Source organism: Salvelinus namaycush, chromosome 14, assembly GCF_016432855.1.
Source record: "Salvelinus namaycush isolate Seneca chromosome 14, SaNama_1.0, whole genome shotgun sequence".
Lineage (NCBI taxonomy): Eukaryota > Metazoa > Chordata > Actinopteri > Salmoniformes > Salmonidae > Salvelinus > Salvelinus namaycush.
Genome location: NC_052320.1, coordinates 23393173 through 23460706, shown reverse-complemented (window position 1 = coordinate 23460706; position 67534 = coordinate 23393173). Strand labels below are relative to the sequence as shown.

General features: G+C 41.6%; 1 protein-coding gene and 1 pseudogene across 1 annotated transcript; both read left to right on the top strand.

Annotated features, from left to right (window-relative positions):
- The first annotated feature begins 10206 nt into the window (after positions 1 to 10206).
- Positions 10207 to 11398, top strand: LOC120058668 (annotated as a pseudogene).
- Positions 11399 to 19899: 8501 nt separating this feature from the next.
- LOC120059287 (msx2-interacting protein-like) lies at positions 19900 to 61202 on the top strand. The gene is made up of 16 exons (XM_039008223.1): positions 19900 to 20243; positions 23067 to 23387; positions 29563 to 29703; positions 29848 to 30168; positions 43354 to 43514; positions 48423 to 48623; positions 48757 to 48908; positions 49019 to 49144; positions 49287 to 49400; positions 49530 to 49643; positions 49772 to 49872; positions 49970 to 57854; positions 58053 to 58388; positions 58558 to 58752; positions 58925 to 59083; positions 59231 to 61202. Exons 1-16 carry the CDS (start codon positions 20161 to 20163, stop codon positions 59360 to 59362), a joined length of 10542 nt encoding a protein of 3513 aa, XP_038864151.1. The 5' UTR covers positions 19900 to 20160; the 3' UTR covers positions 59363 to 61202.
- Positions 61203 to 67534: the final 6332 nt, after the last annotated feature.

The window sequence follows — 67534 nt, the reverse complement described above, 5'->3', positions numbered from 1 at the left end:
TTGATTCATGAACCTTATTTCTAAGGCTACATATATTCATATGGGCTATTTTCAGCCCTTTCCTGCGTAGCTTATCAGAGATAGACATACTACTGAAAAGAGCAAACAAAGCAAGAGAAAAATATATACATTCAGCAGTCCAGCTCCTCAGACCTGTCCTTGGTCGGCAGGATCACTGGAAAGAGACAAGTAGTTCCAGCAACTGATGCCAACTGCGTTGCGGGATCCAAACTACAAAGCTTGCTAATTACCAAGAACTTCCCAATACACTTCCAAACATCAAACTTTTAAAAAAAGGTGCTTCAACAAAGTACTGAGTAAAGGGTCTTGAACTCTGTGAAGCATTTATTTGGGCTGCAATTTCTGAGACTGGTAACTCTAATGAACTTATCCTCTGCAGCAGAGGTTACTCTGGGTCATCCTTTCCTATGGCGATACTCATGAGAGCCAGTTTCATCATAGCACTTTATGTTTTATGTGACTGCACTTGAAGAAACTTTCAAAGTTCTTGAAATTTTCTGGATTGACTGACCTTCATGTCTGACAACAACAACAAAAATGCTGAAAAGCTGCTATGTTGTTCAATGCACATGTAACCAGGTCAAAAATCCCGACCTACGGTTAGCCAATGCTCCCACGTCAGGAAATAGAGCCTACCGGAAGAACCCTGTGGCTTCAGGTTATTTGGCATGTGAGAATGGGAAATGTGAGGACCAGTGTCCAAGTAGGCTGTACGTACACTACCAGTCAAAATATTTAGAAAAACCCTTTAATGAGTAGTTTTTCTTTATTTTTTACTATTTTCTACATTGTAGAATAATTGTGAAGACATCTGTGCAATTTGATTAATCAGCTGTGTTTGCTAGGGATGGAGAAAAAGTGTGACACCAATCAGGCCCTCGAGGACTGGAGTTGCCCACCCCTGTCTTAAAGTAATGACGGACTGTCGTTTCTCTTTGCTTATTTGAGCTGTTCTTGCCATAATATGGACTTGGTCTTTTACCAAATAGGGCTATCTTCTGTATACCAACCCTACCTAGTCAAAACACAACTGATTGGCTCAAACGCATTAAGAAGGAAAGAAATTCCACAAATTAACTTTTAACAAGGCACACCTGTTAATTTAAATGCATTACAGGTGACTAAACCATGAAGCTGGTTGAGAGAATGCCAAGAGTGTGCAAAACTGTCCTCAAGGCAAAGGGTGGCTTCTTAGAAGAATCTAAAATATATTTGGATTTGTTTAACACTTTTTTTGGTTACTACATAATTCCATATGTGTTATTTCATATTTTTACATCTTCACTATTCTACAATGTAGAAAATAGTAAAAATAAAGAAAAACCCTGGAATGAGTTGTGTCCAAACTTTTGACTGGTACTATATATATACATATACAGTGCATTCGGAGAGTTTTCAGACCCCTTCACTAGTCCCACATTTTGTTACGTTACAGCCTTATTCTAAAATGGATTAAATTGTATTTTTTCCTCATCAACCTACACACAATAATTGCAATAATTTATGTCTAAGGTTGTAGGACAAGAATGAAAATGTTCTCATATCTGTGACCAATAGTTTTCATCAATTTTGTCCTTAATCTGTTCCCCATTCATTTATTTTTACAGCTTCTGAAGTTGCAGCTTCTTTCAGTATTTAAAAAATGCTACATGCTTTAGATTCATCCAGATTCTGTTTAAGCGATTGTATAAGATTGTAAGAACTTTAAAAAAAGTCATTAGCCATTTGATTAGCTGTTCAGGAGTCTTATGGCTTGGGGGTAGAAGCTGTTAAGAAGCCTTTTGGACCTAGACTTGGCGCTCGGGTACAGCTTGCCGTGCGGCAGCAGAGAGAACATGCTATGACTAGGGTGGCTGGAGACTTTGACCATTTTTAGGACCTTCCTCTGACACCGCCTGGTATAGAGGTCCTGGATGACAGGAAGCTTGGCCCAGTGAAGTACTGGGCCGTACGCACTACCCTCTGTAGTGCCTTGCGGTCGGAGGCCGAGAAGTTGCCATACCAGGCACTGATGCAACCAGTCAGGATGCCCTCGATGGTGCAGCTGTAGAACCTTTTGAGGATCTGAGGACTCATGCCAAATCTTTTCAGTCTCCTGAGGGGGAATAGGCTTTGACGTGCCCTCTTCACGACTGTCTTGGTGTGTTTGGACCTTGATAGTTTGTTGGTGATGTGGACACCAACGAACTTGAAGCACTCAACCTGCTCCACTACAGCCCCGTCGATGAGAATGGGGGCGTGCTCGGTCCTCCTTTTTCCTGGAGTCCATAATCATCTTCCTTGTCTTGATCACGTTGAGGGAGATGTTGTTATTCTGGCACCACACGGCCAGGTCTCTGACCTCCTCCCTATAGGCTGTCTCATCGTTGTCGGTGATCAGGCTTACCACTGTCGTGTCGTCAGCAAACTTGATGATGGTGTTAAAGTCATGCCTGGCCATGCAGTCATGTGTGAACAGGGAGTACAGGAGGGGACTGAGCACACTGAGGGGACCCCATGTTGGGGATCAGCGTGGCAGATGTGTTGTTGCCTACCCTTACCACCTGGGGGCAGCCCGTCAGGAATTCCAGGATCCAGTTGCAGAGGGAGGTGTTTAGTCCCAGAGTCCTTAGCTTAGTGATGAGCTTTGAGGGTACTATGGTGTTGAACGCTGAGCTGTGGTCAATGAAAAGCATTCTCACGTAGGTGTTCCTTTTGTCCAGGTGGGAATGGGCAGTGTGGAGTGCAATAGAGATTGCATCATCTGTGGATCTGTTGGGGTGGTATGCAAATTGGAGTGGGTCTAGTGTTTCTGGGATAATGGTGTTGATGTGAGCCATGACCAGCCTTTCAAAGCATTTCATGGCTACAGACGTGAGTGCTACGGATCGGTAGTCATTTAGGCAGGTTACCTTAGTGTTCTTGGGCACAGGGACTATGGTGGACTGCTTGAAACATGTTGGTTGAAAATGGATCACAGGTTGAAAATGTCAGTGAAGACACTTTCCAGTTGGTCAGTGCATGCTCAGGGTACACGTCCTGGTAATCTGTCTGTTGCCTGGTGAATGTTGACCTGTTTAAAGGTCTTACTCACATCGGCTACGGAGAGGGCGATCGCACAGTCGTCCAGAACAGTTGATGCTCTCATGCATGCTTCAGTGATGCTTGCCTCGAAGCGAGCATAGAAGTAATTTAGCTCGTCTGGTAGGCCTGTGTCACTGGGCAGCTCGCGGCTGTGCTTTCCTTTGTAGTCTGTAATAGTTTGCAAGCTCTGCCACATTCGATGAGTGTCGGAGCTGGTGTAGTATGATTCAATCTTAGTCCTGTATTGATGCTTTGCCTGTTTGATGGTTTGTCTGAGGGCATAGCGATATTTCTTATAAGTGTCTGGGTTAGTGTCCCGCTCCTTGAAAGGGGCAGCTCTACCCATTAGCTCAGTACGGATGTTGCCTGTAATCCGTGGCTTCTGGTTGGGGTATGTACGTACAGTCACTGTGGGGAAGACGTCATTGATGCACTTATTGATGAAGCCAGTGACTGATGTGGTGTACTCTTCAATGCCATCGGAAGAATCCGGGAACATATTCCAGTCTGTGCTAGCAAAACAGTACTGTAGCTTAACATCTGCGTCATCTGACCATTTCTTCATTGACCAAGTCACTGGTGCTTCCTGCTTTAGTTTTTGCTTGTAAGCAGGAATCAGGAGGATAGAACTTTGGTCAGATTTGCCAAATGGCGGGTGAGGTACAGCTTTGTACCCGTCTCTGTGTGTGGAGTAAAGGTGGTATAGAGTTTATTATCCTCTGGTTGCACATTTAACATGCTGGTAGAAATTAGGTAAAACGGATTTAAGTTACCCTGCATTAAAGTCCCCGGCTACTAGGAGTGCCGCCTCTGGATGAGCTTTTTCCTGTTTGCTTATGGCCTTATACAGCTCATTGAGTGCAGACTTAGTGCCAGCATCGGTTTGTGGTGGTGAATAGACAGCAATGAAATATATAGATGAAAATGATCTTGGTAAATAGTGTATTTGTGATCTGTGCCTCGACACAATTCTGTCTCGGAGCTCTACGGACAATTCCTTCGCCTCATGGCTGGCTTTTTGCTCTGACGTGCACTGTCAACTGTGGGACCTTTCCAAATAATGTCCAATCATTTGAATTTACCACAGGTGAAATCTAAGTTGTAGAAACATCTCAAGGATTATCAATGGAAACAGGATGCACCTGAGCTACATTTCGAGTCATAGCAAAGGGTCTGAATATAATTTTTAAAATAAATTTACAAACATTTCTAAAAACCTTTTTTCTCTTTGTCATTATGCAGTATTGTGTGTAGATTGCTGAGTTGTTTATTTATTTAATACATTTTAGAATAAGGCTGTAACGTAACAAAATGTGGTAAAAGTCAAGGGGTCTGAATACTTTCCGAAGGCACTGTACACTGATTGAAGTGGATTTAACAGGTGACATCAATATGGGATCATAGCTTCCACTTGGATTCATCTGGTCAGTCTATGTCATGGAAGGAGCAGGTGTCCTTAATGTTTTGTATACTCAGTGTACATTGTAATACTTCTGACAGCCAACTTTCTAATGGCGCTCATAACTTTTGGACTTCATAGCATTCCCAGAAGTAATGGATTTTTGAGTCATTGTTTGTTTTACACATAAGACATGACTCTGTCGTTGTGCTGTAAAATTGGGATATCTTACCTATCATATGAGTATCCTTTTCTGACTCAAATAGGATTCCCTCAAAATGTCCAAAAGATTTCAAATCATAATTAAATGAAATTAAACTTTTAAGTTGCATGTACTTTATTTGAAAACATCTACATTGGTCAGTCCATAATTACTTTTTAATTCTGTCATGGAAATAAATGTATTTCCTATTACCAAGTAATTTATGGTTTCTATGCCATTAGTTTTCCATGTGGACCAATTTATTGTGGAGAATCGGTTTAATTCCTTCCATATTCCTATAGTGTTCCTAACTAATAGGTTGTTAATGTTCTTTGCTTTATCCTTTGAAAATAGACACGTGAAAAGATTCTGGGGGCAAGCGTGGCAGTGGAGGCTGCTGAGGGGAGGACGGCTCATAATAATGTCTGGAACATTGCAAATGGAATGGCATCAAACCATGTGTTTGATGTATATGATACCATTCCACTGATTCTGCTCCAGACATTACCACGAGCCCGTTCTCCCCAATTAAGGTGCCAACAACCTCCTGTGGAGCATGTGCATCTTCAATATGTTCCTCTTTAGTGCATTTATAGATGAGACACTTCTAAAGCGGACATTGATGATTTGTCCTGGCCAGCATGATAGGCCCACCTCTTGTTTTTTTTTAAGCCAACGGATAGGAATAAGTTATCCTTCTCAGGGCCAATAACAAGAGAAAAACAACATTAAAAGCTCTTGCCATCACCATCTTGACTGACAATAAAATTAATTTGATTATTTGGGCATTAGGCATCCTTATAGTATATTAAATAAATGATTTGTTCAACTCTCCAATGAAATAAATGCAAACAGATGCAGGCCTATAACCACTGGAGTAGCCTTCTGCACACAACCACATGTGGGGCGCACTCGTTTTGACGCACGTGGGGGGGGACGACAAACTAAAGGGTGTGCAATGTGTAGGCCCTCTGAGTGTACATTCTGAACCTTGTTTGAAGTCAGTAGGTCACATGACCAAATTGCTATTGAAATTCATTTTTTTTGAATAAATAATAAAAAATAGTGCGAGATGTAAATCAACAAAAAAGTGTGTGCAATGTGTGTCTATGCCATCGGGTTAGCTAGAACCAGTTTTGAAAGTTTTAGGAGTATTGGTTATTAAAGAGCTGTTGAAATTTGAAATATTTGATTTGTCACTATGTTGACCGTCTCTAACTGCTGTTGGTGGAAGTAAGGAAAACTACAGGCGAATATCTATCGAATATCCAACCTGAATCTGTTTTTACCTAGGTCCTTTAATAAACGCATTTCATTTACATAACTGGAGATGTTCGCAGAATGTTTTTTTGGGCATACTGCACAAATTATCGAAATGACAGGCTACTTTGACGCTGACAAACTGAGAATTTGAGATCAATAAAAACGACCTTGTCTTGAATCCATAAATAGCCTAGGCTTAGGTGTGTCCAGACACATATTGTAGGCTACAATATGAAGAGGAAATTATAGTCCTAAAAATGCTTTCCAGTTTCACTGAATTCACCCAATGATGTGCAGCTCACTTGGGGGTGATGGTCGATGCGTTATAGGCCAAAAGCCTATAAAATGAGAGTTGCAGGCTCATGTCTATCACAGTTGAGAGAGGGCGAGAGATAATGTAAAGATAATCTCATTCTAGTTCTGTAAGAGATACAGGTGTGCCTCTCACACAGCCAGGCGTTGATCTCCAGGTTACAATGTTGCGCAAACCATAAACCTGGGCTGGCCCAACGCGAATCAACTATTAGAATATCATGCCCAGGCTGAAAATCTATTTTTTCACATTACTTTTGCGGGGTCGGGGGGGGAACTCAAATTAACTTTGATTGCTTTTATTTGTTTTATTATAATTTTTACATCGCAAAAAGTGACAATTTTTTGAGGGTGTATATAGCAAAACAAAATAATTCAACATCCACCCCCAAACTCAGGGGCCTAACTGTGGATTTAGAAGTGGGGGGTACATATTTTTTTTTAATCAAGTAGGATAAACACTCCAAACAGCTTACCCGACTGCTCTAAGGCGGGTTCCTAAAGCACACCGTTGCCTTGTTTTGAATCCCATTCCAATGATAAAACTGGGGGGACACAAAAAGGCAATTTCAGAATGTCCCCAGAGAAAGTAGCACCCATAACCAAACTACTTACAGTGGCTTTGGATCCGGCTCAAATTAATCACTGCTCTAAACTCACTTTAGTCGAGTCGCAATCTACTTAATGAACAGAGTTCAGTTTACTAAGATATATAATAGCCTAATGAGGTCCACCGTCCATCAGTACTCCTACCATTCCACCTATTTGATCTCTCACACCACAGGTGAAAAATAGTGGCGGAGGACCCGTTGCCCCCTGAAGGAGATACAAGGGATCCCATTGCTGGAGCCCATAGTCTCACACTGGGAACAAGTGGAGAAATTCTAAGCATATCTAGAGGACCTGATATTTGCCATATACCCCAAAGGCAGGTGAGGAAAAGTATATACTCAACTCAAAGATAGAACTAATGAATGATTTGACAGTGAATAAAGTAGGAATGGAAGAGGATGCTCGTTCTGTGAGGGGGAAAAACTGTGTATTATGATTTTTTAAAAAGTTTTTGACAATATACAAATATCATCAATATCAGGTGAGTAAGAGCGCAATCGAAGTCCGCATGTGATACCATCTATTCCTGATAGGAACCACATGGACCCAGGAGATAATGGATCTGATCTTAAATCATGGTGAATTTGTCATTTTTAGCTAGCTTGCTGGTGCTAGCTAATTTGTCCTGGGATATAAACGTTGAGTTGTTATTTTACCTGAAATGCACAAGGTCCTCTATTCTGACAATTAATCCACATATAAAACAGTCAACCGAATTGTTTCTAGTCATCTCTCCTCCTTCCAGGCTTTTTCTTCTTTGGACTTTATATGGCAATTGGCATCTAAACTTTCATAGTATTACCACGACGACCGACAAACTCAGTTGTCTTTCAATCGCCCACGTGGGTATAACCAATGAGGAGATGGCACGTGGCTATCTGTTTCTATAAACCAATGAGGAGATGGGAGAGGCAGGATTTGCACTGCGATCAGCGGCACAAATAGAACTGACTTCTATTTTAGCGCTTGGCAACGCAGACGCTCGTTGCCAAGCGCACGAGCAGTGTGGGTGCAATAATTGAATAACGTGTATGTTTAAATTTATTTTGCAATGCTCACGCACACGATGCGAGCGGTGTAGTCAGTATGTGATGTGAGTTTTGTCCTATATTTTGATTTGATTTTTAATCCCAGGCTCGCAGGAGACCTTTTGCCTTTTGGTAGGCCGTCATTGTAAATAAGAATTTGTTCTTAAGGGTGGGAATGGGCATTCCCTCTAGGGTACGTGAGACGGTAGCGTCCCACCTCTTCAACAGCCAGTGAAACTGCAGGGCGCCAAATTCAAAACAACAGAAATCCCGTAATTTAAATTCCTCAAACATACATGTATTTTACACCATTTTAAAGATACACTTGTTGTAAATCCAGCCACAGTGTCCGATTTCAAACTCACGACGTGCGGGCAAGTACAGCGGAAAGTACGGACGAAAAGTTTAAAAAGTTATATTACAGTCCGTAAAAACATGACAAACGAAGTATTGAATCAATCTTTAGGATGTTTTTAACATAATTCTTCAATAATATTCCAACCGGAGAATTCATTTGTCTTCAGAAGTGCGATGGAACGGAGCTGGGTCTCACATGAACGCGCATGGTCAGCACATGTTCAGGTTGTGATAGACCTTACTCTATCCCCTCTCATTCGCCCCCACTTTACAGTAGAAGCATCAGACAAGGTTCTAAAGACTGTTGACATCTAGTGGAAGCCTTAGGAAGTGCAACATTACCAATATCCCACTGTATCTTCAATAGGAGCTGAGTTGAAAATCGACCAACCTCAGATTTCCCACTTCCTTGCTGGATTTCTTCTCAGGTTTTTGCCTGCCATATGAGTTCTGTTATACTCACAGACATCATTCAAACAGTTTTAGAAACTTCAGAGTGTTTCTATCCAAATCTACTAATAATATGCATATTCTAGCTTTTATGGCTTTGTAGCAGGCCGTTTACTCTGGGCATGCTTTTCATCCGGACGTGAAAATACTGCCCCCTACCCCAAAGAAGTTAACTGACTTGCCTAGATTAAATAAAGGTTCAATAAAAATAAAATGTCTGCCCATGACTCTGACCTATGAACAGCACAATGAATGAGCAAAGCTCAGTGTTATTTAATCATAGGGACATAAACAGCCGAGGTAGAAATTAAAATTTTGAAATTATTGAAGTATCCTGTCAATTGATAAGCGGGCGTGGTCTTATCTTTTATCGAAATATAATTGTTGCTATGAAATGACCTATTTCTGAAATTAGCCTATAATTTCAACAGGTTTGATATCGAAACTATAGATATAGGGAAACGTTAGGCTAATATTTTAGCGATTTACCGCAAATGTTATCCTTCATTTCCTCGTTTCTTCCGAGTTTATCTGGATGGCTAACGCTGGACGCAAACCCTCTGGACAGTCTACTCTAAGGTGAGATTTGTGTATTGTTCTCTAGGCTACCCCAGATAGGTCGGCGCTTGGCCTGCTCGTTTCTTGGTTTATTGTGAATGCCCTTTTGCAGGTTACCACTCATGCTGTAGTCTACCTTTATTTAAAGAAACATTTTGTTGAATACGTCAATTTTGGAGATGTCAGGTGATCAAATACTTTTGGTAATATACAGAACTGCGCATGTGGGATCTCTGTTCTCTGTAACCTGATGAGAGTACACTTATTCTTAAAGGCTGAAAGGTGAGAAACGTATACGCCAATGGTAATGTCCCAAAAGATCATATGGGAAGATATGATTCCACGTGTCTCAGTAACAAGTGTATAATAATACCTATGTTATTACATGTTAGTTACATAGGCAGCTTCAGTGTATAGGTTAGGCTATATTGTTAGCTGTTATACTTGTTTCACACATTACAATTTTATATCCATTTGACTAGTAAATTAACTCAAATCGATTGTAGCTAAACCTCCTCTTGCCCTAGAATTATAATCTGAATGCAATTACCATTTCATAGATAGGGATGGACTCATAAAAAAAACACTTGAGAAGTGGACCAAACGATATCCAAGATGTGGATGTGGATAACTGACCTTTTCCCTACTAACCTTAGGACTATTGATGTACAGTTTACTAATTTGTGCTATTGAATAACATGCTTGTATTCATCACTATGAACAGACTGTTATACGATTTACATTGGCAACAGTAATCAGTTCCCAGTGCTACTGTGGAGTGTGTTGCTTAGGTTGCTCTCTGTTACCCCGCCTGACCAGGGCCCTTATGCTCATATCCTTAGAAATCATTGTTTTGTATTTCACTGCCTTGAAATGTATACTGTCTCAAGTTACTCTCTCTACTCAGTTCAAATAATGAAGGCAGCAGTAAAGAGACATCTATGCAGAAGACACCAAGGCATCAAGCCAGTAATAAAATTGGGCTAAGTGAAGCTCTCCAGTTCTAGTTCCTGTCGGTAATGCAGGCTGTAGTGGGCTCTCGGGTTGCGTCCCTGGTGGTTCTAGAGTTCTCCCTCAGACAAATGTCAGATTGGGTCACAGCTGGACCAGTGAGCATTATAATAGCATACTTGTCACTAAAAATTACATGAAAATCTTTCTCACATTCATCAGCCTTGATTCATCTCTCCTCTTAATTAATTTCCCTCCCGCTCTCTGAATCTGCAGGAGTCCAGTAGGTTCCTACAGCAGCTGCTGGTCCAATGTCAGTTCTCCTTGGGCTGTGCTCTCAGCTGCGGTCTCCATTTCCTCCACGAGGGGGCGCCACAGCTCCGGCTCTGCCTGCTCCTCGCTGCAGGACTGAGCTGGTTCCTGGCCAGCCAGACTGGGCGCCTACGACTCCATGTCATGGCACTGTACAGACTACACAGTTCCCAGTGCTACTGTGGAGTGTGCATGACACTGCTAACATCAGGTTGCTCTCTGTTACCGCGCCTGACCAGGGCCCTTATGCTCACCTTTGCAGTGGCTGCCAATGCCGCCCTCAGGTTCTGGACTCCACTGACAATCTGCTACACACTGCTGATGGTGTATATGCAGGGTGAGAGACTGAACATACAGTAGCCTACATGGTTAAACTTTTAAGCAGCAGAATGTCAGAGACTATTTGGTATTTTGTACATAGCAGAGAGAAAGTTAAGGACAAGCATATTGTTGTCATTCTCATTGAGACAGCTGATGATAATTATTTTCTACTCAGAGGAGCAACATCGTCAGCCAAGTGGCCAAGCTGTTATAAACACAGTGGTGGTGCGTCTTGGGGGGGGGGCTCATGGTCCTGATGCTGATTGTCGACCGCTAGGCAGATGTGGTCCACCTCATCCTGTGCTTCCTGGGTGAGGCTAGCTGTCTGATACCCTCCAGAAACCTATTGGATGCTACAACACAGGTGAGAATGAGTGTCCCTCAATTGACCGTGCTATTCCAGCTTGCTGTACGTTTATCAATTTATCTAAATATTTCTGTCATTTCAATGTATCTTACATAATAGAAATGTGTGTATTTATGCAGGATATGGAGGAAGTTACCAGTTACCACATTCTCAGAGGAGTAAGAACCAGAGGAGATGCTTGACACCTGGCAAAGACCACCAAAGTTAGACTAATTGACATGGGAAGACACTATTTGTGCTGGGACTCTTTCTTAGAGCATCAGTCTTAGATTATATTTTGTATTATTATTGATTATCAGTGGTGTAAAGTACTTAAGTAAAAATACTTTAAAGTACTACTTGTAGTGTTTTTTTGGGGGGTGGGTATCTGTACTTTACTATTCATATTTTTGACTACTTTTACTTCACTACATTCCTTAAGAAAATATTGTACTTTTCACTCCATACATTTTCCTGGATTGAATCATACTACACCGGCTCCGACGCTCGTCTTATGTGGCAGGGCTTGCAAACTATTACAGACTACAAAGGGTAGCACAGCTGCGAGCTGCCCAGTGACACGAGTCTACCAGACGAGCTAAATCCCTTCTATGCTTGCTTCGAGGCAAGCAACACTGAGGCATGCATGAGAGCATCAGCTGTTACGGACGACTGTGTGATCACGCTCTCTGTAGCCGACGTGAGTAACACCTTTAAACAGGTCAACATACACAAGGCTGCGGGGCCAGACGGATTACCAGGACGTGTGCTCTGGGCATGTGCTGACCAACAGGCAGGTGACGTCACTGACATTTTCAACATGTCCCTGATTGAGTCTGTAATACCAACATGTTTCAAGCAGACCACCATAGTCCCTGTGCCCAAGAATACAAAGGTAACCTGCCTAAATGACTACAGACCCGTAGCAATCACGTCCATAGCCATGAAGTGCTTTGAAAGGTTGGTAATGGCTCACATCAACACCATTATCCCAGAAACCCTAGACCCACTCCAATTTGCATACCGCCCAAACAGATCCACAGATGATGCAATCTCTATTGCACTCCACACTGCCCTTTCCCACCTGGACAAAAGGAACACTTATGTGAGAATGCTATTCATTGACCACAGCTCAGCGTTCAACACCATAGTACCATCAAAGCTCATCACTAAGCTTAGGACTGGGACTAAACACAACTGCAACTGGATCCTGGACTTCCTGACGGGCCACCCCCAGGTGGTGAGGGTAGGTAGCAACACATCTGCCACGCTGATCCTCAACACTGGAGCTCCCCAGGGGTGCGTGCTCAGTCCCCTCCTGTACTCCCTGTTCACCCATGACTGCATGGCCAGGCACGACTCCAACACCATCGTTAAGTTTGAAGACGTCACAACAGTGGTAGGCCTGATCACCGACAACAACGAGACAGCCTATAGGGAGGAGGTCAGAGACCTGGCCGTGTGGTGCCAGAATAACAACCTATCCCTCAACGTGACCAAGACTAAGGAGATGATTGTGGACTACAGAAAAAGGAGGACCGAGCACGCCCCCATTCTCATCAACGGGGCTGTAGTGGAGCAGGTTGAGAGCTTTAAGTTCCTTGGTGTCCACATCAACAACAAACTAGAATGGTCCAAACACACCAAGACAGTTGTGAAGAGGGCACGACAAAGCCTATTCCCCCTCAGGAAACTAAAAAGATTTGGCATGGGTCCTGAGATCCTCAAAAGGTTCTACAGCTGCAACATCGAGAGCACCCTGACTAGTTGCATCACTGCCTGGTACGGCAATTGCTCGGCCTCTGATCGCAAGGCACTACAGAGGGTAGTGCGTACGGCCCAGTACATCACTGGGGCTAAGCTGCCTGCCATCCAGGACCTCTACACCAGGCGGTCTCAGAGGAAGGCCCTAAAAATTGTCAAAGACCCCAGCCACCCCAGTCATGGCAAGCGGTACCGGAGTGCCAAGTCTAGGACAAAAAGGCTTCTCAACAGTTTTTACCCCCAAGCCATAAGACTCCTGAACAGGTAATCAAATGGCTACCCGGACTATTTGCATTGTATGCCCCCCCCAACCCCTCTTTTTACGCTGCTGCTACTCTCTGTTTATCATATAGGAATAGTCACTTTAACTATACATTCATGTACATACTACCTCAATTGGGCCGACCAACCAATGCTCCCGCACATTGGCTAACCGGGCTATCTGCATTGTGTCCCGCCACCCGCCAACCCCTCTTTTACGCTACTGCTACTATCTGTTCATCATATATGCATAGTCACTTTAACCATAGCTACATGTACATACTACCTCAATCAGCCTGACTAACCGGTGTCTGTATGTAGCCTCGCTACTTTTATAGCCTCGCTACTGTATATTGCCTGTCTTTTTACTGTTGTTTTATTTCTTTACTTACCTATTGTTCACCTAATACCTTTTTTGCACTATTGTTTAGAGCCTGTAAGTAAGCATGTCACTGTAAGGTCTACCTGTTGTATTCAGCGCACGTGACAAATAAACTTTGATTTGATTTGGACACCCAAAAGTACTTGTTACATTTTGAATGCTTAGCAGGACAGGAAAATAGTCAAATTCCCGCACTTATCAACCGAACATCCCTGGTCATCCCTACTGCCTCTGATCTGGCAGACTCAGTAAACACAAATGCTTTGTCTGTAAATTATGTCTGAGTGTTAGAGTGTGCCGCTGGCTTTACGTAAATTAAAATAAAAAAAAAGATAATAAAAAAAAATAACAATATGGTGCCATCTGGTTTGCTTAATATAAGGAATTTGAATGATTTATACTTTTACTTTTGATACTTACGTATATTTTAAACCAAATAGTTTTAGACTTTACTCAAGTAGAATTTTACTGGGTGACTTTTACTTTTACTTGAGTCATTTTCTATTAAGTTATCTTTACTTTTACTCAAGTATGACAGTTGGGCACTTTTTCCACCACTGTTGATTATTGACAACAGTGTTTACTTTTATACCACGGGAGTATATAATAAAAAATATATTATGACACATCAACAAAAACTTTTTAATAAGGTACCATGCAATAATGTTGTTTTCAATCCATGCAGAGCTCTTGGGAGATAGTGATGATGCTCTTGCCATAAGAAAAGCACACTCAATAGTGCTACTTTTTCACACAATTCCTTGGCCACAAACAGTCTCTTTGTTCTCAAATGTCACTGCCATTAAATTGAGCCAAAATATATTTAGAATTACACCTTTTGGACCTTAGCAGCCCTGAACTAATGTATCAAATGCTGCTATAGTGTAAAACATTGGTTACACATTTTATTACAGGCTACGGTAGGCCGTCATTGTAAATAAGAATTTGTTCTTAACTGACTTGCCTAGTTAAATAAAGGTTACACACACATCATATGATGTAACAGTATCAGCTGCTCTAAGGTATTAATTGACACCAAAGATGTGATAATAATCTCCTGACAACAGGATGTTGATGGTGTGAAATTTCTTCCACTTTCTTTGGTTAGATTGTATTTCATCACAGGCAGGCTCATGTCATATGGTATATTGATGTGAACCATGTCAGACTCATCTTGAAAAGAAATGTACACAAAATGGCTGAAGCATAACAATGTTGGCACTTGTAAATCACACAAAATGGCGTGATACAAACTGTGTTTGCAGGCTATTTTCAGAAAAGACGAACAAACCAATCATAACTCGCTATATTGAAAATGTCAAATAGTTTGAATTCTGCCTCTCTTTTAACTGAGTGTCGACATAGACTAAAGTATGGGTGTGTTAATTGAAAATAATTACATCGAATATAAACATGAAAATGTAAATTACGCCTCCCAGGAAAAACCTATTCGGCACTGTTTTTTGCTGTATGCAGATAGGCCTACCTCATTTTAACCCCACATTTATGGCACCCACAGAGCAGATTTTTTTATCAGTCCTTTTCTATCTTTTGAGAGCAGTTTTCTGGCCACTATTAGTAAGCGCAGATTGTATTTCACAGTAAGGTATTTATTTGCCTGCCTCCAACATTGGACTTGTTTATTCCGTTTATTTATTCCATGATCATTTGAAGAAGTGTGGATAATAAAACGGTGCCGCATGATCAATATAATCCAGGGTCGACCAAGACTGAAGGTGTAAAGGAATATGGCATGGTATAGGCTTGGTAGTTCCACCATAAAATGCCTGTCTTGGACAATAAAACAATTGTACAATCCACGAGGTTATTGGATTTTATTTAGCAGTTCCTTTTTACATCAGAAATAAAAAATCGTTGCGTTGTTATTGGAAGCACACGATTATTTCCAAGAGCATTCATGTATGGAGTTCGTGGAAATTATAACGCGCCAGTACCTCCTCGTTGACGACTTGACTCAACTGTAGCCTTTCTAGAAATGTCTATCTCTGGCCACTTGGTAGGTGAGCCATACGCATGCGTCCTTGTTCAAATGCAGCTCCTTTTATTTTTTTATTTTTTGACCGCATTGTAGCGCATGCGTAGCCTAAAACAATGGATTTGTTTTCTTCACGTAGATGGCCTACCCATCTTTATTCAAACTGTCCATTAGATTTCATGAAACTTTCACTGTAAACTATAGCCTGCCGTTCCATCAATAATTTGATATTTAATAACATTAACTCGGCTAGCCTACTGAACTTGCAACACAAGGACTTTGACCTATAGGCAATTATATCTTATCACCTTACTTTGTTTTGTGGACTTGTGCCTGATTATGATGTTAATTATTAAACAGAGCTCAGAAACTAGCAAAAGTGTTGAGTTACTGAAGTCTGTGGTATAGCCACTAAGCTGAAATGGCATTGCAACTTAGTGTTGGAGCTAGAAACATAAGCATTTTGCTGCATTTCCCTGCAAATCTGGGTAAGCCACAAATAAACTTTGATTTGACTTATTCAAAAGGGGAAAGATATACACTGTATACACAGAAGTATGTGGACACCCTTCAACTGAGTGGATTTGGCTATTTCAGCCACACCCGTTGCTGACGTGTATAAAAATGAGCACACAGCCAAGCAATCTCCATAGACAAACAGTGGCAGTAGAATGGCCTTACTGAAGAGCTCAGTGACATTGCTGTGGGGAATCAAGTCCCCACAGCAATGTTCCAACATCTAGTGGAAAGCCTTCCCAGAACAGTGGATACTGTTATAGCAGCAAAGGGGGAACCAACTCCATATTAATACCCATGATTTTGGAATGAGATGTTCAACGAGTAGGTGTCCACATACTTTTGGTCATGTACTGTATTTTGTACAGGTAACGCACTGCTAGGTTAGTTATCCTCCAGGGATGAAGTGATAAAAAAGGGGGAAACCCTGAGCGCTGTGAGTATACCCTATGCAAATAAAGATCAACTTAAAGTGGTGACCCATCATTCAGGGCAGGTGTCACATATCAGTTTGCAAACAATGTAAAAACAAAAATATTTTGTTAATAAGCTGCATACAAACATGGTTTCTTTTTTGCTTTCTTGAGTAAGGCAGCTCCAAAATGCAGGTGTTTCTGCCTAGCTCAGTGCTTTCTGTGGTGGTGGGGCAGCCAGCGGAAAATACGGAGCATAGGGGTTGGTAATGTCCTCTAGTTGCGCCGTGATTGGCTCAGTGTTGTGTCACTCATGGGGAGACTATGTCACCGCAAAATCTACGGGGAGAGTTCAAATTTAAGCCCCTTGGGTGCTGCCATAGAGTTACATTAGAAGTGCCCATCCAAAAAGGCTCAAGGTCATTGGCCACAGATAAAATTAAGTTTTATCTACCGTAGCTTTGATTAGACTGATCATGTCAAAATCTTAGCTAGCAAGCTAGACAAGCAGTCATCATCATGAATCAATTCGACAATCTACTGGCAAATCCTTTTCAATCCTTGTCATATGAAGAGAAATTATAGATAAAACGTATTGATGCTCATCGGCCATTGGACATCAACATTACACAACAAGTTGGAAATTGCAAATTCAACAATGAGTCGTTTGGAAGGAATCAGTGGTTAACTGCAAGCGTTGCAAAGCAATCACTAGACTGCTATTCAGTGGAGTAGGTATGTGGTCCAAGTCTGGGTTTAAGGGTCTCTTTTCCAAGCTTCAAAGGATAAACATTCAACACCATGGGCCAGAAAAGTTTGAATACATTGACCATGCTGTCAATCCAGCATGACTTTTGTCGCGTTCAAAACAACTGGAGAATCTCAGACTTCAGTGAGTTCAAGACAACTGGGATCTCTGGAAAAAAAACAAGCTCTGACTTGGAAAATAAGTTTCCAACTCGGAATTCCAAGTCGGGAACTCAAGCCTCTTTCTAGAGCTCCAACTTGAAGATCACTGACGTCACAATTCGGCCTTGTTTATTTCAGAGTTTCCAGTTATCTTAAAAGCACCATAAATCCAGAGAATGCCAGACTTTGATAACAAACCTTGATTGACAAAATGTACCCACAATGTACCTGCGTCACCTTCCTGTTCAAGTGGGCACAGCACAACAAGGTGAGTCCAAAAATGTATTGTATGCTGCTGCATAATTTATGTAATATGCCAGGTATATATGTATACTGTAGCTAATAAAGTAATACTAAGTGTATGTTGTGTAGTAAGCTGTTAGTAGCCCATGTGCCTCATCCTAATAATTTGGTCCCTTTCCCCTCATAACTTAGCCTACTGTTCTGACTTGGTGGTGCACATCTAGCCTATAGCCTGTTTTAGAGAAATGTAATCATCTGTAACGATGTGAGCTGAGAGTAGGGAAGCAAGTTCAGGGAGTGAGTGTATTAATAAATAAACACAACATAATACAAATGAAGAAATACGAACAACGCACAGACATAACACAGGAACAGAAACAATAACGCCTGTCAATCCGGCTGGGGTGCGGGAACCTGACAGACCGGCTGAGGCAGGGGAGCCTAGAGATCCGGCTGAGGCATGAAAGCCTGACAAGCCAGCGGAGGCAGGGAAGCCTGGTGAGTTGGCGGAGGCAGGGGAGCCTGTAGCGGCTCCCGGACCCGACGTCATTACCACTGACACAAAAAACAAAAACACTCCCTGATGCCTCCCTTAGGTGAGGCGTTATTCTGTAACGATGTACGCTGAGAGTCGGGAAGCAAGTTCAGGGAGTGAGTGTTTTAATAAATGAACACAACATAATACAAAATAAGAAACACGAACAACGCACAGACATAACACAGGAACCAAAACAATAATGCCTGGGGAAGGAACCAAAGGGAGTGACATATATAGGGAAGGTAATCAGGGAAGTGATGGAGTCCAGCTGAGTCTGATGACGCGCAGGTGCGCGTAACGATGGTGACAGGTGTGCGCCATAACGAGTAGGCTGGTGACCTAGAGGCCGGAGAGGGAGCACACGTGACATCATCGAATATTGTAAGAGCGTTCATTGTCTGCCCCCTTTATTTATGCTACGGTTCTGATTTGGTGTACAGGGAGAATACTGTAAGAACGGTCCATGTTCTGAATTCTGTCGCTGTACATTTCAAAAGTGCTGAACAAATAGTTATATTGACTATGTCCGTCCTAGCGCCCTCATTAATGTCTTAATCTAAATTACGGATTGCCTCTTATCCGCTCGTTGTCCCCTTATGCCATGGTTTGTACATCTCAATTGTCAGTGGAAACCACATTTGTTTAAGCATGTCAGCTATATCACAAGGCTCCGCTGATAACCAGGAGTAGCAGTGATAAGATTCACTCCATGGTGCTGCAAAGAAAGCTCTGCTGTTTATGTAGGCTTTATGTAGGCCCTAACAGTTTGTGGGCACCGTTTGTCACGGTTATAGTGCAATTAAAGTATTGTTTAGTGTTGTGTAGTGACTTTGCTGGCACGCTTAACAAAAACAAACGTTTTGTTTGCCCCACCAAGATTGACATGCTAAAATCGCCACTGGCACTGTCTCCCAAATTGGTGGCCCAACTATTATAATTTGCAATAGAAATCTATGAATTCCTAACTTCAAGCTCTCTCATACCAAGGTAGTGGAATTCTACTCTACCAGTAACCATAATGTCCTTCAAGCCAAGGGGTTTATCTGTAGAAAACTATTTACAGCAGGGTGAAACAATTCCATGACACATTTGAATATTCATCTTTCGTCATAATTAACTCTTTATTTTACATAATGCAATAATAATAAAGACATGTACAACCGACAATACATAAGCCTACTTATAAAAATAAATTCAACCTATTTAAGCACAACGTCAAATTCTTGAAAATAATACATGTCTATAAGCTTATAAATGCCATATAAGCTTAGTACAACTGTCTAATAAAGGTTTTATTACTAAATGTGTTGTTTTTGTCATTTGCGTCTTTGTATAGCAACTGCAGTAACCTACAGTTTTATATGTTTTCTTATCCAATGGATAAGACACTATTCAATGTCACAATGTAAAACATGTTTCAATGGCCTGTTGTAGGACTGCTTTCCAGTTGCTGCCTGTGTGTGTGAAAGATTCATTTCATACCCTTCGTCTACCCAAACCAATGACCCAAACCACAAACACACGCATTCGATACCCACGCATGCGCAAGATGAAAGGCGATCTCATCTGAAAGCGGAAAAAAAGAGTTCACACACAGTGCCACGCGTGCGCTGTGTGCGCCTCATTACGAGCAAGGTTGCTGCATCTTTTTAGGTAGCTACAAGCATTATTTCGACAGCCAAAGGTCGCATGGTGTCAGGGACGCGCCTAGTCACGGGAATGGTAATAGACCGCATGCTCGTACACCCAGATCGCGCACAGTAAAGGAAATCAAACAGAGTGCAATAATTGAACCTAATGGTTACATTGGGTCAGAACAAACAGTTGATGATCTACGCACAATACTTTGCTGCGCTCTATTTCGCAACGTATTTTACTTTGTATCGGAAAAGATAAGGACATCACAAACTCTTCTGTATGATCGGGGGACAGGAGCGCACAGTATGGTCCGTGAAACCAGACATTTATGGGTGGGAAATTTACCCGAAAATGTACGAGAGGAGAAAATCATTGAGCACTTCAAGCGGTGAGTAAACGATCTTATTCCGAATATTTGATTGAGTAGCTCACAACTGTCAGCTTCTGTCTGCCTGATTCCCCTAAAATCAGAAGATGATCAATCCTGGAGCGAATTGCCCAGGCAGTGACAGTAGGTAGCCTGGCTAGGCAACTGCCAGCAAACCAGCAACACAAGCTCACAAAACTCGGGTGAAGAGTAAGTCGATAGATATTGTAGTTAACTAACATGAACGTACAAATTGCAATCTTATGACCCACACCTGCATTTCGCGGTCTTGTAAGCCATCTTTCCCACACCGTGGACTTGGAAATAGCCTAGCTAGCTAATTGCTTTAGCAAAACAGCTATAGCTAGCACCACTGAATACTCTTGCCACTGTAACAGCCTACCGGTTGTGGTGTGTTAAGACAGTGACTTGAATTGTGTTTACAGTTTTATGGTTAGCCTAAAACTTGCCAGTTGCGGAGAGTGTCTCGTGCAATGGAATTCTAACTAAGCAAAAACAATTGAGGTAGTTTGCAGTTCCGCCAAGACTCACTGCAACATTGTAGCAAATATTGAGGTGGCTTGTGTGAAGTGATGCAGAGCTGACTCTTGCCAGCAGCATCATAATGTAACTGATATGGCGTCAATTAGCCTAATGTCATTAAATGTCATTGGCTATACCAGTTGACTATCAAAATAAACTGAGATGTTCATTGAATGTTGCTATTAGTTGTTATTCAGTTGATTAACATAACATTTGGTATAGATTACAGTGATAGCCTACAATGTCACTAAGATTTCCTTCCTTTACATTGGTTGCATTCATAAATTGTGTAAACAAACGACCATATGATGATTATAAGCCTTAATGAAACTGCCAACATATAAGAAACACGGCTATATATGGCACGGATCATATTCTCTATAGTAGACTACATGTTGACATAGCAATTTTTTTAATAACATTTTTTAAAACTTTATATAAAAACGATAGGCTATTGTTGAAAATAATTATTTTTCACTACTGAAATGTAAAGGGTAAGATTTTTGCCACATTGTTCCATTACTATTACTTCACATTGTTATCAGTATGTCAAATCAGATTTGACGGCAAAGGCTATCGTTTTTGTGCATTAAACATTTCCCAACATCTGAATACATTTAGTTCTTGTTTCGACGCCGTGTGTGCTCTCTAGCTCCATACTGGCTGCCAAGGAAAAAACAGCCCGCCTATCTTTCGATCTAGGCACGAGGAGTAGCCTAATTAAAAGATGTGACATCCATATTATTTCTTTACGTTAGCTGAAGTGCTGCATTCATGTATTATTATGGCTGTCTATCCTGTGTTGTAGGCTAAATGGCGTATGTATTTCTGCTACGATTTCAAGCGCAGTGTTTGCTATGCAGTGCATGTAGACAATATTCATCAGACCATTATGACTTTGAGAGTATCCTACAAAATACAGTCCGAAATGGCCAAAACGGACGTTTATTTAGGCATACTTGTCAGATGCATGGATTATGATAGCCTGTTTTTCAAATCTTGCGGGGCATTTGTGTCATGCTTATGATTTTAATGCATTGGTTACGTCATAAGAATTGAATATGCTTAGGCTATAACACGTATAATAAGGCAAACGTTTTGGACAATTGATCACAAACATATTGTTTTGACTTTTGAGGATGAAGCATTTTGTTGAGGGGAATGAGTGCGCGTGGAAAACACATTTCGGGGTAGCCTACTTACTCACTGCTCTTCAAGCAGCCTTTAGTTACAGCTTTTGTAACAAGAAACAGCCAGCGTATGCAGGTGCATGACAGCTACATTTGTGATTGGAGTCCTTGAAGATGGGGGACGGCAGAATGAGGAAGCAGTGTGAACGGTTTTCTAAAATGGCGTCGGAGGGTATTCAATGTGGGAACTGGCATGACAGAGAGACTACACTTATGGGCATTCTCAGGGTGTCTTTCGGAAAATAAGCAGAAACAGATTTATGCTCTAGTTTTCATTGAATAGAAAAAAAAGTGTTGCATGGAGCTAAGCTCTCCAAGACGTTGGCAAATAACTCCAATCACAATTTTCTTTCTCCAGTTGGTTGATAAACGCCATAGGCTACAATAAAAATAGATTTTCAGGCAGTAAACCATTTTAATTATAGGCTACATTCAAGGTAACGATTGAAATCACTTTTTCAAATATAGGAAAACATCACTTTTATCCTGTATCACTTTTTTCCTGTATTTCTCTTAAGCAAGCCTTATTGGAATGCCATATTGCATAAAACATATTGCACCCACAAGCAAGAGGAAACCAGAAAATGTCACGTGTAGTTATGCTGCATTGTGCAGACCTCATCAGAGTTCCATCTTTGAATAGCTAGAAGGAGGAACTTTTCTCATAACTAGAATACATCCTCTATTGAAAAATGTATGAATAGTGCTATGTGCTTAACCAACAATGCATTGTGAAAAATAACAAATAATGTTGCCTGGTGAGGTTGGGAAATGACACCAGTGGCCTAATAAATGTTTTGTAAGGACATCCCTTTGTGGAGTGTCATCCCCCCCACACACAGACAGAGAGAGAGAGAGAGAGCTGTGCCAGTAACCAAAAGGTTGCTGGTTCAAATCCCCAAGGTGGTAAAAATCTTTCAGTTGTGCAGCTGACTAGGTTTTCCCTTCCATTTCAATATTATACAACACATAGGTCTACTTTATGGTGAACAGTAGGCTCCTTTACCCATTTGACTTGTTTCCATTTCCAATGAAATATGGCATACACCTTAAATCAATTAATTATTTGTTGCTGATCTCTTTTTCTTATAATTCCCCCTTTCCTCCATAGATATGGACGTGTGGAGAGTGTCAAGGTCCTTCCAAAGCGGGGGTCAGAAGGTGGAGTTGCAGCCTTTGTTGATTTTGTGGACATTAAAAGTGCTCAGAAGGCTCATAATTCTATCAACAAGATGGGGGATAGAGACTTGCGCACTGATTACAATGAGCCAGGCACAATCCCTAGTGCCGTGAGAGGGCTGGAGAATAGCCTGTCCTTAGGCTCTCGTGGGCGGGATGTTTCAGGGTTCACAAGGGTGGCAGGGGACCTGGTGTATGGGCCCCCTGCATTGCTCCACAGCAGAGAGGGACGCTATGAACGCAGACTAGACGGGTAAGTGGACAAAGTTTCTCTGAACGCAGGGGGAACTTGGTTTCTTGTAACGCCTTACCCCCAAGCATATTCCACAATCTATTAATTTACTTGTTTGGGGGTTAAAGAGGAGAATGAGGGGAAAATAAAATACATTCATACGCAGGAATAAATCTGTAGGCATCCCTTCCATAGTCCTCAGAGCGTCGCCATCGCTCATGGATTGATATGGTAGACACCAATATATACTGTAAATGAGCATGAATGCACACAATTGTATTTCTATGTGTGTAGTAAATAGCGTATTTGCTGTTGGGGATTATCTTTGTAAACTTAAACATTCCTGTGAGGTGGATATCCCATTTGCAGAGAGTATGGGGCATATTGGATATCGTAAAATTCCCGGGATTAATGGATGCTGGAGAGAGTTTGTTCCAGTGGCCTTCCTTGGGATCGCCCTGATCTGGAGTACCATGCCCTCCTTGGTGGATTAATGGGTCATTTTTGTATAACAATTCAACCAAGAATACATATTTGCATATTAAAGACGCATTAATTAGTTTTTGGATTAGTAGAAATTGGGTTCTCGATCATTCTGCACCCATTCCAGTGGTGTTTTCATATGCATCACTTCCCTTGTGGTCCGGAGTCATGTGGATAACCTAAACCGGATATGTATTCCCGTTGGATTAAAACTGGCCAATCACAAAAGGATATTCTATCATTCAATAAAGTTATGGGTTTTCCGGTTTTGTGTGGGATTATGTTTTGTTTCAGGTTTTAAGAATGAAATGCTGGGAGACCTCTACTGTTGATCGACTTTGTAGAGAAATGACAGAAATATTGAGCAAATTACAAACACTTTTTTGAATTCTAATTTAATTTTGTTGGTATTTCAACATTTTGTTTTTATATTTTTGCTCTTGAAAGAGTGAGACTGTCCAATGGATATAGGGGGAAGCATTAAACATAATAATTTATTAGAGGTTTGGACTATTTTTGGATCATACAAATCAATACAATTACATGGAAATATGGGGCTACCTGTCTTCTGTCATTGGATTACCTGCCTCCTGAATGTGGAACTACATCTGTCCATCCTTGGATACAATTATTCCCAGAATCAGAACACACATCATCATGTCAACTTCTTCCCAAAGAATAAGCCTACTGCCTTTAAGGGAACTGTACATGTTTGGGAGAATCATTGGGTGAACTGGATTACTTCTGACAGGTAAACTGTGTTACGGTCAGATAATTTTTGCTTCAATGGATCTAGTTGGACTATTGCTCAATTTTGCACACAGAATGTGGCGGACTATTAAAGATGAAGATGAAAGACTTTTCCATAAAATCGTGTGCCATGATGTTCCAGACTCATTGCTCATGGGGTATCAATAGAGCACTGTTTACAGAAGCTGGACAATTGGATATCATTTCCAGATTTGATTGGACACTGTAGCCTCATTTTCCATTATTTTATTGTTATCAGTTATGTTTTATGTAACCATTTTTGAAAGGATAGTTTAGTCCTATGACTATTTTCCACCACAGCAAAATCTTGTTACAATTGGATTTGATTTTTGGATTATCTGATCAAAGCAAGTGAGGATTCCTGCCATACTGACGAGGATTACTATTTTGAACATAAACCTACCTATACTGTGTGCTTTTCTCTGTGGATATATTTTTACATTGACTCTTTTTGGAATTAGCACTGCAAATATCTGCTTGGAATAATTTATTATCTTGGCTGCAAAGACTTTTGTTTGAACATAAACCTACCAGAATGTTTTTGATACATTTTTATGCCCACCCTATGGTTTTTCCTTTTTTTGCTCACAAAGTTCTGTCTCCCTAGATTGTATTTGGAATTGTAGGTCGGGTTACCGCTGTCTCAAAAGGTTGGTATATCCTGCCCTGTGTATTTTAGCTGTTCTCTCTAACCCCTAGTTTGAACCCCTGTCTCTCTCCATATTTTTCACTAACAGAAGTAGCTGTTAAACATACTGTTTAATTGCTTGTTGTTATTTGCAGACTCTTGACTTTTTACCTGCTGTCTCCCCTCACCTTGAACCTACCCTGCCCACTTCCCAGCTCCTAATCCCTGCTCTCCCTAGTCAATAGTACCACTTCGCTGAGGCATTTTTCACATTAAAGTAAAAAATGTAGATACAGGCCAGATCATGGTAAACAGAGAAGGAATCATGCACCTCCTCTGAATGCTTTTTAAACAATGAACAATTACGTCAGATTTAATAGTTGTATCAGTTAATCAAAATCTGATTATATTCAACCCAATTTGAATTGCTATTGTATATTACATTTTACTGTCAGATTTGCCACCACTAAAGGGTTTATGCCAATGTTTAGATAGCTAGTCTCTCATTTGGTCTTGCTACATGATCGTTAGTAGCCTAACCTTGGAAACTTGTGGTCAAGTTCTGTTTCTTCTGAGCCCAAGAGCAGGATAAGTCCAGGAACAGATTCCTGATGTAGAATTTATACTGAAAGCCAAATTATCCATTGGCTTCAGCAACCCTAATTGTCACAATTTACAATGTTGCATGTCAAATCAGAGAACTGCAATTATTATAATTTTTTGTTGATATTGTAAGTAGCATGACATATTCACACTAACCTCACAGTTTTTACATGATACTGGCAGCCACAAAGTAGCTAAAAATATGTCAGTGCCAAAGAACCGTTATTCCTTATGGCTATGGGCAGTGCATGCACTTGACAGCAACACACCTATACTACAGTAGCTAGCTAGCAATCCGCTCGCTGTATACAATAACAGCATGTGATGGTAACAAACAATTATAGATAAAAATCCTGCCTTAATAGGTTGAAATATTTTAGGATTCATGAATAATTCAAATTCCATGAGTGTCAGGACAATGGAGACACTGGCATTGTACACACATTTGAGATTAAAATTTTCAGAAAGTCCCAAAATAGGTTAACGCGGTTCTGTCCAGATTTGGACTAAACAGCATAGTTGCAAATATCTACATGGAGGAGTTCACAAAAGTTTGCGTCCAAACCATAGAGCAGGGATCATCAACTAGATTTTGCTGCAGGCCGATTTTATTGTTGAGTGGATGGTTAGGGGGCCGGAACATAATTTCAAATAATTTGTAGACTGCAAATTGACCGCAAGAAGCCCAAAAAGATGTAATATGATATTTGACTAAAACATAATAATTTTAAATCTTGCTTGCATTTGTATATGATCACGAGTTTCTCTGTTATGCTTGGGAATAATTGGGAACACATTTTCAACATTTAAAATCGCTTGGAGCTTATTTCCTGGTGTTTTTAAAGTATTTTATGTCCAATAATAAATAAATACAAATATTTGCTCAGAAACTTAGGGGGGGCATATAAAACCAGCCACCAGTTGGACCCCTGCCATAGAGAATGATAGAGGCCTCTAGTGACCATAAGGCTTTATTAGCATGGGCAGCGCCATTGAGAGCTTCCACCATTTTAATTTAGTCAACTGGGTGGGACTTACAACTTAATTGACTGATCCCTCATGGTGACCTTGTTGGAGTCATGTCCAACCATGTCATCAGGAGGGATCAGCCAATCGTGAAGAAGAAAATATAGTACTTCAAAATAAAGAGCCTCAATGGTGCTGCACATGCCATCACAGATGGTATAATGACACAGATACAAAGAGGAGTCCTCTATATAGCTCTATTGTCCAAACATGTCATTGTGCAGCCATGCAAATCTACCTGAAAACATAAATGTGTATGTATTTGCTAACAGAGAAAATGCTAGTGGGCTCAATTGTTAAGTAATAGCTCATTGCAAATAAATTATTTTTCCACTTAAGTTGACTGTTTTTGTTTCACCCAGAATGGTTTTCATATGTATTTTGCTACTTAATAGCTAAACCTCATTCAGAAAATGTTTTAGGTTCCCAGCCTTTTAGCTACTTAATGTATCTAAAACAACTTGCAAACACTCCAATCCAAACTATCTCTTATAGATACATTTTTGAAAAGTCACTTAATTACGCAAAAAATCTATTTTGTTTTGAAGGAAGATCCACTCCACCAGTTTGAGAACAGGCAGTACTATATTGTATTTTGCAATTCGGGAAATGCTCCATTGGCCATTCTTCTTAAAGTAACATTAGGTTTTGAAACTTTCTAATTGTGACTAACCAATCTTTTAGACTTCCGTCATACTCATCACTTTATTCGGAAAGGAAATTATGGTAAAGCTTCATTTTACAGCTAGCTATGTGTCAGGCACAAGGGGGTGTGGTCTATGGCCAATATACCACGGCTAAGGGATGTTCTTTTCCATGACACAACACGGAGTGCCTGGATACAGTCCTTAGCCGTGGTATATTGGCCCTATACCACAAACCCCAGAGGTGCCTTATTGCTTTTATAAACTGGTTAATGCTTTTATAAACTGGTTAATTACCAATGTAATTAGAGCAATAAAAATAAATATTTTGTCATACCCGTGGTGTACGGTCTGATATACCACGGCTGTCAGCCAATCAGCATTCAGGGCTTGAATCACCCAGTTTATAATTTCAATTAGATTGTATATTAGTTATACTTTGGTTTCTTTGAGATTCATAGACTCAAGCAAAGCAGAAGTTACACCGCCAGCCCCTTTTAATTAAACTGCGTTTCAATAAGTCACAGATGAATCTCATACGTATGAAAAAGTTAATTAATCATCTAAGTGTGTAAGCTACATTTTTAAGTAGGCATGAATTGGGCTTTTTTATTCCTCTGCCTTAATTCACACTATTTTTAAATATTTGTTGATAATTCACCACTTCGCTAACTCATGCATTTTTTATGGACCCCAACTGCCTCCTTATTGAGGTGGTGGTGTACCTGCTATAAGAACATAACTAATGAATAGAATTGTAGTAATTTATCAGAGCAGAGCATATCAATCAATTTCAGTGTACCTAAAATCTTTCGATTGGTGTTTTAGGCCATTCCGACATAGATGAAGGCTGTCACACCTTGACAAGCTACCAGTTAGGAGGTCTGGTGATTTTCTACTTTAGATAGCAAGTTGCAGGATAATCCTCAGAAACTTCTGCATTGTACTGATTACATACTTATTATGAATAAGCGCAGTATCTTTCTAGCTAGCAGCTACCCCTGTGAATTTACTTAAAATATAACATAACAAATTGTGCAATAACATTATGATCTTAATTGCACAATACAGTGAATACCGTGTAATTGCGATATTTTAGGGTTATCATAATATCAAAATCTAATCCTGGACATCCCTAATGACAAGCTAACATGCGAGCTCAGTAGATTACTATTGAACTAAGATTACTATTGAACTATCAACTACTTGTCTAGTGCCTGAAATGCTCCTCAGTTCCATTTAAGAATGGATTCCATACTTTGAAATAGCTTCTCATCAAGAATATTTGTTGTATTGTTATTAGGGTTGCAAAATATAAACTGGAGCTAACCATCATCTTTGATCTGTCTGATCCTGCACCATTAATGTACGGCTGTCCAGAATAGGATATATATATTTTTTAATAATGTTAGGTTTTTGCACTGCATCCATTGAAGTCTCCAGACTCTTGTTTTTCCACATCCGGTTGTGCTCTCTATTGTGTGGGTCATGAGAATTATATAGAAACTAGTTTTCTTTTCATTCTGCTTTTCTGTCGAGCACATGTAATTCCATGTCCAAAATATCTACTCCCGTTATCTAGTTTTCATGACATTTTCCAATTGAGAAGATTTGGATGTTTGTCAAATACTAGGGGGAAAAAATCACAAACAAGTGAAAGATTAATCGCCATGCCTAGTTAGTAGTTGTTCAATTTAATTTAGATAGAAATCAGAAAGTATCTGCATAAAAGTGACAAATTCTGCAAAATATTATGAGCAATATGAATTAATGAGAAATGTTTACAAATATCTAATAAGTAAAGTATGATATCAATTTATATGTTTACTGTATATTTTAAGTCTCAAATAAACAGAAACACCCTTTGAACACTCAACTTGACTGCTGTCTTAGTTATTTGATAGCCTGACACCTTTATTTACCACCTTGTAAAGCTCTAGTTGACTACTAATTAGTGTCAGAAAGCATAACGTTTCTCTCTCTCTCTCTCTCTCTCTCACTCTCTCCATTTCCTCCTTCCATCCCTCTCCCTGTCACTCAGGACTGCTGAAAGTCGGGATCGAGCATATGATAACAGTGCCTACGGACATCACGAGCGTGCTGGCAGTAGCTTTGACCGGCAGCGTCACTACGACTCAGACTATTACAGAGATACCAGGGAGAGAATGCTTAACACTGGCTCTGGCACTGCCAGTGGAGGTGTTGGGGCTGGCTCTGCAGGGGTCGGTGGAGGAGTTGTAGGTACTTGCGTCAGTGCCTGTGGAACAGGTGGTGGGGCTGGGGCTGTGGCTGGAGGAAGTGGAGGATCTTCATCGGTTGGTGTGGGATATTATCGTTCACATAGCCGGAGCCCAAGCCACTTTGATAAACCAGAGCCTCAATATGATACTCGTGCCAGAGAACCCTTTATACTGGGCAGCATAGTTCACAGGGATCTGTACCAAGAAGAGCGGGGTCGACGTGGAGATCGATCTTACCACGACAGTCGCAGCCGGTCTCCACACTCTTCACATTCACGTAACCTCTCTCCACAAAGGTTGGCGAGTCCAGCATCCTGGCCTCCCCGCTCCCACAGTGGCTCCGGCTCTCGCAGCCGTTCCTCCAGTTCCAACTCTGTCAGCAGCACCAGCAGCAGCACCAGTGGCAGGTAGGTAGAGCGAGTACTCATCAGTTTCACTGTCATGCATTCTGTCCCCTGTAGTTTATCATATAGTGTCTCTCAGTAGCGGCTCGTCCATTAGAGGAGGCGCTCCACTTGTGATTGGTCAAAAAAGTAAAAATATATACAGTACCAGTCAAAAGTTTGGACACCTACTCATTCAAGGGTTTTTCTTTATTTTTACTATTTTCAACAGTGTAGAATAATAGTGAAGACATCAAAACTATGAAATAACACATATGGAATCATGTAGTAAACAAAAAGTGTTAAACAAATCAAAATATATTTTATATTTGAGATTCTTCAAAGTACCCACCCTTTGACTTGATGACAGCTTTGCACGCTCTTTTTTATTTTTTTTATTTCACCTTTATTTAACCAGGTAGGCTAGTTGAGAACAAGTTCTCATTTACAACTGTGACCTGGCCAAGATAAAGCAAAGCAGTGCAACACAAACAACAACACAGAGTTACACATGGAATAAACAAACATACAGTCAATAACACAATAGAAAATAAGTTTATGTACAGTGTGTGCAAATGAGGTAAGATAAGGGAGGTAAGGCAATAAATAGGCCATAGTGGCGAAGTAATTACAATTTAGCAATTTAACACTGGAGTGATATATGTGCAGAAGATGAATGTGCAAGTAGAGATACTGGGGTGGAAAGGAGAAAAAAAACAGTATGGGGATGAGGTAGTTGGATGGGCTATTTACAGATGGGCTATGTACAGGTGATCTGTGAGCTGCTCTGACAGCTGGTGCTTAAAGTTAGTGAAGGAGATATGAGTCTCCAGCTTCAGTGATTTTTGCAATTCGTTCCAGTCATTGGCAGCAGAGAACTGGAAGGAAAGGCGGCCAAACGAGGAATTGGCTTTGGGGGTGACCAGTGAAATATACCTGCTCGAGCGTGTACTGCGGGTGGGTGCTGCTATGGTGACCAGTGAGCTGAGATAAGGCGGGGCTTTACCTAGCAAAGACTTATAGATGACCTGGAGCCAGTGGGTTTGGCGACGAATATTAAGCGAGGGCCAGCCAACGAGAGCATACAGGTTGCAGTGGTGGGTAGTATATGGGGCTTTGGTGACAAAACGGATGGCACTGTGATAGACTGCATCCAATTTGCTGAGTAGAGTGTTGGAGGATATTTTATAAATGACATCGCCGAAGTGAAGGATCTGTAGGATAGTCAGTTTTACGAGGGTATGTTTGGCAGCATGAGTGAAGGATGCTTTGTTGTGAAATAGGAAGCTGATTCTAGATTTAATTTTGGATTGGAGATGCTTAATGTGAGTCTGGAAGGAGAGTTTACAGTCTAACCAGACACCTAGGTATTTGTAATTGTCCACATATTCTAAGTCAGAACCTTCCAGAGTAGTGATGCTGGACGGGCGGGCAGGTGTGGGCAGCGATCGGTTGAAGAGCATACATTTAGTTTTACTTGCATTTAAGAGCAGTTGAAGGCCACGGAAGGAGAGTTGTATGGCATTGAAGCTCGTCTGGAGGTTAGTTAACAGTGTCCAAAGAAGGGCCAGAAGTATACAGAATGGTGTCGTCTGCATAGAGGTGGATTAGAGAATCACCAGAGCAAGAGCGACATCATTGATGTATACAGAGAAAAGAGTCGGCCCGAGAATTGAACCCTGTGGCACCCCATAGAGGCTGCGAGAGCTCCGGACAACAGGCCCTCCGATTTGACACACTGAACTCTGTCTGAGAAGTAGTTGGTGAACCAGGCGAGGCAGTCATTTGAGAAAACAAGGCTGTTGAGTCTGCTGATAAGAATGTGGTGATTGACAGAGTCGAAGCCTTGGCCAGGTCGACGAATACGGCTGCATAGTAATGTCTTTTATCGATGGCAGTTATGATATTGTTTAGGACCTTGAGTGTGGCTGAGGTGCACCCATGACCAGCTCAGAAACCAGATTGCATAGCAGAGAAGGTACGGTGGGATTCGAAATAGTCTGTGATCTGTTTGTTAATTTGGCTTTCAAAGACCTTAGAAAGTCAGGGTAGGATAGATATAGGTCTGTAACAGTTCTGGTCTAGAGTGTTCCCCTTTGAAGAGGGGGATGACCGCGGCAGCTTTCCAATCTTTGGGGATCTCGGACGATACGAAAGTGAGGTTGTACAGGCTAGTAATAGGGGTTGCAACAATTGCGGCGGATAATTTTAGATAGAGAGGGTCCAGATTGTCTAGCCCAGCTGATTTGTAGGGGTCCAGATTTTGCAACTCTTTCAGAACATCAGCTATCTGGATTTGGGTGAAGGAGAAATGGGTGAGGTTTGGGCAAGTTGCTGTGGGGGGGTGCAGGGTTGTTGACTGGGGTAGGGGTAGCCAGGTGGAAAGTATGGCCAGCCGTAGAAAAATGCTTATTGAAATTCCCAATTATCGTCGATTTATCGGTGGTGACAGTGCTTCCTAGCCTCAGTGCAGTGGGCAGCTGTGAGGAGGTGCTCTTATTCTCCATGGACTTTATAGTGTCCCAGAACTTTTTAGAGTTTGTGCTACAGGATGCAAATTTCTTTTTGAAAAAGCTATCCGTTGCTTTCCTAACTGCCTGTGTATATTGGTTCCTAACTTCCCTGAAAAGTTGCATATCGCAGGGGCTATTCAATGCTAATGCATTACGCCACAGGATGTTTTTGTGCTGGTCAATGGCAGTCAGGTCTGGAGTGAACCAGGGGCTATATCTGTTCCTGGTTGTACATTTTTTGAATGGGGCATGCTTATTTAAGATGGTGAGGAAAGCACTTTTAATGAATAACCAGGCATCCTCTACTGACGGAATGAGGTCAGTATCCTTCCAGGATACCCGGGCCAGGTCGATTAGAAAGGCCTGCTCGCTGAAGTGTTTGACAGTGATGAGGGGTGGTCGTTTGACCGCAGACCCATTACGGACGCAGGCAATAAGGCAGTGATCGCTGAGATCCTGGTTGAAGACAGCAGAGGTGTATTTGGAGGTCAGGATGACATCTATGAGGGTGCCCGTGTTTACAGATTTGGGGTTGTACCTGGTTGATAATTGATAATTTGTGTGAGATTGAGAGCATTTAGCTTAGATTGTAGGACAGCCGGGGTGTTAAGCATGTCCCAGTTTAGGTCACCTAACAGTACGAGCTCTGAAGATGGATGGGGGGCAATCGATTCACATATAGTCTCCAGGGCACAGCTGGGGCAGAAGGTGGTCTATAACAAGCAGTAACGGTGAGAGACTTGTTTCTGGAAAGGTGGATTTTTAGAAGTAGAAGCTCGAATTGTTTGGGCACAGACCTGGATATTATGACAGAACTCTGCAGGCTGTTTCTGCAGTAGATTGCCACTCCGCCCCCTTTGGCAGTTCTATCTTGTCGGAAAATGTTATAGTTAGGGATGGAAATGTCAGGATTTTTGGTGACCTTCCTAAGTCAGGATTCAGACACGGCTAGGACATCCGGGTTGGCAGCGTGTGCTAAAGCAGTGAGTAAAACAAACTTAGGGAGGAGGCTTCTAATGTTAACATGCATGAAACCAAGGCTTTTACGGTTACAGAAGTCAACAAATGAGAGTGCCTGGGGAATGGGAGTGGAGCTAGGCACTGCAGGGCCTAGATTAACCTCTACATCACAGTGATCCAGGTGAAAAGGTTCAGAGCTTGTGGTATGAATCCTGATATGTGGAGAAAGAGCAGTCCGGTATGCTCTGGGTTGAAACACGCTGTGCAGACTGGCAGGAGTTGACCAGGCTAAGGTTAGCTGATGACCACTAGCCATGGCTAACTGACTATTAGCTAGTAGCTAGTTAGCTGGCTAGCTTCTGTTAGGGGTCTCGGTTAGAAAAGTATAGAAAATAGCAGATCCATACCACATAGGGTGAGGCGGGTTGCAGGAGAGTATGTTGAAACTGAGGTTGAAATATAAAAAAATATATACGAAATATATACATAGGAAGAAAAAAAGATATATACACGGGACATGACAAGACGAAGACAAAGACGTCTGAACTGCTACGCCATCTTGGAGACAGGATTACAGGTCATAGCAGAAAGTACAGTGCATTCGGGTAGTATTCAGACCACTTAACTTTTTCACGTTTTGTTACGTTACAGCCTTATTCTAAAATTTATTTTATTTTTCTAAATCCTCTTCAATCTACACACAATAATGACGAAGCGAAAACAGTTGACTTTTTTTTTTTACACAGGTATTCAGACCATTTGCTATGAGACTCGAAATTGAGCTCAGGTGCATCCTGTTTCCATTGATCATCCTTGAGATGTTTCTACAATTTGATTGGAGTCCACCTGTGGTAAATTCAATTGATTGGACATCATTTGGAAAGGCACACACCTGTGGGACCTACAGTTGAAATCGGAAGTTTACATACACTTAGGTTGGAGTCATTAAAACTAGTTTTTCAACCACTCCACAAATGTCTTGTTAAAAAACGAAAGTTTTGGCCAGTATGGTTAGGACATCTACTTTGCGCATGACACAACACATTTTTCCAGCAATTGTTTACAGACAGATTATTTCACTTATAATTCACTGTATCACTATTCCAGTGGGTCAGAAGTTTACATACAGTAAGTTGACTGTGCCTTTAAACAGCTTGGAAAATTCCAGAAAATGATGTCATGGCTTTAGAAGCTTCTGATAGGCTAATTGACATCATTTGAGTCAATTGGAGGTGTACCTGTGGATGTATTTCAAGGCCTACCTTCAAACTCAGTGCATCTTTGCTTGACATCATGGGAAAATCAAAAGAAATCAGCCAAGACCTCAGAAAATAAATTGTAGACCTCCACAAGTCTGGTTCATCCTTGGGAGCAATTTCCAAATGCCTGAAGGTACCACGTTCATCTGTACAAACAATAGTACGCAAGTATAAACACCATGGGACCACGCAGCCGTCATACCGCTAAGGAAGGAGACACGTTCTGTATCTTAGAGATGAACGTACTTTGGTGTTAAAAGTGCAAATCAATCCCAGATCAACAGCAAAGGACCTTGTGAAGATGCTGGAGGAAACAGGTACAAAAGTATCTATATCCACAGTAAAAATAGTCCTATATCGACATAACCTGAAAGGCCGCTCTGCAAGGAAGAAGCCACTGCTCCAAAACCTCCATAGAAAAGCCAGACTATGGTTTGCAACTGCACATGGGGACAAAGGTCGTACTTTTTGGAGAAATGTCCTCTGGTCTGATGAAACAAAACTAGAACTGTTTGGCCATAATGACCATCATTATGTTTGGAGGAAAAGGGGGATGCTTGAAAGCCGAAGAACACCATCCCAACCGTGAAGCACGGGGGTGGCAGCATCATGTTGTGGGGGTGCTTTGCTGCAGGAGGGACTGGTGCACTACACAAAATAGATGGCATCATGAGGCAGGAAAATTATGTGGATATATTGAAGCAACATCTCAAGACATCAGTCAGGAAGTTAAAGCTTGGTTGCAAATGGGTCTTCCAAATGAACAATGACCCCAAGCATACTTCCAAAGTTGTGGCAAAATGGCTTCAGGACAACAAAGTCAAGGTATTGGAGTGGCCATCACAAAGCCTTGACCTCTATCCCATAGAATGTTTTTGGGCAGAACTGAAAAAGCGTGTGCGAACAAGGAGGCCTAAAAAGCGGACTTAGTTACATCAGCTCTGTCAGGAGGAATGGGCCGAAATTCACCCAACTTATTGTGGGAAGCTTGTGGAAGGCTACCCAAAACCTTTGAACCAAGTTAAACAATTTAAAGGCAATGCTACCAAATACTAATTGTGTGTATGTAAACTTCTGACCCACTGGGAATGTGATGAAAGTAATAAAAGCTGAAATAAATAATTCTCTCTACTATTATTCTGACATTTCACATTCTTAAAATAAAGTGGTGATCCTGACTGACCTAAGACAGGGAATTTTTACTAGGATTAAATGTCAGGAATTGTGAAAAACTGAGTTTAAATGTATTTGGCTGAGGTGTATGTAAACATCCGACTTCAACTGTATATAAGGTCCCACAGTTGACAGTGCATGTCAGAGTAAAAACCAAGCCATGAGGTCGAAGCAATTGTCCGTTGAGCTCCGAGACAGGATTTTGTCGAGGCAAAGATCTGGGGAAGGGTACCAAAACATTTCAGCAGCATTGATGTTCCCCAAGAGCACATTGGCTTCCATCATTCTTAATTGGAAGAAGTTTGATTGCCCGGTCAAACTGAGCAATCGGGGGACCAGGGCTTTGTTCAGGGAGGTGACCAAGAACCCAATGGTCACTCTGACAGAGCTCCTGAATTCCTCTGGGGAGATGGGAGAACCTTCCAGAAGGACAACCATCTCTGCAGCACTCCATCAATCAGGCCTTTATGGTAGAGTGGCCAGACGGAAGCCTCTCCTCAGCAAAATGCACGTGACAGCCCGCTTGGAGTTTGCCAAAAGGCACTTAAAGGACAGGCCATGAGAAACAAGAGTATCTGGTCAAATGAAACCAAGATTGATCTCTTTGGCCAGAATGCCAAGTATCACGTCTGGGGGGAACCTGGCACCATCCCTACGGTGAAAAATGTTTGTGGCAGCATCATGCTGTGAGGGATGTTTTTCAGCAGCAGGGACTGGGAGACTAGTCAGGATCGAGGGAAATATGAACCTGTCAGAGCTTGAGATGATCTGCAGAGAAGAATGGGAGAAACTCCCCCAAAACAGGTGTGCCAAGCTTGTAACGTCATACCCAAGAAGACTCTAGGCTGTAATTACTGTCAAAGGTGCTTCAACAAAGTACTGAGTAAAGGGTCTGAATACCTATGTAAATGTGATATATCAGTTTACATTTTTTTATATATTAGCAAAAATGTCAAACCAGTTTTTGCTTTGTCATTATGGGGTATTGTGTGTAGATTGATGAGGATGAAAATAAATAAATAATTTAATCCATTTTAGAATAAGGCTGTAAAGTAACAACATTTGGAAAAAGTCAAGGGGTCTGAATACTTTCCGAATGCACTGTAAATGGGCCGCTGAAATGAGCGCTCAGATCTTCTGGACCAGGTACTCAACAGATGGCGCTTAAATTGGAATTGACAGTGTTTTAACTACTTGCAGATATGAAACAGACATTACATTACCGTGTAGTTTTAATAATAAAATGGTCTGACGGTGATGTGGACATACTCTGTATTCATATCCCGAAAGAAAGAAATGATCTCACTACAATAAATGTTAATAGAAAGTTTGCAAAAATAGATAAGATCTTGCTATTTGTGGAAAAATCACCCTGATTTAACTCTTTAGTCATATCCCAGTTTACCTATTTACTTATGGCCTTGCCTACACCTAGTGACCTGTTTTTGTATTTTATTATATGAGCAAAAATATTCAATTTTATTTGGAACGGCAAGCCACACAAAATTAAACGGGCCTTTTTATGTAATGAATATGAATTTGGACGACAAATGATAAAATATTAAAGCATTAGACCTCTCACTAAAGGATTCAGTCATATAAAAGTTATAATTAAATCTGAAGTGGCTCTCTAGCAGATTAGTAAGTATGTCTCACCGCATGTTCAAGAATGGCCTTTTTCCATTTATTCAGATTACAACCTCTCACTTTCGGTTATTTGAAAATGAAATTATCTCCAAAATATTGCTATTTTTAAAGCAAGTCATATAGAGTTTGTTGCAATTCCAGTTTAATCCACCAGAAATGACAGAATAAATAATAAAACAAATATTATGGTTAGACTCATATACTAATTGATAAAAAAAAACATTATTTTCTGAAAAAAAGAAAAGGTATAATCTTTGCAAATTATATCATAAATAGGACTGCTGGAGTTATGTCACACAAAATATATGCAAATGTCTGCTCTAACCAAAATTACAACCAACTAATTCCAGCCTTACCGCAAAAATTGAAGAGGCAAGTGGAAGGGGGAAAAGTAAGGAACTTGTCTGTCGGCCCTGCATTAAAGACCAAAATTGGTTAAAGAAAATTGTGATGAATAAAAAAGTATACCAGTTTCATTTAAGGACAAAAAAACAGCTGTGCCATATAGATTGTAAAATAGTTGGGAAGAGATTTTTGATATACCGATTCCATGGCACATGGTTTATGAACTGATAACCAAAATGATGCCGGATTCAACACTTAGAATGTATCAATTTAAATTATTATTACAAAATTCTTGCAGCCAATAGAATGTTTTATATATGGGGGATACAACCATCCCAGCTCTGCAGATTTTGCCGCGAAGAGAAAGAATCATTAGATCATTTGTTTTGGTACTGTCCATATATAGCTTGTTTTTGGTCGCAGGTACAGGAATGGCTGAGAAATTGCAAAATTTACCTGGAGCTAACTGCAAATAGCACTGCTGAGTCTTTTGGAAAGTCATAGTCAATTGATCAATAATATAATACTTTTAGCAATAATTGTTACATTTACAATTTGTAGAAGCTATGAGAATAGAAAGGTTCAGAAATTTTGTGAAACATCACAGCACAGTTGAACAATATATGGCAAATATACATAAAAAATGGATGGTGTTAAGAGATAGATGGGAGGGGTTGAGTGGAGCTGAAGTGTGGGACTTGAAACAACAAGATAACTAATGTAAAATATACTGTCTGTAAAATGTATATAGGTTGAGAACTTTTGTTGAACACCACAGTTAAACATATATGGCAGATAGAAATCAAACTGAATGGTCTTCAGAGATAGATGGGAGGGTTTGAAGGTAGCTGAATGGGATTAAAAACAACTATTGTAAAATATATTGTGTCTGTAAAATGTATATACTATGTATAAGTTGGAAGTAGAAGCCTAAGTGTTGTTGTCCATTAGTTTACTCCAATTAGGATAGGGGTGGTAGGGTTAGGGGGAAATAATATGTATATTTATTTACCAAAAAATATATGGTGAGTTGAGAATGATGCAGACAATTACATTGATGGAAGCTACAATCTATTTGCAATATTAAAGAAAAAACAGACCAACAATCACAAAATTAGTAAATAATATAAAATTCCCAGTTCATGCTTCAAAATCAACTTTATAAGAGGTTTAAAAATAGGTTATATTTGATTTAACATTCCATGACATACACTAAGGCATTGTTGGCAGAATAGATCAATGCAGTTCAATGCATGATTTAATATAATTCACCAATACATTTATTGGAGTCCAAAACATATTGCTATCAGGTTGTAAATCACAGCTGGCCTGGTACATTGTTTGCTGCCTCCATTCGTGATGCACTGTTACAGTTTCAATAACTCAATATTTTGGACATAAACGGACGAATGTAACTTTAAGGATGGGTATGTCAATACAATCAAACTAGCAAGGACTAACAAGTCAGTCATAACTTGGTTAATAGGCTAGCGTATGTAAGAATTTTCACCTAAAATGACATACCCAAATCTAACTGCCTGTAGCTCAGGACCTAAAGCAAGGATATGCATATTCTTGATACCATTTGAAAGGAAACACTTTGAAGTTTGTGGAAATGTGAAATTAATGTAGGAGAATATAACACATTAGATCTGGTAAAAGATAACACAAAGAAAAAAACATGCATCTTTTTTTCATTTTTTTCATCACCTTTGAAATGCAAGAGAAAGGCCAATATATGACTTATGAATCTAGGCGCTATTTAGATTTTGGCCACTAGATAGCAACAGTGTATGTGCAAAGTTTTAGACTGATCCAATGAAGCATTGCATTTCTGTTCAAAATGTTGTATCAACACTGCCCAAATGTGCTTAATTGGTTTATTAATACATTTTCAAGTTCATAACTGTGCACTCTCCACAAACAATAGCATGGTATTCTTTCACTGTAATAGCTACTGTAAATTGGACAGTGCAGTTAGATTAACAAGAATTTAAGCTTTCTGCCCATATCAGAAATGTCTATGTCCTGGGAAATGTTCTTGTTACTTACAACCGCATGCTAATCACATTAGCCTACGTTAGCTCAACCGTCCCGCGGGGGGACACACCGATACTGTAGAAGTTTTAAGCAAAGTTGCTATTCCTCAATAAAGTTATTGGAAATGTTCTTAGTTTTTTCCTGTGTTTCTTCCTAAGAAAAAAGTTAAGAAGAAATGGGATTCTTGAAAATAATGTTTTAAGAATTCTTCGTGGAAAACTACTTAACTTTAGTACAGCTAAACCCTTGTCTTGTGACAACTGGATAATTTTGTAACAGTGAATGTTTTCTTGCGCCACTGCCACAGACAGTCTGCTTCCGGACATTTAAATACAGCAAGAAAACTAATTAAACGTGCATTATCTAGCTAGCTAGTAATTAACAATATATTACAATATTCTAGAAGTGTTAAATAGCTACTGTTAGCTCGTCAATTTGTAAAGAAGAACTTGGCTAACTTAGCTAGCTAACTTACCGGTCACACAGTCCCTCTACCACTGTCTCTCCTTTCATGGACAACACCTTCACCTCCAGCTGGTCTACATGAATGGTCGATACCCCCTCCAGTCTTCTTCAACTCCCTGCTTCTCTCAGCTCCTTTCTTAGCAGCCGACTTGATGTCGGACCACTTTTTTTTTACAACGTCACTGTCCCTTGCCATACCCCCGACGGGAGAGACAGACTCGGCCACTCTCACCCATCCTCTCTTTTTGGTCTCTGCAGTGACTCCGCAGTTATCGAGTGTCCCCAACAGCAACCTTTTCCTGGCTGCTATTTCCTCCACCATCAATTCAAGCTCTTGTTTGCTGAAGTTTTGTGCTTTTCTTGGTTATCCATTTTTGTTTTTGATATAACTAGTCTGATGGCTATAATGTGTGAAAAATGATGTTTATTTTTGTGTATAAAGGGTTTGCGAGCCACCTAAAAAATGTATATTCTCGAGACATAAAGCAGATAAATAAATGTAATAAAATGGAAATATCAACACTTTATTATAATGGGCCAAATCCTATCATCCCTGTCACTGGTTTATTTATTGATTTCAAGCACGTCACTAATATCAATGCCACATGAGAAGATATTTACAAAGTTCTTAGGAAAGATATTTACGAAGTTCCTAAGAAAACTATGAATTCCTAAGAACATTAAGGAATGCACTTACGAACTATCATATGAACCTCTTATTTTTTTCCATAAGAAACTTCTTACTTTTTTTCGTAAGTAGTGTTTTGTGAATCTGGCCTCAGAGCCCTATACTATGAATCAGTTTTTTATTTATTTTTTATTTAACCTTTATTTAACTAGGCAAGTCAGTTAAGAACATATTCTTATTTACAATGACGGCCTACCCCAGCCAAACACGGACGACGCTGCGTCAATTGTGCGCCGCCCTATGGGACTCCAAATCATGGCCGGATGTGATACAGCCTGGATTCCGAACCAGGGACTATAGTGACGCCTCTTGCACTAAGATGCAGTGCCTTAGACCGCTGCGCCACTCGAGGAGTTAGTGAGTTGACTTTGGTCAACTCGTTATAACTGCTGACACAAAAGTGGCTCACCTTTTAGCCAGGTCAATTTCTATGGCAACAAATCCTTCAGAACTAACCTGCTCCGGGGCAGGCTAACTCGAGGTTAACTCTACTTATCCTGAATGAAGTGTGTGAGCCATGAGTTGATGACCAATCAAAGTAGATTCCCTTCCTTTCGGAGAGTGCGTCATCATCCCTTCATTCTCCAGACTATATTTGAGGAAGATGACGGATTTAAATATTTTGTAAATCAAATGTTCTTGTGTGTAAAAAAAATAAATAAATATTCAAATACATATCACACAACACATTTAGTAATAACAGGACTAGGGTTGCAAAATTCTGAAAACGTTCAATAAATTCCCTGATTTTAGCTATATCCCGGTTGGATGATTCCCGGAATCAGGAGGGAATAAACAGGATTTCTGGAAAACCAGGGTGTGCACTCAGCTGCACATGTGGTTTCAGGGAGAAATGCTACAGAGAATATTTGGAGATGGCTGGTGCATTTTCTCACTGCCTACCTCTGTGTATGGGTGATAGCTCCCCCCCTCCGTGAGATCCAGTTGGAACTGGACATTTCTGGCCACTGCTGGCTCCCTGCCCACTCCCACAGGCCAGGCTCCATTAGCAGCACTTCCGGGAGTGTTTGAGAGAAGGAGGAGGAGCAGCAGGAAACAATTGACAGGGAGAAGGCTGGAAAATGAAGAAAGGAATATTGGGGTGTACTATTAAGGGGAAATTCTTGCAAATGTGAACATATTTAATGGTCACGTATACATATAGTGCCTTCAGAAAGTATTCACACCCCTTTTCCCATATTTTGTTGTGTTCTAGCCTGATTTTAAAATGGATTCAATTAGATTTTTTGTCATTGCCCTACACACGATACCCCATAATGTCAAAGTGGAGTTGGATTTTTAAATTTTATTCAAATTGATAAAAAAATTAAAAGCTGAAATGTCTTGAGTCAGTAAGTATTCAACCCCTTTGCTATGGCAAGCCTAAACAAGTTCAGGAGTAAAAATGTGCTTAACAAGTCACATATTAAGTTGCATGGACTTTCTGTGTGCAATAATAGTGTTAAACATGATTTTTGAATGACTAACTCATCTCTGTACGCCACACATACATATAATTGTACAGCACGATTTAACAGCACAAGCAGTCTTCCGTCCAAATTGCTCTCTATTTTCCCTATTGTAGTAGTTCTATGCTACTCTCCCAACCTTGGTTGTTAGTCAAGGTGATTTGATTAACATCCATATGGGCACGACCTGCTGAACATTTTGTGAAATTGGAACAATGGTGGCCAATATTTCAAGCCTTAATGCACTCGTGGGATAATTTGTATATTAACCGGTGAACGGTTATGCAGAATATTCTGCTTCAACATATGAATAGAAAAAAACCCTGTATCAAAACAGATTTAGTTTCATGTTGATGAATTGGGCCGATAACAGTGCCACTGCAAGACAAGTAATGGTATTACATATCTTCATGTTAGTTTAACCATCATTATTTCCAACCTCATATAGAAGGTTGTTCAAACAAACCTGATTGTTGAGTGTGTAATGGATTGAGGATGTTTACGATATACATCAGATCTGTGAGCTATATCAAAATCTTTTGTAATTGTTCAGACAAAAGTACACCATTTCTGAATTATGTCTGATATGTGAGATTCTGTGACATTCACAGTATGCTATTTTCCATTAAGCCTCTGTTCCTCTCCGGCAGCAGTGATTCCAGCAGTAGTTCGAGTGATGACTCCCCAGCACGTTCAGTTCAGTCTGCTGCCGTCCCTGCACCTTCAGCTCTGGCTTTATCTGCCGTTGACAAGGATGAGCCTCGAAAAAGTTTTGGTGTCAAGGTCCAGAATCTTCCTGTGCGTTCTACAGGTGAGGATTTGACCCCTTTTCTGCTGTGTATATACCATACGTTGTCTAGTCTAGACTACAGGGTCAATACACTGTTAGGTTTTGGCAATAATTTCATTTGTTGAGTTAATGACATTGTTGTTGAGGCTCTTTGTACTGCAGATATGAATTAGTCTCTATGTACAGTGTATTCGTAAAGTATTCAGACCCCTTGACATTTTCCACGTTTTTTGTTACGTTACAGCCTTATTCTAAAATGGATGAATAGTTTTTTTCCCTCATCAATCTACATACAATACGTCATAATGATGAAGAAAAAACATTTGAGACATTTTTGCAAATTTATAAAAAAAAAAAAAGAAGAAATATTACATTTACATACGTATTCAGACCCTTTACTCAGTACTTTGTTGAAGCACCTTTGGCAGCGATTACAGCCTTAAGTCTTCTTGGGTATGATGCTACAAGCTTGGCACACCTGTATTTGGGGAGTTTCTCTGCAGATCTTCTCAAGCTCTGTCAGGTTGGATGGGGAGCGTTGCTGCCTAGCTATTTTCCGGTCTCTCCAGAGATGTTGGATCAGGTTTCAAGTCCAGTCTCTGGCTGGGCCACTCAAGGACATTCAGAGAAGCCACTCCTGCATTGTCTTGGCTGTGTGCTTAGGGTTGTTGTCCTGTGGAAGGTGAACCTTCACTCCAGTCTGAGGTCCTGAGCGCTCTGGAGCAGGTTTTAATCAAGGATCTCTCTGTACTCTGTTCATCTTTCCCTCGATCCTGACTAGTCTCCCACTCCCTGCTGCTAAAAACATCCCCACAGCATGATGCTGCCACCACCATGCTTCACCCTAGGGATGGTGCCAGGTTTCCTCCAGATATGATGCTTGACATTCAGGCCAAAGAGTTCAATCTTGGTTTCATCAGACCAGAGAATCTTGTTTCTCATGGTCTGAGAGTCTTTATGTGCCTTTTGGCAAACTCCAAACGGGCTGTCATATGCCTTTTACTGAGGAGTGGTTTTCGTCTGGCCACTCTACCATAAAGGCCTTATTGGTGGAGTGCTGCAGAGATTTACATTTACATTTAAGTCATTTAGCAGACGCTCTTATCCAGAGCGACTTACAAATTGGGGTTTGTAAGATGGTGGTCCTTCTGGAAGGTTCTCCCATCTCCACAGAGGAACTATAGATCTCTGTCAGAGTGACCATTGGGTTCTTGGTCCCTGACCTAAGCACTTCTCCCCTGATTGCTCAGTTTGGCCGGGCGGCCAGCTCTAGGAAGAGTCTTGGTGGTTCCAAACTTTTTCCATTTAAGAATGATGGAGGCCATTGTGTTCTTGGGGACCTTCAATGCTGCAGAATTATTTTGGTACCCTTCCCCAGATCTGTGCCTTGACACAATCCTGTCTCAGGGGCTCTAAGGACAATTGCTTCGACCTCATGGCTTGGTTTTTGCTCTGACATGCACTGTCAGCTGTGGGACCTTATATAGACAGGTGCGTGCTTTTCCAAATCATGTTCAGTCAATTGAATTTACCACAAGTGGGCTCCAATCAAGTTGTAGAAACATCTCAAGGATGATCAAAGGATACCGGATGCACCGGAGCTCAATTTTGAGTCTCATAGCAAATGATCTGAATACTTACAGTTGAAGTCGGAAGTTTACATACATTTAGGTTGGAGTCATTAAAACTAGTTTTTCAACCACTCCACAAATTTCTTGTTAACAAACTATAGTTTTGGCAAGTCGGTTAGGACATCTACTTTGTGCATGACGCAAGTAATTTTTCCAACAATTGTTTACAGACAGATTATTTCACTGTTTCACAATTCCAGTGGGTCAGAAATTTACATACACTAGTTGACTGTGCCTTTAAACCACTAGGAAAATTCCAGAAAATGATGTCATGGCTTTAGAAGCTTCTGATAGGCTAATTGACATAATTTGAGTCAATTGGAGGTGCACCTGTGGATGTATTTCAAGGCCTACCTTCAAACTCAGTGCCTCTTTGCTTGACATCATGGGAAAATCAAAATAAATCAGCCAAGACCTCAGAAAATAAATTGTAGACCTCCACAAGTCTGGTTCATCCTTGGGAGCAATTTAAAAATGCCTGAAGGTACCACGTTCATCTGTACAAACAATAGTACGCAAGTATAAACACTATGGGACCACGCAGCCGTCATACCGCTCAGGAAGGAGACACGTTCTGTCTCCTAGAAATTAACTTACTTTGGTGTGAAAAGTGCAAATCAATCACAGAACAACAGCAAAGGACCCTGTGAAGATGCTAGAGGAAACAGGTACAAAAGTATCTATATCCACAGTAGAACGAGTGCTATATCGACATAACCTGAAAGGCCGCTCAGCAAGGAAGAAGCCACTGCTCCAAAACCTCCATTTAAAAAAGCCAGACTACGGTTTGCAACTGCACATGGGGACCAAGATTGTACTTTTTGGACAATTGTCATCTGGTCTGATAAACAAAAATAAAACTGTTTGGGCATAATGACCATCATTATGTTTGGAGGAAAAGGGGGACGCTTGAAAGCCGAAGAACACCATCCCAACCATGAAGCATGGGGGTGGTAGCATCATGTTGTGGGGGTGCTTTGCTGCAGGAGGGACTGGTGCATTATGTGGATATATTGAAGCAACATCTCAAGATATCAGTCAGGAAGTTAAAGCTTGGTCGCAAATGGGTCTTCCAAATGGACAATGACCCGAAGCATACTTCCAAAGTTGTGGCAAAAGGGCTTAAAGACAACAAAGTCAAGGTATTGGAGTGGCCATCACAAATCGCTGACCTCAATCCTATAGAACATTTTTGGGCAGAACTGATAAAGCGAGCAAGGAGGCCTACAAACCTGACTCAGTTACTTACACCAGCTCTGTCAGGAGGTATGGGCCAAAATTCACCCAACTTATTGTGGGAAGCTTGTGGAAGGCTACACAAAATGTTTGACCCAAGTTAAACAATTTAAAGGCAATGCTACCAAATACTAACTGAGTGTATGTAAACTTCTGACCCACTGGGAATGTGATGAAAGAAATAAAAGCTGAAATGAATCATTCTCTCTACTATTATTCTGACATTTCACATTCTTAAAATAAAGTAGTGATCCTAACGGACCTAAGACAGGGAATTTTTACTAGGATTAAATGTCAGGAATTGTGAAAAACTGAGTTTAAATGTATTTGGCTAAGGTGTATGTAAACATCCGACTTCAACTGTATGTAAATACGTTTTTTTTTGTTATATATTTTTTATACATTTGCAATTTGCAATTTCTTAAAACCTGTTTTCACTTTGTCATTATGGGGTATTGTGTGTAGATTGAAGATAACATATGTTTTAACTTCTTATGGCTGCAGTGGCAGTATTGAGTAGCTTGGATGAAATGTGCACAGAGGTGCCCAGAGTAAACGGCCTGCTCCTCAGTCATAGTTGCTAATATATGCATATTATTATTAGTATTGGATAGAAAACACTCTGAAGTTTCTAAAACGGTTTGAATTATGTCTGTGAGTATAACAGAACTCATATGGCAGGCAAAAACCTGAGAAGTTCCACTTCCTGTTTGGATTTTTTCTGAGGCTGGTAGATTTTCAACCAAGCTCCCATTGAAATTACAGCGAGATATGGATGAGTTTTCACTTCCTACGGCTTCCACTAGATGTCAACAGTCAATATAACTTTGTCTGATGACTCTACTGTGAAGGGGGGCCGAAGGAGACAGGAATGAGTAACCACTGCCATGAGGTGACCATGCTTTGACCACGCGCGTTCACGCGAGAGGCAGCTCCGTTCCATCGCTCATCTGAAGTCAATGTAATTCTCCGGTTGGAACGTTATTCAAGATGTATGTTAACAACATTCTATAGATTGATTCAATACATCGTTTGACATGTTTCTACTGACTGTTACGGAACTTTTGGACATTTCGTCACGTTTTAGTGAACGCGCTTTGTGACTTTGGAATTGTTTACCAAACGTGCTAACCAAGTAGCTAATTGGACATAAATAAAGGACATTATCGAACAAATCAAGCATTTATTGTGGACCTGCGATTCCTAGGACTGCATTCTGATGAAGATCATCAAAGGTAAGGAAACATTTATCATGTAATTTCTGGTTTCTGTTGACTCCAACATGGCGGCTAATTTGACTCTTGTTCTGAGCTCCGTCTCAGATTATTGCATGGTTTGCTTTTTCCGTAAAGTTCTTTTGAAATCTGACACAGCGGTTGCATTAAGGAGAGGTATATCTATAATTCCATGTGTATAACTTGTATTATCATCTACATTTATGATGAGTATTTCTGTTGAAACGATGTGGCTATGCACTATCACTGGATGTTTTTGGAACTAGTGAATGTAACGCGCCAATGTAAACTCAGATTTTTTAAATAGAAATATGAACTTTATCAAACAAAACATGCATGTATTGTGTAACATGAAGTCCTATGAGTGTCATCTGATGAAGATCATCAAAGGTTAGTGATTAATTTTAGCTATATTTCTGCTTTTTGTGACTGCTATCTTTGGCTGGAAAAATGGCTGTGCTTATTGTGGTTTGGTGTGACCTAACATAATTGTTTGTAGTGCTTTCGCTGAAAAGCATATTTGAAATCGGACACTTTGGTGGGATTAACAACAAGATTACCTTTAAAATGGTATAAGAAACATGTATGTCTGAGGAATTTTAATTATGAGATTTCTGTTGTTTTGAATTTGGTGCCCTGCACTTTCACTGGCTGTTGTCATATCATCCCGTTACCGGGATTGCAGCCATAGTTAATCCATTTTAGAATATGGCTGTAACGTAACAAAATGTGGAAAAAGTGAAGGGGTCTGAATACTTTCCGAGTGCACTGTATGCACCACAAAGTATTTTGTCAAGCTTTTATATTTTCTTTTTTCCCTCTTTCAGATACAAGTCTGAAGGATGGCCTGTTCCATGAGTTCAAGAAGTATGGGAAGGTGACGTCTGTGCAAATCAATGGAGCTTTAGAGGAGCGCTATGGACTTGTGTTCTTTCGCCAGCAAGAGGACCAGGAGAAGGCCCTTGGCGCGTCAAAGGGGAAGCTGTTTTTTGGCATGCAAATTGAGGTCATCATCTGGAATGGCCCTGGTGCGTCCACAACTGGTATATAAAGTGGATTAAGTTTTTCCTAACCACTTAACCTGACCAGGAAAATCTCTGGGCTCTACCTTTTTAAACATTATTTAAACAGGTTTATGAAAACATTAATTTCTCTTTTTAGAGACTGAAAGCGAGAATGAGTTCCGGCCTCTGGATGAGAGGATAGACGAGTTTCACCCGAAAGCCACACGAACTCTGTTTATTGGCAACCTGGAAAAGACCACCAGCTACCATGACCTGCTCAATATCTTTCAGCGTTTTGGGGAGATAGTGGTATGTAAAATACATTCTGCATGTTGCAAAGGAGATTTTGTGAGGGAGGAATTGCCTAATTCAACACTGCCTCTCTAAATTTAGTGTTGCCTTTCTTTCCATTCACATAGGATATTGACATCAAGAAAGTTAATGGTGCCCCTCAGTATGCCTTTCTACAGTACTGTGACATTGGCAGTGTTTGTAAGGCCATAACGAAGATGGATGGAGAGTACCTCTGCAACAATAGGCTAAAGGTGAGGACAGCATTATAACTCACATTTTACACAAAACACTTATTTTGAATGTACAACTGAGATTTTAGTTGTTGATAGTAGTGACAGGAGTATTGTCAACAGGATAATATTGTTGATATGTTATTTATCCCTATTTTTACAGCTGGGATTTGGAAAAAGCATGCCCACAACTTGTGTTTGGTTGGATGGTTTAGCCTCCAACATCACAGAGCAGTATCTCACTCGTCATTTCTGTCGTTATGGACATGTTGTCAAGGTAAGCCTGCTGCTTTTCCTGTTTAAGCCATTTTCTCATGACACATTTCATTTCATTCCACATGTTATCTAAAGGAAGATCATATAGTTTTACCAAATTTTGTCATACTTCTCTCCCCTCCCACCACAGGTTGTATTTGACAGACCCAAAGGAATGGCCCTTATCCTGTATAAAAACATTGAATATGCACAGGCCGCTGTCAAAGAGACCAAGAGTTGGAAGATTGGTGGCAACAAAATTAAGGTCAGCAGAAAAAACATATTTTGAACTAGAATGCCTGTTGGTTGGGGGAATAGGCCAGATGATTGAAGACCATAGTCCAAACAATAATTTTTGTCCGCCTTATCAATTTCCATGTGTTTTGTTTGCAGGTGGACTTTGCCAATCAGGAAAGTCAGATGGCTTTCTATCGCTCAATGCAGGCATCTGGGCAGGACATTCGCGACTTCTATGAAATCCTATCTGAAGGAAGGTTTGTATAATTTAGCTCTAGTTTTCCTTTGTCACAGATCCCCATTGAAAAATAATATAATAATTTTGGTTCCTAAGTATATTTTGGTGTTTTTCAGTGATGAACGCAGGCCGCAATATGAGATTGCAATTGAACGGCCATTCTTTGACAACAATGTGCGAACACCTGGAGGAGCCTTAATAGAAGACCCCCGTCGCAAGTTACCTGCCAGAAGCCGTGAGTCCTACACTGAATGGGACCCATACCAGGGAGATTTCTATGACCCACATTACTTTGATGACCCGCGTGAATACAGAGATCACAGAGACCCCTATGAGCAGGACATCCGCAAATACAGTTACTTGCAGAGGGAGCGTGAGAGGGAGCGCTTTGAAACAGACCGTGAACGTGACCATGGGCGGAGGACAATTGAACACAGCCAGAGCCCTTCTCACCCTAATCGCCCTGTCAGTCCTACAGTGTCCCCCTCTCTCTCTGAGCGTCTACCAAGTGACTCTGATCGCCGCATTTGCTGTAGATCCTCAGAGCAAAGTGGCAGCTGCAGTTCACCCTCACCTCCAAAATTTGACAAGCCTGACAAGGAACACCCTGACCAGTATAATAAGAGTGATAAGCCAGAGAAGGAGAGATCCTTTGAAGTTGAACGTGGTATTGGCGGTGAAAAGGAAAGGCGGGCCGGGTGCAAGGAGAAGGGTGAAAAGGAGAAAGGCGAGAAACTGAGGCTGAGGAAATTTAAGTTGCTATGTCCCAGCATTCCATCGCCTGAGACGGACCCTGAACTTGAAAGAGAAGGTAGTCCAGGCCTTCGAAGCAAAGTCAGCAAGTTTCCTCCTAAGGAAAAAGAAGGATCGGGCAAAGGACAGCTAGACCTACCACCTTGTGTGGTGCAGCTAACGCGTGTGAAGGAGAAGGAAGGAAAATCGCTTGGTCATTCTGTCCTAGAAAAACAAAAACGTGGGAATGACAGTATTCGTCTTGAATCACCCTCAAGTGACCAGAACAGTCCTCCCTTTCACATAAAGCCTCAAAAAGGAGATATAATCAAGCATAGAAAGGTGCCCAAAGACAAAAACATGGCAAGACTGGTTGAAGTTGTAGAAAATGATGTTAAAATGAAAGCCAAAATACATATGAAAGCTGGCCCTGGGTTTGATGGTTCTAACTCTGTGGATGTTGACCGTCTAGCTGCACGAAAGAGGCGTTTTGAAGAATCCATGCTGAAGACCGATCGACTGAAGAGGGCCAGTCAGGAAGAGGAAGAGTGTGGTAGATTGGGACTCAGGAAGCCAGCTGACAGTGCAATGGCAGAGGAGAATGAGGGTGACAAGAGCCTATTGCAAAAAGGGGTTCATAAGAAAGAGCATTGCAAGGCTAAATCTGAGAGACTTGTTACTGTTTTCAGTCCTAAAGATAAACAAGAGTCTGATATTGTCTCCATGGGAATGGGCCTTGGACTCAGTTTGGAACTTCAGTCACGACTTGGAGAGCCAACAGAAGATGAAACCGATCCATTAGACCCACCCTGTCTGAAAATTGAGTTTTGGGGATCAAATATCCAGAGGAGTTCAAGTCTCATGAAAATCTCTGATGGGAGTCTTGAACAAGACGCATTCAAGGTACAGCCGCAAGAAGTCAATGGCGAGCAGGGTGTAGGACTATACAAAAGCAGAGGGGAGACTGAGGAACGACTTGCGTCTGACATTGACCACTCTCAGAGCTGCAAAAAACAAATGAAACAGAGCCAACGGCTTTGGCAGAAGCTAGAAGAGCCTGACAAATCAGATAAAACTGAAAGCCCACAAGGCAGCAACACAGAGGACTTTGAACGTCGCAGTCTGTTGCATGAGGTAGGAAAATCACGTCAAGATGTCACACATGATTCTCCATCTAACAAACGTAAGAAATCTGATAGTTTTGATTTTGATTTGCTAAGTGCTAAGAGAGAACAACACTACAGGTCTTCCCAGGAATTAAATGAAGACCTTTGCCGGAGTGTCACAGCCTTTTCTGGCTCTGGTCACTTTCCCTCAAATGAAGAAGTGTGTGCTTCCCAGTTATCACAATCAGTTACCAATAAAGAGACTAAAGACTCTCCTGAAAAAGAGGACAAAGTCTACTCGCATGTAGATTCATTGAAATACAGCTTGGACATGACACCAAATAGTCTCAGTTCCCCGAACACAGAATTTCCTAAGTCTAAGACAACATTGCTTGGGTGTGATGAGGAGCTACTTCAACGATGGGAGAGCGGAATCAAATCTGACTTCCTCAGAATGGACATGACCTTCCCCAGTAGCATTGTGAAACCTGAAAGCATTCGCAAACGTCTTGTGCGTGAACTAGAGCCTGGAGAAGTACATTCAGATTCAGATAATGATGGGGAGAACAAAAACCACTCCCCTAAGCCCAACACTTCACTGTCCTCTATCCTCAGGGAACGTGAAGAAAGGTTGACAGACCTGAATTTCTCAGGCTCCTTGGAGAAGAATAAGTTCTATTCTTTTGCATTAGATAAGACTATAACTCCAGACACAAAAGCACTTCTTGAGCGAGCCAAGTCATTGTCCTCCTCAAGGGAGGATAATTGGTCCTTTCTTGACAGAGACTCTTGCTTTGCAAGTCTTCGCAGTAGATCAGACAAAGAAAAGGCAGAGTCTGCACCACGACCTATCCCGTCTTGGTACATGAAGAAGAAGAAGATTCGTACTGACTCTGAAGGTAAACTGGATGACAAAAAGGAGGACCCCAAAGCAGAGGATCAGCAACGGCAGGAGCTGTTTGCCTCTCGTTTTCTTCATAGTTCAATCTTTGAGCAAGATTCACGGCGTTTGCAACATCTTGAGCGCAAAGATCCAGATCCTAAGTCGGGATTTGGTAGACATCTTTCCAAACAGGATTCTGTCGAAGGACAACCTGAGCCAGGAGGAGTGGACCTTCAAGAGCCCATAGTGCTTTTTCATAGCCGCTTTCTAGAGCTTCAACAACAGAAGGAGACCTCAAGGGACCACTTTCCACCAGAAATTGAAAGCGTTGATGTGGTTGATAAGAGTGAAGGAGAAGAAGTTCAGAATGAACAACAAGAAGGGTCTTCCAATGTTTCAGAGTTCATGCAGAAGACTGATATTAAATCAGTCGGCCCTTCTCTCATCCTGCCAATTTCACTGTTTCTTCCTTCACCCAGAGAGATATTGCCACAGCAGGAGAAAGAGGCTGTTTTAACTTCCTCATCTGAACAGACTGTCTCACCGATTAAAGAGGAAAAAGTGGAACATAATCGTGATTTGTCCCTATCCCAATCTCCTCCAATAGTAGAGATCCAACCACCATCCTCGATTGTAATCACACCCCTACGGTCTGTCCTTTCAGAGGCTGAGGTTAAAGTTGAACCTAGAGAGGAATTATGTGAACCCAAAGTTACAACTGAAAGCAATATTACAGTGGATCATGCGTCTTTCTTTGATAATAAGCTTCCCACTCCTGGTGCCTCATTAAGTTGTTTTGATGCAGAGGCTGCCAAATTCCCCTGTTCTGCTTCCCCCAAGATTGAAGAGAATATGAACATGGTAAAAATGGAGGTCCAACCAGAGAAACCAGATTCTAAGGACTTTGACACACCTCAGAAATCTGAAGCTTCCCATGAGGTTCACATACCAGTTTCAGAGGCTGAACTGAAACCAGCAAAGCCAATTCGCAAACACCCCAAGAGTAAAAGGGCTAAGCCAAATGTGTCCGTAACACAAATCCTGAAGCCTCCCGAAACAGTTGTCTCTGAGAAACCAGTTACTCGAAAGAGTGAGCGAATTGACAGAGAGAAGCTGAAAAGGTCTTCATCTCCACAAGGAGAAATATCATCAGAGCCTATAACCACAGCCAAGTCACCAGTTCATGCCCTTGACCCTGAGAATGAATCAAGCCTATTCCCCGGAAGGACTAGACGCCGAAATGTTCGGTCTGTTTATGCCACACCATCTGAAGGGGAAGCCCAGCCACCAGGTAAAGAGGTGGTGGAGTATTCCCGCGCCACACGTAAACGTGGTGTTGACAAAGCACCAGTGCAGCAGCTGCAGCAGGACACATTGAACACATCTACTAACACAAGGCGAGGTCGCCCATCCAAGTCACGCAGGCAAGGGGAAGATGTGTCACCAGTGAAAGGAGACTCACAGAAAGCAACAAAGGAAGACATTGATATCAAAGAGCCCGTGAACACTGGAGAGGGTTTAAGAATGTCTGAGGGGTGGCATTCACCCCGTATGCAGAAAGTGCAGACCGCTCAAGTGTCTTCACCTACTGGAACCTCTGTTGGCAGGAGAGCAAGTAGAGTAGACAAACAATCTGAGAGTGCAACATCAACAGGAGAGAAGTCGGGTGATAATACTGAAGAGCCTGAGCCCAAAATAAAAGATGAGTCTGAAGAAGCAGGGACATTATTAGAGGAAGCAAAGCAATGCTTGCCAACACAGAAAGACAAAACAGACAAAGATCTAACTGATCAAATTGCAAAAAAGTTATCTGAAGGGGACATTGAGAGGATAGAATCTACCCATGTAGAGAAAAGACAACAATCTGAAAAGAGTGGGAAAGTAAAAGCACCAAGGTTGACACAAAATGCCAAATTGGTGACAGAGGATAAATTGCATTGCTTGAGAAACTTTGAGATTCGTGTAAGCGTAGATGATGTGAAAGGGTTGCTTTGCTCTGGGGAGGATGAGTCTGAATCTTTTGAGACCACTGTTAAAAAGGCCAAACCAGGAATACTAGATAAAGAAGAAACAAGGACTCAGTATCTGAAAGAAGCAGCAGAGCTCAGCCCAGAGGAAAATGACGTTCTATTAGATCCTGAACCACCGGTGGACCCAGCAGCCGCTCTTTTGGCACGTCAGATGGAACTGGAACGGGCAGTGGAGAATATTGCCAAACTTTCAGTTGAGAAACCTATTCCACCCTATAAGGAACCACCTGCAGAGCCACGTACCCTACTGCCCCCTGTCACTGTAGAACCAGAGGACGAAATGGAGGGGGAGAAGTCTGCTAATCCTGCCAGTGAAACCGAACTGGCTGCTGCCATTGATTCCATTACTGCTGAAGACATATCTACTGATACAGATGGGTTCACAGCTCCTCCCACTTACACTGCACTTGTCCCTACACCAGAGCCACTGGTTTCACCCTCTGCCGATGATGTTTTGGAACCAGAAAAACACATTATTGACCCAGACCCAGGGATGAGAGTTCTGATTCCCAGTGTCAAGCCCTTGATGCCAGATGCTAAAGCCTCTGAATCATCTGTCTCTGGGGCCTCTGCCCAAGATGATTCCCCTTCACCAGAAACACCCAAGAAAACAGGGAAAGCAGTCAGAGCTAAGACTCCAAAGAGGTCCAGGGGACGAAAGGCTTGTATCAACAGGAAGGGAGAGACTGCTGAAGATGTACCAGAAGCTGAGACCTCCCCTATCAAGCCAACAGAGTCCATTCCTAAAGACATGGAAATCATCAACTCTAAGGCAGCTACTGCTACAGCAACAGTGGATGTCACATGCACCATGACTGTAGACACCCCTAAGGAGGCAGAACAACCTGCTGTGGAACAACCCGTACCTGAAGAATCTGCCTTTCACTCTAGCACCAAGAGTCCTCCTCATTTCAAAAAGTTACAGCTATCAGCAGTATCCCCTGCTCTTTCTTCATCCCTTGCCCTCAAACCATATCCAACCCAATTGAATGTCCCTCCACCCCGCCCAGGCACGATGCCTGTTTCACCAGACTGGCTTCCCAGATCTGAAGAAAGTAGAATTCATGCTACTCCTGCAATTCAAGTTAATGTAGTCACCCCCTCTGCACAAGCAGTAACTGCACTTGGGAACCAGTCAGCAAATCCACCCATGCCTCCTGATACTAAGGCATCGGATATTGACCCTAGCTCCAGCACTCTAAGAAAGATCCTCATGGAGCCCAAATATGTATCAGCATCAAACAGCAATGCCATCCCTACTACAGTCCTAACGACAACGCTGGCAGACATTCGCATGTCAGAGAATGAGAACTCGTCTGACACAATGACCGCTTGGCACAAGCATCTTAAAGACAGAACCTCGCCTTTGATACCACATCCCACTTTTCAAAAACCTTCCCCGCTCACTGAGACCCATCAGAACTTTGGAGAGAAGATAGTGCATTCAGTCATTTCTTCGCCTACTACCTCTGTCATCAGCCGGATTCCAATGCCCTATGATACTGAGGAAGCACCTCGAATCTCCCTAAGTAACCGTAATGCTGGCCTATCTTTACCCAAACAGAAATCCGGATCAAGTATGAACGAGAACAATCGTTACCATGGAGTGGATGCAGCAGAGGATTTGAACAGCAGAGGATGGTCTGTAGTTGAGAGCACACCCTACAACACAGACTCCAGTCCTGGCCTCAGGGTGAATACATCACAGGGTGTGGTAGTACTAAGTTACTCAGGGCAAAAAACAGAGGGACCTCAACGGATCAGCGCCAAAATTAGCCAGATCCCACCAGCCAGTGCAGTTGACATAGAGTTCCAGCAGTCTGTCTCTAAATCTCAGATTAAGCAAGAACCGCTTACCCCATCCCAGCCTTCCACCCCCAAGGGACCCCTGACACCCACAGGGTACGGACACCCTGGGGTACTCTTAACTGGCCAGTCATACAATTTTCAGCCTGTCATCTCCACCATTAAGCAGGAGAGTCCTGGTTCTGACAAGTCAGAGTCGTCATATCACACTGGACTTCAGGGTAGCACAGTAATGATGATTCAACCAAAGATGATTCAACAACCGGTCACTAGTCCTCAAGTATTGATGTACAAGAAAGGCCTTGGAGTAGAATCCATACCAATGCTGGCGGATATGGCAAAGGCACACAGGACATCCAACCTCAGTCCAATCATGAATCCACATCACCCATCTTTGACTGGAAACCGTATGAGTCCTAGTCCCAGTACCCCAACTGATCAGTCAGTCCCACACCTCAAGCAAGAGCCCTATTCCCCTCGAACAACAGGCCACTCACCTTCACCCTTTGCCAAAGTTTGCCCTCCCAGCAACTCAATGTCCCCCCATGGCAGCTCTATGGTTTTGCATCCTGGTATGCCTGAGATGTCTCTGTACATCTCCAGTATGCACCACCCCCACCCAGAGCAGTCTGTTATCATGACCCCAGTGTCGCATAGCGTCACCCAGTCAGTGTCTATGGGTCGCCTCTCTCACGGCGAGGTCAGGATGAACACCCCACACCTTTCTGGAATGAATTACGGAAGACGGGCAGATTTCCTACCATCTTCCCACACTGGGCCTCCTCAGCGCTCCAACATACCAGCCGTGATCAGAGACATGGTAGTGCAGTCCCACGTGGGCCCCACTCGGGGAGCCTCAGACCGCAGCGCCGAGGAGGACATAAGGCACTACCACCAGGGGCTGTGCAGATCCTCTACACCCCAGCTCCAGTCAGATGTGATGATGATGCAGGCAGAGAAACAGAGAGGGCTGCATCACGCAGGTCTACATCTGGACCAGTACAGCATGGCCTCCCGAGACATCAGAGACATACGGGACATGCGCATCCTGATGCACCATCAGCTAGGAGAGCACACCATCGCAGAGGGACGTAAGTCACGAACTCCTGAGGCAGGAGCAACCTCAATTACCAACATCTCTGCTGCTTCCAATAGTCCCTTGGTTGGAAAAGGCATGACACAGATGGGGAAGGAGACTCCAAAACCATTGGAAGCAAAGATGTCTCACCCACCTCATACCGAGAGCAGCAGGATCATGGGGGTCCATTCATCCGTCCCTGTTATGGTGTCTCCTCATCATCATCCTCAAGGTGTTCAGCTGATTCATCCAGGCGGCGCTGGCTCCTTCCCAGTGTACAGGGATATGCGGGACTTCCACTCCCAGTTTTCCAGTCACTCTTCGATGGGATTTAACCTGGCTTCCCGCGGCATCACACCTTCCCAGGTCAGAGAACAATGCATGCAAGTTCATTAGTTTATAAGCTTTCATCTGTTCAGTGTTTTTGCCATTGTGTTTTCAGTTAGGGTTGACTTCTACTATTACATTGTTTCTCTCCTACATGATTACTTCTATGCATGCATCACTGTAGTCCTATTTATTACTTATGTTTCTAAACATCTTGTTTTTTATTTGTTTCCTCAGGATGCTGATCTCAGCCACAGGGGAAAGCTGTCTCAGTCACTATCTGCTGGGTCACTTGGTGGAGGATGTGAAACCAAATCGGACAACTCCCACCTCCGTCACACAACCTCCATGGACCTATCCCACATGCCCCGGATACAGAGGGACACCATTTCACCCTCTTATACATCTCCCATGGCTCTCTCCCACAAGCAAGAGCTAGTTCTGCAGAAGGGCCCACCAGTCTTCATGTCGAGCCCTCCAGCAGCACCCCTCTCAAGTTCCTCAGAGTTGCGCCCTGAGGATAAACTGGGGCACTCAGGATACCGGTCCGTTGATATGGTGCAGCTTTTAACGGTAATGAGGTTGATCATGGGAATTAGAACAATTACTAGAGGGACAATACTGAAGACATTCAGTCGTCATTTGTAAGATTAGAATTAGAAATCCGTTTAGGTAATATTGCTTGTACTTAAGATTTAACCTATTTATCTGACCTGTCTTTGCTCTACTTTTGTTTGTGCAGACATACCCCATAGTGTGGCAAGGCTTGCTGGCACTGAAGAATGACTCAGTTGCCGTGCAGCTCCACTTTGTCTCAGGCAACAATGTGCTGACTCACCACTCACTGCCGCCCCTGGAGGGAGGTGCCCCACTCCGCATTGCACAGAGGATGAGACTGGAAGCATCCCAGCTGGAGGGTGTGGCTCGCAGGATGATGGTGAGATGCTAGCTGTTCGCCATTAAAACAATGCATTTTTATCACGATTCTTAGGACGCTCTTTGGTGATGTTTTCTATTCAGGCAGCTAGTTCTCATTACAACTGTGAATGTAAACATGCTTAATATTTCAGTAGAAAGCTCAACCGATTTGATTGGGTTGTTGTTTACAGGTGGAAAATGATTACTGCCTCTTGCTAGCTCTGCCATGTGGACGAGATCAGGAGGACGTTCTCAGCCAGACCCTTCTCCTTAAAGGAGGCTTCATCACCTACCTACAGAAAAAACAGGCAGCTGGGATCATCAACGTCCCCAACCCCGGCTCTAACCAGGTATGTTGTGCATTGACTGTTATGCCATGTAAGCATCCATTTTCAAACAGACATGTTCCTTTCTGTATTCAAGTAAACATTAGTTGGAGATGGGAGTATGCTACTGAACTGACTTCAAACCATGTGTTTTGTCTATTCCTTCCCCAGCCGGCATATGTGGTGCAGATTTTCCCACCGTGTGAGTTCTCAGAGAGACACCTGTGCCGGCTTGCCCCCGACCTTCTCAACAGTATCTCCAGCATCTCCCCTCACCTCATGATTGTCATTGCCTCTGTGTAATACCTCTCCATAAAAAAACTCAATTTTCTTGAACCCACACCAAGCCAACACCAGCCTTTTTGGACTTTCATCCAGTTTAGAAAACTGGAAATGCCTCATAGTTTGGATGGGTTTGACCATTTTTTGTTTTTAAAATATGTATTTCTCTTCACCAAGTCCTTAAATCATCCTACCACCTCTGATTCCACAACTCTCTGCCTTTACTGAGAGCATACGGAAGGGTGGATTAGGAGTTTTGATGATCAATTCTATGATCATCCATTTCGCTTTTGCCATTGTTGAAGGATAACTGGATTGCATCTTGATTTTCTAAGTATTGAAGGGGACAAGGGAACTAAATTAGAAGGATGGCTAAGGGATGTTTTTACTCTTATCTAAATAATGTTTGATTTTTTTCTTTTTTTTCTTAGCGCAATGACTGGTCGTTATTGTTTTCTATGTTGAGAAAACAAAATCAAAAAGGAAATCAAAAACATGACATTTTTACAGATTGAGAAAAAAAGGACACATATTATAATAGACATGCTCCAGTGACCAATCTTTTGTACGGCTTTTATTCTTCTACCATCTGCCAATTTAATTTCCTTCTACTTCATTTCCAGTCAGCTTTCCTCAATGTTCCATCCCCAGGAAGCTATATGGGAACTTTGAGTTGTACAGTTTATACTTAATGCCTCAACAGGGGACAAAAAAAAAATAAAATAAAAAAAAATATATATATATATATATATATAAAGAATATAGAATTTGTATTTGCCTCCTTTTCAAGTCTAATGTTTAAAGATTAAAAAGATTTAGGGAGACCAAGTGGATTACATGACAGATGATCACTTTTAAAATGTTGGGGAGGGGGGTGGCAACTGACAAGGACCCCAACAAAACTCAGTCCAGTGACATTTATGAATTGAATGTTTTTAGAATTGATTATGTGCCAAAATGTATTTTTCAAAGGAAAAATCACCACAATGTATCTAAATAATATGAACCTATTTTCATACTTGAATTTGTATTCGTCACTCAGATCTACTGTAATAGCCTCTGTTTTTGATATATTTTCTTCATCAGCCCAACCTGTTACAACCTACTGCTACTCCATTGTGAAATCCTGTCCTCATTTCCATTGAGTACCATTAACAGTTCTATTTGATGTTGAATTGTGGATACAGTTTAACAAACTAGTACATTTAGTCCTTCTCTCTCCTTGTGTCCTCCACTGCCCCCTACTGTTCCTCTGAAAATACTCCTGGATACCAATATGTGTTCTCAAAGTCAAAAAGCAAATTACTAAATGACAGCTGTAGCATGCTTAACTTGAAGAAGTAAAGGGGAAATCCAATCCATGAGGCAACAAATGTGACTTGAACTTTAAACAATGCCAGGAATGGATGTGTAAACTGTCCATCTCTCTTTCCTTTCTCTGAACTAGTGTCTCCCTGAGCCAATGCTGTAAATACTCATGTTCCCAATCTGTGCTCTTGCATACTTTCCCGTATTACTGTCTCCGTTCAGGGTCCTCATATTTTGATTTGTGTGACAAAACAAGGCAGTCTGAAAGAGACACAGCTAGTTGTGAACCGATGCAGAAAGTAAACCATGATTCTCAGTTTTTGTGCTGTAAATATTTATATTACTGCAGGCTGAATACTCTCATGGTAATGTTGAAGGCACTTAATTTTGATATACAAATGACAAGAAAATACAAAAAAAAATCTTAAACTGTCTTTTGATCAAATCTTATTTCATAATTTGTGTATTTTGCTGTTCCTCTATGAGGACATTTTAAACTGTAAAATGGTTGTTTAACATACTTACAGATCATTAAATGGTCTGTCACTCTTGATTGGCGTTTTCTTGATTGTGTCAGTTGTCTTGGTATGGCTTGTTCCACTATAGATACATTACTGTATGATAATAAAATGTCAACAGTTTATCATAATGTTATTACTATATGTTGCAGTGCACCTTGAAGTCACAAGATGTCAGCATAGGCAAGTATTTTGCACGTGTCTGTAGCCTAAAGCCTACCATGGCCATTTTATGTTTTGAGTCTGAGTCCTGTATCTGCACTATTAGTTCACAATCCTAGTTTGTGGGCAAATGCCTCTCATAAATTTGTTTTTTAAGAACTGTCACAAATGTATACACAAGGCAACTGCAGTAACAAAATCAACAGTACATGCATAGGAGAGAGCGTAGAGAAGTTGCATTCTTAGTCTTGCAAAGCAAGTCAGACATTTGTATCTGATAATCTGTAGCCATATTTTGAATTTCTGTGAAGCAGTTTGAAGATTAGTGACTGGAAAAATGTCTAAAACGGGAATCGGCACAAGGGAAGGGCAGTTAAAGTTGCACTTTTGTACTTATCCTCCCCGAGGCTATAGGGCTCCATGGTTTGGAGAATTTTAAGACTTGTGCCTGAAAATGTGGGTTTCCTGCTGCTCCTGTAACATTCAAAAGCAACTGGAGAATCCTCAGAGGAATGTCAATGGTGAGATAGTGGTGAGGAATTACTTATGGAAATGTTTTGCAGTCAGGCCTGCAGGGACTCATATTTGGAGGTACTGAAAAGGGTGAAATTAATGGGGGACTGCCTGCAGCGAAGAGACCAAGTTCCCCAACTGTACATCATGGTTTTATAGCCCTCAATTTCAGCCTACAAGGATGTTCTATATTTCCTAAATAATGGCTTCTTCCTGAATTGTCAACTGTGGTTTCTGGTAATTGAAACACTCATCCCCCATGCCTAATGAAATAATACAGAACTTTTCATAACAGTATATCGTATCAGAGAGAAAAGGGAGACAAAGAGATGTAGAAGGGCTGAGGTTGTGAAAATGGAGGTTCTCAAAATACATTGAGGTTGCCACCGGACATCTGAGGGAGTGCACACCTCTGCTCTTTCATCCCATTATCAGCCTCAAAACGCCATCCTGTCATGTACCCTCTACAGTAAATTCGGAAAGTATGTAGACCCCTTGACCTTTTTCCACATTTTGTTACGTTACAGCCTTATTCTAAAATGTATTAAATTGTTTTTTCCCCCCTCCAATTGACACACTACCCCATAATGACAAAACAAACAGGTTATAACTTTTTGTAAATGTATAAAAATTTAAAAAATTAAATATCACATTTACATAAGTATACAAACCCTTTACGCAGTACTTTTTTGAAGCACCTTTGGCAGCGATTACGGCCTCAAGTCTTCTTGGGTATGACACTACAAGCTTGGCACACCTGTATTTAGGGAGTTTCTCCCATTCTTCTCTGCAGATCCTCTCAAGCCCTGTCAAGTTGGATGGGGAGCGTCACTGCACAGACATTTTCAGGTCTCTCCAGAGATGTTCAATTGGGTTCAAGTCCAGGCTCTGGCTGGGCCACTCAAGGACATTCAGAGACTTGTCCCGAAGCCATTCCTGCATTGTCTTGGCTCTGTGCTTACAGTCGTTGTCCTGTAGAAGGTGAATCTTTGCCCCAGTCTGAGGTCCTACCTTCTCTGGAGCAAGTTTTCGTCAATGATCTCTCTGTACTTCCGTTCATCTTTCCCTGAATCCTGACTAGTCTCCCATTCCCTGCTGAAAAACATCCCCACACCATTCTTCACCGTAGGGATGGTGCCAGGTTTCCTCCAGAAGTGACGCTTGGCATTCAGGCCAAAGAGTTCAATCTTGGTTTCATCAGACCAGAGAATCTTGTTTCTCATGGTCTCAGAGTCCTTTAGGTGCCTTTTGGCAATCTCCAAGCGGGCTTCCATCTGGCCACTCTACCATAAAGGCCTGATTGGTGGAGTGCTGCAGAGATGGTTGTCCTTCTGGAAGGGTCTCCCATCTCCACAGTGGAACTCTGTCAGAGTGACCATTGGGTTCATAGTCACCCCCCTGACCAAGGCCCTTCTCCCCCGGTTCCAAACTTCTTCCATTTAAGAATGATGGAGGCCACTGTGTTCTTGGGAACCTTCAATGCTGCAGAAATGTTTTGGTACCCTTCACCAGATCTGTGCCTCGACACAATGCTGTCTCGGAGCTCTACGGACAATTTCTTCGACCTCATGGCTTGGTTTTTGCTCTGACATGCACTGCCAACTGTGGGACCTTATATAGACAGGTGTGTGCCTTTCCAAATCATGTTCAATTAATTGGATTTACAACAGGTGGACTCCAATCAAGCTGTAGAAACCTCTCAAGGATGATCCTTAGAAACAGGATGCACCTGAGCTCAATTTTGAGTCTCAGCAAAGCGTCTGAATACATAAATGAGGTATGTCTGTATATAAGGTATGTTTAAAAAAAAAATATATACATTTGCAAACATTTATAAAACCTATTTTCATTTTGTTATTATGGGGTATTGTGTGTAGAATGATGAGAGAAAAAGTAATTTAATCAATTTTAGAATAAGGCTGTATCGTATCAAAATGTGGAAAAGGGGAAGTGGTCTGAATACCTTCCGAAGGCACTGTATTTACAAAAGTATGTGGACACCTCTTCAAATTAGTGGATTCGGCTATTTCAGCCACACCCATTGCTGACAGGTGTATAAAATCGAGCACACAGCCATGCAATCTCCATACGTAGCACCGTCATACAGTAGGAGGCCACCTTTCCAAAAAGTCAGTTCATTAAATTTATTCCCTGATAGAGCTGCCCCGGTCAACTGTAAGTGCTGTTATTGTGAAGTGGAAATATCTAGGAGCAACAACGGCTCAGCCCCGAAGTGGTAGGCCACACAATCTCACAGAGCAGCAACGTCAGCACAAGAACTGTTCGTCGGGAGCTTCATGAAATGGGCTTCCCTGGCCGAGCAGCCACACGCAAGCCTAAGATCACTATACGCAATGCCAAGCGTCGGCTGGAGTGGTGTAAAGCTCGCCGCCATTGGGCTCTAGAGCAGAGGAAACGCGTTCTCTGGAGTGATGAATCACGCTTCACCATCTGGCAGTCTGACAGACGAATCTGGGCTTTGCGGATGCCAGGAGAACGCTACCTGCCCGAATGCATTGTGCCAACTGTAGTTTGGTGGAGGAGGAATAATGGTCTGGGGCTGTTTTTCATGGATCGGGCTAGGCCCCTTAGTTCTTAGTGCTACAGCATACAATGACATTCTAGAGGATTCTGTGTTTCCAACTTTGTGGCAACAGTTTAGGGAAGGCCCTTTCCTGTTTCAGCATGACAATGCCCCCGTGCACAAAGCGAGGTCCATACAGAAATGGTTTGTTGAGACAGTGTGGGAGAACTTGAGTGGTCTGCTCAGAGCCCTGACTTCAACCCTGACTTGTAACGCCAACTGCAAGCCAGGCCTAATCGCCCAACGTTAGTGCCTGATCTCACTAATGCTCTTGTGGCTGAATGGAAGCAAGTCCCCGGGAAAGCCTGCCCATGATTTTGGAATGAGATGTTCGACAAGCAGGTCTCCACATACTCCTCTTCATCTTTTCCCATTGACTGGAATGTATTGTAATACGCATCAATAGGTTGACACATCTTTTCCCATTGACTGTAAATGTATTGACATAAGCATCAACCCTGTGACACTCATCTTTTCCCATTGAATGCAATGTGTTAATAAAAGCATCAATTGGTTGACGTATCTTTTCCCGTTGTCTGTGATGTATTGACATAAAAATCTAGCTTGTGACACCCATATTTTACCATTGAATGCAAAGTATTGACATAAGCGTCAACACTATGACACTCATCTTTTCCCATTGAATGCAATGTATTGACATAAGCGTCAACACTATGACACTCATCTTTTCCCATTGAATGCAATGTATTGACATAAGCATCAATTGGTTGACACTAGAGGTCTTCTTTGGTCAAAAGGTTTGACCCCGGACCCGAACAGACCCAAGGACAATCAGACCCAGAACCCGAATGGACCCGACGACAACCAAACCAAGACCCAACAGAACCCGATTGGAGTGACAAAAATACTATGTTTATCAGCCAAGTTGCTATTTTCGTTAATGAATAGGATTTTAGATGTTAGTTAGGCCATATATAAGTCAATAAATTAATCTTATTCGGGTCCATTCGGTCAATCAACGGTAGTTAAATAGACCCGAGACCCGATGACAATCAAACAGGACCCGACCCGGAACCGAGGCAAAAGTTTGAATTTTGGACCTGGACCCACTCGGATCCGAGTCGGGTATCTTGTATTCGGGTTTGGGTGGACCCGTGAAGACCTCTAGTTGACACTCATCTTTTCTCATTGAATGCAATGTATTGGCATAAGCGTCAACCCTGTGACGATCAACTTTTACATTAAATGCAATGTATTGACATAAGCCTCATCCTTGTGACACTCATCTTTTCCCATTGAATGTCATGTATTGACATAAGCGCCAATTGGTTGACAGTCATATTTTCCCATTGACCATAAATGTATTGACATAAGCATCAACCTTGTGACAATCATCTTTTCCCATTGACTGTGATGTATTGACATAAGCGTCAAGTGGTTGAGGCTCATCTTTTCCTATTGGCACCGCAAAGCCTGCTGGGAGCATGGCCAATTGACATAAACATCAATTGTTTAATGCAAAACTTTTTGCAAAAACATGACACGATGACGTTTTCTCTTTTCATTACAGGAGGAAGAAGGGAATGTGACTACAAAAAGACGTGAAGCGCAAGCAATTTATAGTGCCTAGACAGGCTAAGACAAGGAATGTTAATTAAGGCCCAGCATGAGAAGAAGCAGTGATGCTGGGACACAGTGTGAGGGGAGGACACAAAGCAAAGTGGAAACTTAAGATGCTGCTCCTCTCCTCACATTGTCCCCCCTCCTAACAGCAGCTATAGTACAAAGGATGCAAGTTATGCGTCCTTAATGCTTGCTCAACCAACTTCATCTTTCTGTCCTTTCAGTCTGTCTCTTGAATGCTTAGCCCCAAACATTACATTCCAAAGGCCAAATGTAGGTAGTAAAAGAAAATACAAAGAATGTTTAAAATGCTGGTTTTGGCTTTTTCTGACACTGATAAGTGCTTGTTTTCTTGTTTTTCGTTTTTTGGCTTGTTGCTATGACATTCCATGCAGATGTTGTTCTGAATGTATTATCCACAGACAAATTTCAACACATGAATAACACAACTAGACAGGAAGAATTACAATTATGGAATGCATTTATGAAATGCTTTCCTCTGGGTCTGTAAGAGATACCCTGAAGTTACATTATGTAGCGGTAAACTCACTTCATCTACCATCAATGTGGATCATCCACCTGGGTGATGCAGGCATCCATTTTATGACCGAATGATCACCTTACCTAATCAGGTTCCGTCATGCAAAGGCATAAAAAGAAAAGAATGGGATCAGTGGTTCTACAGCATTGCTGCTTAACAATCTGTGAATGTGGCTCTGGATGCAACAGAAAATAATCCTTAAGACCACTGGAAAACTCAGATTGACATTTTAATTGTCTGAACAATAACTGTTGCAAGACCTAGGCTGAATCATTCAGAAGAGGTCTAGAGTGGGGGCAGCAAATGTGCCCTGGAGTGAATTGTGACCCCAAATGATGAATGGGATGTTCATTGTTCAGTAAGCTCTTCATTTGGGGGATCAGACTAAAGCAGCCTGCCTGCGTTTTACATGTTTGGCTTGTGGATACTCTGGGATGGGAGATTTCAGCGGCATGGCTCACCCCTCCCTTGACTGTGTGTGGGAGGACTTGATAATAGGGTGGTATGGAGAATTCCAGGTCTCTGTCTAAAACGGCCTAATTTGAGGAAGTATGTTTTAAAAGAACACCCCCTCACTGCGCCTTTGTGATAGCGTGAGCACGGCTAACGCCACAGCTACTTACAGTCATTAAATCCAACTTTTGTGAATAATGGTAGTGGAGAAAATACATTTTATGAGGAAACACTGTTGGTGGCAATTGGTCCCCGGGCTCCCATAGTGAAAAAGCTGCAATGAAGGGTTTTAACATTTTATTTTCAGGACAACCAGGGCTACAAGTAGAACACAAAACAATTTGACATAAACAGTTTCATTCATGAGTTTTATTGACAAATATCAATATACAAATAAAGTTTGCCATGCAAAAACCTGATAAAAATGCATTTATAACAATGCTGCAACTACATACAGTGCCTTCAGAAAGTATTCAGACCCCTTGACTTTTTCCACATTTTGTTACGTTACAGCCTTATTTTAAAATGGA

Excerpts from the sequence above, each read along its gene's own strand:
- LOC120059287 (XM_039008223.1), top strand. The coding sequence starts at position 20,161 with ATGGTCCGTGAAACCAGACATTTATGGGTGGGAAATTTACCCGAAAAT. Across the intron at positions 49,873-49,969 it reads GAAATCCTATCTGAAGGAAG|TGATGAACGCAGGCCGCAAT; the intron begins GTTTGTATAATT and ends GGTGTTTTTCAG. Across the intron at positions 57,855-58,052 it reads GCGGCATCACACCTTCCCAG|GATGCTGATCTCAGCCACAG; the intron begins GTCAGAGAACAA and ends TTGTTTCCTCAG.